This window comes from Aquarana catesbeiana, linkage group LG09 (genome assembly GCF_042186555.1).
Source record: "Aquarana catesbeiana isolate 2022-GZ linkage group LG09, ASM4218655v1, whole genome shotgun sequence".
Classification (NCBI taxonomy): domain Eukaryota; kingdom Metazoa; phylum Chordata; class Amphibia; order Anura; family Ranidae; genus Aquarana; species Aquarana catesbeiana.
In genome coordinates this window covers 93,247,659-93,319,747 of record NC_133332.1, presented here as the reverse complement: position 1 = coordinate 93,319,747, position 72,089 = coordinate 93,247,659, and the positions used below count along the sequence as shown (strand labels likewise).

The 72,089-nt window shown below is 42.7% G+C and overlaps 1 protein-coding gene across 6 annotated transcripts; it reads left to right on the top strand.

Annotated features, from left to right (window-relative positions):
* The first annotated feature begins 18,301 nt into the window (after positions 1–18,301).
* On the top strand, positions 18,302–64,501 carry LOC141107930 (cdc42 effector protein 2-like). Of its 6 annotated transcripts, none has more exons than XR_012235988.1 (3): positions 18,302–18,691; positions 32,240–32,332; positions 44,253–44,363. XR_012235988.1 is itself a non-coding variant. In XM_073599000.1 (3 exons), the coding sequence occupies exon 3, from the start codon at positions 63,126–63,128 to the stop codon at positions 63,816–63,818; it is 693 nt and encodes a 230-aa protein (XP_073455101.1). In that variant the 5' UTR covers positions 18,308–18,532; positions 32,240–32,332; positions 62,985–63,125; the 3' UTR covers positions 63,819–64,501. The 6 variants fall into 6 exon arrangements, 5 of the variants coding, with proteins under 5 accessions (XP_073455101.1, XP_073455100.1, XP_073455098.1 ...); XM_073599000.1 differs by lacking the exon at positions 44,253–44,363 and adding an exon at positions 62,985–64,501 and having other exon boundaries at positions 18,308–18,532; XM_073598999.1 differs by lacking the exon at positions 44,253–44,363 and adding an exon at positions 62,985–64,501 and having other exon boundaries at positions 18,308–18,691.
* The last annotated feature ends 7,588 nt before the right edge of the window (positions 64,502–72,089 follow it).

The window sequence follows — 72,089 nt, the reverse complement described above, 5'->3', positions numbered from 1 at the left end:
CAGTGCCGGCATTGGCGGGGATCCAAGTCGGATCCCCGTTCATTGAAAGTCGGACACATGCCGGCTTCATGTCGCAGGGCAAAGTCGGATCCAAAGTAGGACGGCTGTCGTGTCGCACCAGTGTGAACCCAGCCGTATACACACACACTAATTACAAGCAAACAGATCACAGGTGAGGATGGTTACCTTTAATAGCCATTCAAACCCCTTTGTGTCAACTTGTGTGCATGTTATCAGGCCAAAATCACCAGGGTATGTAAACTTTTGATCAGGGTAATTTGGGTGGTTTCTGTTGCCATTATGATTTAAAACGAATAAACACAGTTAATTGATACTAAATGGCTTCAGCCAAACACTAACCATGAGTGAAAGAAAAGTTTCATTCATATTCTCTTATAAAATGGCCAAGAAATCATAAATTCTGCCAGGGTATGCAAACTTATGAGCATAACTGTATACTTGAAATATTCATGGGCAATATTTAATATATAAAAATTAAGATTTTTTAAATCCTTAAAGTGTTACTAAACCCAGAACCCGCATTCACTATATCTGGTCTCCCACAGTACACAGAACATTATTTTAGTAAATATAAACTGATACACAGCAGTATATAGCAGTCTTGTGACTTCTATTAGTTCCTAGTAAAGCTTTAGGAGGAGTTTTAATTCTCCCCTGATCCTCTGTCTGTACAGTGCTGATTGGCCCTGTGCTGATAACATGCACCCTCCCAAGAAAAAAAAACACTCTAGCAATACACACCAAATTGAGCATGTACAGCCCACCAAATTGAGCATGTGCATCCCCTCCCCTGGCTCTGTAAATATCAGGTTATTTTTTGGAGACAGTGGAAGAAGAGGATCAGAGAGACTGGATCACACAGCCTTTATACACAATGCAGAGGATTAACCCCTCAGGCTCCACAGTGAGTATAACAAGCATGCTTTACTGCATATACAGTCTAATTTTACTGTTGTGGGTTTAGTAACACTTAAAGAGGAGTTCCACCCAGGGGCTCCTTAAAAAAAAAAAAAAATTAAAAGTCAGCAGCTACAAATACTGCAGCTGCTGACTTTTAATTGGACACTTACCTGTCCCAGGATCCAGTGATGCGGGGGATCGAAGCCCCACTCCCCCCCCCCTCCGCTCGTCGGCGCCGGCATTTCAGCTGTGGGCGCCGGGCTGTGGCTTCACAGCCTGGCACCCACTGCGCATGCGCGAGCGGCGCCGAGCGCCGTGATTGGCCGCTCAATCACCTGGGACCTTTAACCACTTGCCGACCGGGCCATAGTCGAAAGACGTCTGCAGCGCGGTCGGCTAGTTCTGGGTGGACGTCCATGGACGTCCTCCCAGAATACTGCTCTCGCGCGCCCCCTGGGGCGCGCACCCGAGAACTTCCGTGACCGCCGGGTCCGTAGGACCCGGCGCATCACAGATCACGGTAAGCGGCCGCTAATCGCGGCCGTTTACCATGTGATCGCTCCGTCAAATGACGGAGCGATCACATGTCAACAGACCGGCGTCATGTCATGACGCCGGTTCATCCCTCCCCTCTGTGTACCGATCGGTACAGTGTGAGAGGAGAGGGGGAGGGATCGGATGGCAGCACCGCTGTGGGCTGCATGTGTAGTGCCCACAGCGGTGCTCAGTGACAATTGCTGTCACATCCATCCATCCCTCCATGCTCAGCCATCCCTGCAATACTCTTCATAATACTCTGCATAATACCCTGCAATACTCTGCATAATACTCTGCATAATACTCTGCATAATACTCTGCATAATACCCTGCAATACTCTGCATAATACTCTGCATAATACCCTGCAATACTCTGCATAATACTCTGCATAATACCCTGCAATACTCTGCATAATACTCTGCATAATACCCTGCAATACTCTGCATAATACTCTGCATAATACCCTGCAATACTCTGCATAATACTCTGCATAATACCCTGCAATACTCTGCATAATAGCCTGCAATACTCTGCATAATACAAGGCATAATACTCTGCATAATACCCTGCAATACTCTGCATAATACCCTGCAATACTCTGCATAATAGCCTGCAATACTCTGCATAATACCCCGCACTACTCTGCAATATACCCGGCTCTACCCTGCAATATACCCGGCACTACCCTGCAATATACCCTGCAATACTCTGCAATTTTTAACCAGTTCCCGCCCACAGTCCTATGACGTCCTTGACTTTGTGCGGGGATATCTGAATGATGGGTGCAGCTACAGGCATCATTCAGATATCAGCTTTTTCAGCCGGCGATTTCCTACACCATAAGAATGATCATAGCGGCTGTTCCACTGCTTGATCGTTCTTATGGGAGGCGAGAGGGGACGCCCCCCCCCTTCCCGCCACCCTCCGGTGCTTCTACAGACTCACCGCTAGATCGAAGCCAAGATCGTTTTTTTTTTTGTTTTTTTTTCAGGCTTCCCAGCCTAGAGGTGAGATGTGGGGTCTTATTGACCCCATATCTCACTGTAAAGAGGACCTGTCATGCCATATTCCTATTACAAGGATGTTTACATTCCTTGTAATAGAAATAAAAGTGATCAAAAATTTTTTTTGGGGGAAAAAAGTGTCAAACTAAAATAAATAAAGTAAAATAAACAATAAAAAAAAAAAAAAAATTTTAAAGCACCCCTGTCCGTGTGCTCGCATGCAGAAGCGAACACTTATGTAAGTCCCGCCCACATATGAAAACAGTGTTCAAACCACACATATGAGGTATCACTGCGAACGTTGGAGCGAGAGCAATAATTTTGGCCCTAGACCTCCTCTGTAACTCAAAACATGTAACCAGTAAAAAATTTTAAAGCGTCACCTATGGAGATTTTTAAGTAGCGACGTTTGGCACCATTCCACGAGCGTGTGCAATTTTGAAGGGTGACATGTTAGGTATCTATTTACTCGGCGTAACTTCATCTTTCACATTATGCAAAAACATTGGGCTAACTTTACTGTTTTGTTTTTTTTTTAAAGCACAAAACTGTTTTTTTCCCCAAAAAACGCGTTCGAAAAATTGCTGCGCAAATACCGTGTGAGATAAAAAGTTGCAACAACCGCCATTGTATTCTCTAGGGTCTTTGCTAAAAAAAATATATATAATGTTTTGGGGTTCTATGTAATTTTCTAGCAAATAAATGATTATTTTTACATGTAGGAGAGAAATACAAGAATTGGCCTGGGTGCTCCAGAACGCCTGGAGGTGTTCCGTGCATGTTGGGCCTCTGTATGTGGCCACGCTGTGTAAAAGTCTCACACATGTGGTATCGCCGTACTCGGGAGTAATAGCAGAATGTGTTTTGGGGTGTCATTTGTTGTATGCATATGCTGTGTGTGAGAAATAACCTTCTAATATGACAATTTTGTGAAAAAAAAAAAAAGAAAAAAAAAAATCTTGATTTTGCAAAGAATTGTGGGAAAAGATCACAATTTCAAAAAAAATCACCATGCATCTTTTCAAATACCTTGGAATGTCTTCTTTCCAAATAGGGGTCATTTGGGGGGTATTTGTACTTTTCTGGCATGTTAGGGTCTCAAGAAATTTGATAGGCCATCAGTACTTCAGGTGTGATCAATTTTCAGATATTCGCACCATAGCTTTTGGACTCTCTAACATTCACAAAGACCAAATAATATACACCAAGTTGTACTTATTTTTACCAAAGATATGTAGCAGTATAAATTTTGGCCAAAATTTCCAAAGAAAAATTACTAATTTGCTAAATTTTATAACAGAAACAAAGAAAAATTCATTTTTTTACCAAATTTTCAGTCTTTTTTCTTTTATAGCGCAAAAAATAAAAAACCCAACGGTGATTAAATACCACCAAAAAAAAGCTCTATTTGTGTGAAAAAAAGGACAAAAATTTCATATGGGTAAAGTGTTGTATGACTGAGTAATTGTCATTCAAAGTGTGAGAGCACCGAAAGCTGAAAATTGGTCTGGTTAGGAAGGGGGTTTAAGTGCCCAGTGGTCAAGTGGTTAATGGGTCCCAGATGATTGACAGGAGGGAGGGAGCAGAGCCGAGCCCTTCCTGTGCCTGGGGGGAAGTGATGTCACCAGCCCAGGCAAAGGAAGAGGCAGACTACGAGGGACCACCTAGCAACAGGCATTTAGAGGTAAGTAAAAAAAAAAATATCCAAATTTTTTTTGTTTTTTTTTTTAGCATTTTTCAGGTATTTTTGTTTTTTTGGGTGGAACCCCACTTTAAACATAATAAAGAAAAAAAGTATGCAAAAATGCCGCATAATAAAAGGGGAATTATGATTCTGGTAAGGGGGGGGTATTGATCTTTGCACATTGTCAGTGTCTAATAGTGTTTGTTAGTGACATTCTAGACATTCTTTATGCTGCCTTTTAGTCCAAAGTGATGGATACAATTCTACTATCCAAATGAGCAATTACTGTGTCTTTAAGAATGCCCTGGGAAAGGGTTTAATTAGTGTGATTGACTAGCTGAGTATTAATCCCACACAAGTCGATTATCCTCTTTAGTCTTTAAATAGGCGTGTAAGTCTCAGGATTACCATGACAGTGAACGCACGCTTCTTGGTCACCCTGGGAAACAACATCTAATCATCACACGCTGCCTTGGGCCATGCTATCACAATATGTGAGCACTGTCATGAGCTAATGACTACTTGGAGAATTGGCTCAATGTAGAGTAACACGGACAAATACAGTTCAAGCATCCAGAGGCTCACAGTGTCACACAGTGGCTACTTCTGTGCAGGATAAATGCACAAGAATGTGTTAAAGTGCTATTAAACCCAAAAGCAAAAATTTATTGTATTGCAGCTTACCAATTCTTAGATGTGATAGCTACATTCGTTTTTTTTTTTTTTTTTTTAGACTTTCTTCCCTTAAGCCCAGGTTCACACTGATGCGGGTTAGAAAAAGATTTCAAACCTGTAATGCAGTCCGACTTCGGGGGCGATTTGACAGACGTCTGTACGGGTTCCTGCACAGATGTCTATTCAAATCGCCCCCGAAGTCACCAAAAGTAGTACAGGAACTACTTTTGGGAATCGGTGCTTTGCCACAAAGTCGGCTCTGCGCCGATTCAGACAGTGCCATTGCCAGCATATACCGCCGATTTGGCATGCGATTTGACATGCCAAATCGGCCCGATGTGAATGTGGGCTTATTTTCTTCTGGTGATCTGACCAGTACGTCTGTTGTTTTTCAACAGAACAAGTTCTCCAGCAGTATTAATTCCATCAAGGAACTTAACACTGGTACTGGAGATCCAAACGTTTTTAAATACACCGGTGGAAGGAAGAAGTCATTCCCTTATAATGACCATACCCAACAGCCCTAACCATTGATGGGAGTTATTACCCTTATATAATAACAGGCGTACTTAAAGATTTGTGCTGGTGAGTGGGGACCCAGGAGGGGAGCACAGAGTGTCACCTGAGAACCACATCAATTGCATATTTGCACAAGCTTAGCACACTGCATTGGATGGACTTTATATGATTGACCTTTATTTTGTTTGCACTGAGCACTTTATACTATATTGTTAAATAATTTTATGCTATTGATGCAGGCACTGTTTTATTATTATTAGTGTTTATTGTTTATAGGGGAAGCGCTGAGTATAACATTTATTTTTACAATATGTGCAATGGCATTACAGCCAATAGAGTTTACAGTTTTTGGTGTTTTTTTTATATTTTAAAGTCGTACTTGTCAAAAATCAATATTTTTGTTTGTTTATGAAACTTTTTTTTTTTTATAAAGACGTTATATATCACAACGGCTAAATCAGTGTCTGTAGTGCATGTTCAAAGCTTAAAGTGGTTGTAAAGGCAGAAGGTTTATCTTAATACATTCTATGCATTAGGGATAAAAAGCCTTCTGTGTGCAGCAGCCCCCCTAATACTTACCTCAGCCCTTCCCTATCCAGCGATGTTGCACGAGTTTCTAGGCCATCCGGGACTCTCCCTACTGATTGGCTGAGACACAGCAGTGGTGCTATTGACTCCCGTTGCTGTCAAAGTCAGTTAGCCAATCAGGAGAGAGAGAGGGGGGGGCGGGGTCATGGCTCCGTGTCTGAATGGACACACAGAGCTGCAGCTCGACTCAGGTGCCCCCATAGCAAGCTGCTTGCTGTGGGGGCACTCAACAGTAGGTAGGGGCCAGGAGCACAGACAAGGGACCCATGTAGAGGAGGATCTGGGCTGCTCTTTGCAAAACCAACTTCACAGAGCAGGTAAGTATGACATGTTTGTTATTTTTATAGGAAAAAAACGAGACTTTAGTATCACTTTAATACCATAAATAATAACATGTTATTCGATTTTTACTTCAGGAGTATATAATGAGTTTGACAGTTTTATAGAAATGCTTGAAAATTGCATTACAATTTAACTAAACCCATTCGATTTTAGTCGACTAAAATACGATTAAAACTTTTTTTTTTTTCACTAAAGACTAAAACAATTCAGATGACTAAAATACGACTAAAACTAAAATGGCATTTTAGTTAAAAGACTGACTAAAATTAAAAATAACTTTTACTCCTTGTGTAACTGCAGTGTTAGCTGGAGTTTGGCTTCAATTTGTTAGTATATTTAAATCTGTTAGTGCATCTAACCACTCCCCACAAATGTCTGCTGTGCCCCATTGTGCTCCTTCATCTAGAGTGGGGACATGCTAATACAGGAGGTGAGATACTGGCCAGATCATCAGGTGAAACAAGATAAAATACCTAAAAAATTAAAACTAATGCAACCACCACATCTAATTATTGGTAAGCTGCAGTATCTTACATTTTTTGTTATGGGTTTAATGCCTCTTTAATCCAAAAAAAAAGCATAGCTTAGTTAAGTGTAGCTATTTTACAGGTGTTTTTTTGGGCATTTTAGCAGCGTTTTTGCACAGGCATTTTGAAGTTGACAAGTCACCAATGTAAAAGCAGTAAAACACCTGTAATCTACCAAAAAAAACAACTCATGCACTTTTTTGAGCAGTGAGCGTTTTGCTTTAGGCGACAGAACGCTCAGATGTGAACAGGGGCCATTTGTGGGGCATTGGGATTTGTCTTGGGCATTTTTAGAGCTGAAGCTTAGAGCAATAAAACGCCTAGGTGTGAACAGAGCCTACACCAAGCCTTTGTCTGAGATTTGTTGTTTACAAGTAAAAATCTGTAATTTTTGCTAGAAAGTTACTTAGAACCCCCAAACATTATACATATTTTTTTTAGCAGAGACCCTAGAGAATAAAGTGGCGGTCATTGCAATATTTGATGTCACACTGTATTTGCGCAGCGGTCTTTCAAACGCAATTTTTTGGGAAAAAATACACTTGATTTATAAAAGCAAAAAAAACTATGAAGTTACCCCAATTTTTTTGTATAATGTAAAAGATGATGTTACACCGAGTAAATAGAGTCCTAACATGTCATGCTTCAAAATTACACACGCTCATAGAATGGTGACAAACTACGGTACTTAACAATCTCCAAAGGTGATGCTTTAAAAATGTTTACAGGTTACATGTTTAGAGTAAAGGATGAGGTCTTGCACTAGAATTATTGCTCTCTTCTAACAATCGCAGCAATACCTCACATGTGTGGTTTGAACACTGTTTCCATATGCAGGCGCGACTTACATACAGTTCTGTGAGCGAGCACAGAGGGATGAGGCGGTTTAAAAAAAAAATTCTTATTTATTTTACTTTTTATTTTTACATTTCCCTCAATTTTTTTTTTTTTTAGCACTTTTACTCCTATTACATAGAATGTAAACTTCCCTTGTAATAGAAATAAGCATTAAAAAAAAAATAATAATAATTTTAACTTTAAGACTTTGGAGGTCACTCTGGTCCTCCAAGGGCATAGAGCCAAAAGGGGGGGCTATCTTGCCCTCACTCGGTTTCCTACTTAGCCATCAGCAGCATCAGATCGGTTCCGAGCTTACCGACGGCTCTGGTAAGCTCGGAATTGACCAGGAAGCGCCTATTAAGCTCGGTTCACACTTGTGCAATGCGGGAATCCTGCAAATCCACTGCAGGTTCCCACATCGTGCCAGACTCGCACGGCAGTTCACACTGCCATATGCGAACTGTGGGGAGGCTGGGAGTGTCATCCTTGCGATCCGATTCTGGTGCGGAACAAAAAAAGGGTCCTGAATCGAGTTTGGTCTGAATACGATGTGATCAGTGGTAGCTGGTGTTTTTTTTTTTTTTTTTAGGGGGGGGAGCAAATAACCATTGCGCCCCCCCCCCCCCCGGTTGGTGGGTCCGGTCTGTGGCACCCCCCCTACCCCGACACTTACCCCATCTGTTGCAAGCCGGCGGGCTCCTATGGGCGAGTTGTGGTCTCCAGTGGGCAGCGAGTTGCGGGCTCCTATGGGCGAATTGCAGGCTCCTATGGGCGAGTTGTGGTCTCCAGTGGGCAGCGGGTTGCAGGCTCCTATGGGCGAATTGCAGGCTCCTATGGGCGGCCGGCAGCGGCTCCTGTGTCCTCTGAGCATCACGGCGGCTTCCGCTGTGTGGCTCCTCCCTCCTCCTCCTAGGCATCCAATAGGATCACCTATCCTTTCAGCCAATCAGGTGACCGGTGTCAAAACTAGTTTCCTGATCGGCCGGGAGGAGGATCAGTGTTACAACAGTGAATATTGATTCGCTGTTGTAACACACCTGGGTGGGCTCAGGGCGCACTCTCTGTGACCCATTTACATACATTTACAGTTAGGCGGTTGGCAAGTGGAAAGAATACAGGCTCCACCTCACCCAGAATGATGTGCAAATTTTGCTAGATTCCTTTAATTCACCTGATGACCAGACGTCTCATCATAGGTGTCAGGTGAATTGTGCAAGACAGTCCTGATATGTTGATGTGTGTAAAATGTTGTACATGTGTATTTTGCTGCTTTGGCTTCTAATAACATTTCTATAAAGACACTGGAGGTGATTCAATAAGACATTTGCTATATGTTTTTGAATGCTGACAGAAGTCTTCCGCCAAATTCTTGCACTGCAACATTTTCATTGTTAGTACCAATGTGTGTGACATTGTTCTTTTTTGTGACACTTTTTCACTGTTTGGAGCTATTGCTGCAACAAATTCATAAAGAAGCGCCGCCATATCGGTGATAAGGAGAGTGGAGGTAAACAATATCTCCTCCATGTTGGAGTAAATTATGCCGCACGTGTAATTACTGTTGCATCTTTGAGGGACACATTTTGTTGGATATTTTATGTTTCCATGACTCTCTCAATTTTTACAAATAGCTTCTCTGTCATTTCACAAGAGAGAGGCTTGTTAGAGTTCTGTGAGAGTCACATGAGATTTATATACACCTCACCAACATGTACTCTCTTGCAAGTTTCGCCATTTTGTTCAACTACCGCGATTTCTAAAGAACACCTACGACACTCTCTATGAATTCCAGGGATTGTATAGTGCTAATTTTGTTCTACACACTAAATATAATTCTTGGTTGCTAGGTGTAAATTTCAGCATCTATTTTTGTTCTATATAAAGAGGCGCTTCTCTGTAGCACTTCTCTTGTTCTGTATGCTGGATGTAATTAATTCTCAGTATAAATTATCTCTGCAGGGACACTGCATGGTGTGGTACCACTTCACTAGCACTCTGGAAGTGCTTCTTGCCATCTGTTCTTATTCGATGTACACTGTACTGCACAACTTCCTATGTTTGCTCAACGTCTTTGTTACTGTGCACATTTGATAAAAAGATGGCCATACACCAGTAAGAATTTTATTCAACATTCCTACGGAAATTCTGAAAAATTGGCAATAAGTCAACTAACTTTGTTCAAAAGCCTTTAACATTTTATACAGACCTGCTACTTGAATGGAATCCCAGACGTATCAAACAGATTTCTTTTGTGCCAATAACGTGTACTTTACAATTTGTACAATTCTTCCCAAACTAAAACCGTAATCATAGTTTGGCAGCTTATTTATTAGTGCTTTTTTTTTTCGTTCAACCAACAGATTGCCAGATTCCCCCATCCTCACACATGATGTGGACAGTGTTGCCAACCTACCAGATTGAAATTTACTGACACAACACCCAAAATTTACTGGCACAGCCAAGATTTCACTGGCATTTCCAAAAGTTACAAAATTATTGTATTTCGGCTACAAACAAATACAATATGCAATTAGCAATATGATTTAAGGTAGATAATAAGGCAAAAAAACATATTTCTTTTATTTTCGTATAGTAAGTATCGCAGGGACAGGCCTCAGGAGGGCAAGAAATTAGAATTGGCAGCACACACACATAAAATCGTGTCACACAGTGACACTGACAGCAGTGTGCAGCAGCACACATGATGATGAGACCTCACTGACACAACACATCCCCTCCTGAGTCACAGTGACAGTCTCTCTCCAAGCCAAGTGGTCCCTCCAGTCCACTCCAGTGTAAACCGCACTGATGGTCCCGGTCCCAGCCTGCCTTGCTTCCATACTGCAAACCCACACACAAGGCTCTGGCCGCTCTGCTTGGCTCCATTGCACTATGACATCACATGACATGCTCAGGCACCGCCTCCGCCAGAGCCTCCCGATCACACTGTAGCAGGCACTCGGATGGTCTCAGCCGGCTCCAGACCAAGCTGAGAGTCACAGCCATATGTTTTACTGGCAACCTTTTACTTTTACTGGCAGGAGAAAATTGCCTGTATAAAATTGCTGAGTTATTGCATTCTGACAGTGGGGAGCAGTGGCAGTCAGTCCATAAGGGGCGCTAGCTTGCATGCGCAGGGCCCCAGACTAATGCTTTTCTATTAGGTCTTTTTTTTTCAAGCAAACGATTAGAGCCTGAGGCTTTAATTGGCTTGAAAAAGGTAGGGCTCGGGGCGCAGATCACTGCCACCCGAACTCTCCCACTTGTGATACTAGCAAATCAATATTCGCTATCGGTTTTCGTCTTCTCCTCCCAGCCAATCAGGACAGGAGGCGGATCTAAAGAAGACTGGATTGGCCAGGAGGAGAAGCCAGGGGAGCCATGAGACCATGACCGCTGGAGGGGTAACTGCAGACCTGGGGGGGGGGGTTTGTTTGCTGCCCCCCCCAAAAAAAAAATGTTTAGTACCAGCCGCCACTGGTTCGGAGACTTCCCCGCCATCAGAATACACTGATCAATTCTGCTGCCTATAGCCGGCAGGACTGGTCAAGGGGGAAAAAAAAAACCTGACAGGGTTGTACAGAATTTGATCGTTAGACTGACTTCTGTATAGCCAGCCTGCCCATATATGGATCAGAATTCGACTGGTCATTTAACTGGCCAAATTTCGATCCATGTATGGCCAGCTTTAGAATTTCACACTTGTTCAAGAAAAAAATTTCCATCCTGTTCCTTTCAAATTTCTTATCACTAGGGTAAAAAAACAAAAAAAAAACCATCAATTTGCCCCACTAACCATTTGAAAATTGAGCAAACCACTGGAAAATTATTATATTCTACTTGTGTATGGCCACATTTAATCGTCTTTTTTATTGTGTGCATAAGCCGCACTCCTTAAATTGTTTAGCCACAGCCATTTCTTTCATGTTCCACTTCCTTATAACCACATAAATTACTCTCTGAGGTTGACAGCTCTGTTGTTGGTTGTGATCATTATTGTAAAAAGTAAGGACAGGCATATCTGTTTGTAACGCTGGTAGATTTTTATCTACCGCTGATCGGTAATTTTAGTGGGTCGCTTATTATAGAAAGTTAGATTTGCCTCTGTTCCAGCTTGGCTGACGTTGCATGCAGTTCCGCATTGTGCCGGAGGGTGTCGTTGTCACCATCGGCAGGTGTTGGAAGAGCAACGTGTTGAAGCGAATTAGTGCTCCTCTGTCCCGGAGACAACTCGGTGGAGGTGGTCCTCCAAGTTGCATTCTGGGAGAGGGTATTTATGGGACAGACGCCATGTTTTAGGGTTTGTTTTTCAGCCACCTGCTGGCCCTCCTGGCCGACAGGTATGCACTAGGAATACCACCTCGTGGTCCTCCGTTCCGGAGGCCCACGTCGCTGCAGAGTGTGGATGGGCCCAGAAGCCTATCTGGGGCCTACCACAGCAGCGGAGAAATGGTCCTGAGCTGTCTTTCCTGAGTAAAGAAGCTGGACAACCGAGAAGATCCCAGGGGAGGACCCGTCATGGAAGGATCATGCAGAGTGCTGGTCTGGAGAGGGGCCTGGTGACTCGGTTGGAGGACGCATTCCGAAGTAATCTTACAGTATAGTACTGCTGGGTTGGCTTAAAGGTTCAAGTACTGTATCTGACTTTCACCACAAACCAATACATCCTGTGGCAGAGGATTGTACAGGTTTTATTCCAGATAAGTCTGTGGCAGAGACTTTAGTTCGTGCTGCGTGCTGGCTGCTAGGCAAGTGAGAGATTTCTATCCAGACGGGCAAAGATTGATTCCTACAAAAAAAGGGGGAACCATTCAATTACAAAGAATATTTCTGAAGAAATACAACAGAAAGGTATTTGAGCTTCCCTGCAGCTTTCCTGCTACCTCTTTCCTGCTACTTCCCTGGTTTATTCTATTAAAGCATTGGAAAACCTACTCAAGTGTTTGGTGCTTATATCGTCCAGAGGTAAACTCAACGGAACCCTAGACCCGGTGTCGGTGAAAGAGAGGTATCGAGAGTGAAGATAACAAGCCCGCTTAAACCAGCAGCTCCACCGAGAGTTATTGCTACATGTTATTTGCAACCACTCTTTACTGCTTTCCAAACATGTGCCCGCTGAAAATGAAGAGCTAACTGCACCTTCTTTGATCTCTTGACTCCAGTCTTGACTTTTCTCACCATGCCTGAACCTTTTCTCTCCAGTTTAACTGCTGACTTATCCACAAGTGTCTTAAAGTGATCAGATGAAACAAAAATAGAAGTAAAAAGGAAAAAAGGACAAGCTTTTAGGGTCCGTGCACACCTATGCCCTGTAACACATTTAAGGCATGGCTCTTTGTGTAGTGTGGTGTCATTCATTGTGAATGTCCTCCCAATACACTGTACAAAAGGTGCCAATGCACAATGCATACACCTTGCATTGTGTTGTGTTGCAGTAGAAAGAAAAGGTGTTCATTTGCTGTCCATGTGCTCCATTCAGACCAAACTAGTTTGTTAGTGTGCATTGAGAAACAAAAAAGTATACATGCTGCAATTGTATGTCCTGCAACTCACAAAAATGTGGAATTTCATCTTTCAGCATGATAATAACCTTAGTGATCTCTGCCTGATAGTAGAAATATAGTCCCGGCCTGACTGGGAGAGAGAGTTCAGCGCAGGAGCATGTGTTCAGGTAAGTAAACACCAGTGGTGGGGGGGTTATTATTATTGTTCTAGGCAGCCACTGACCACCATTGCTGAGGGGTGGGGGTGAAATCATGAAGAACTACAAGTTTTAGTTTTTTTTTCACCACCACCTTTCCTTTATACTGGCCTTTAAAAACAAGGAATACAATAATAAAGAAGTTGGATAAAATTTTTAGTGCAGTACAATGGTTTTGGTAGTTAAAGCCCAACTCCAGGAATAAATACTGTATTAAATTAATAATGCAATATTTAACGCTGAACTCCAGGAAACCTGAAAATTCTCCCTTGCTGTAGGACTGCGCACTGCAGGGGCTAACTTAGGGTCGCCACCTTTTTTTCAAGTCAAACCCGAACACTTAAGCAGCACACAGCAATATTTTTTTTTTTTGTAGTATAACATATACATATATTTTGCTATTAAATAACATTTCTAATCATATGAACTTAATAACAAGAGTCCCCCTTTACATCAGAGTCCACAGAGTTCCCCTTTTACATCTGAACTCGCAGAGATCCCTTTCACTATAAGGGGGGACTCTGCAGACTCAGGTATAAGGGTGAACTCTGGGGACTCTAACATAAGGGATGCTCTGGGAACCCTGATTTAAGGGGGAACACTGAGAACTCTGATGTATGGAGAGGACTCTGATTGAAGGGGGAACACTGTGGCCTCTGGTGTAAAGGGGAACTCTGATGTAAGGGGTGCTCTGAGAACCCTGATTTACCTAACTCAGAGGCAGGCGATAGAAGAGGGGAGACTTCAGTCACAGACAGGGATGGATGGTGAGCTCACTCACCCCTTGGCAGTCAGCACCTCTCATCCAGATGTATCTGAGGCTGCTGAACTTCAAATTCCCAGCCCACACTTTCCTTTTTGTAAGGAGTGTGGGCAGATACAGAGGGGTGGGGCCGGGAGGAAGAGGTGCAGATCAAGCCCTCTCTCCTCTCCCATCTATATGTGTGTTTGGGGGGGGGGGGGTTGTTAGTGATGGCTTTGGGCAGCATGAAATAGAGTGTAACAGACACTCACAGCTTAGACAACTGCAGCCAGTAATTCTGCTGGGAAGCCATAGTCCAGTCTGAATAATGTGTCCTGGTTTCAGGCAGTCCGAAACCCGAACACATGATTCCAAACCCGAACTGTCCAGGTGAATCCCGGACAGGTGGCAACCCTAGGCTAACTGCTTGTTTCTGTCCAGGTGGCTGTATCTACAATAATCATTGCTTATGCCGTTTGCCAATCAATAAACACTAATCCTCCCTTGAAGTAATTACAGTACATACACACAGTCAATACATTTTATATCATTTGAATAAAAGTTAGGTTTTAATACCAGTGGCTTTGGTGCGTGGGGTTACGCACCCTCATTCAGTTTAAAAGTAGGAGCCCCAAAAAGAATTTTTACTTACCTGATCCTTGATCATCTGCTCCCCAGTAGATCTCACTCCCCATGGTTTGGCACTGGGCTGCCATAGGCTTTTAGGCTCCATTCACACTAGCGCGTTTTTTGATGCATTTTGCAGAAATGCACGGGAATTTTTTAACATGGGTTCCTATGGAACATGTTCACATCAATGCCTTTTTGTTCCTCTGCATTTTTGGAAAGGGTCAGGGACTTTTTTTCATGCAAAATGCAGCGTTTTGCATGTAATAGAATTCAATGGACAAGCATCAAAAACGCAAGTGCACCGTTTTTGCACCGTTTTTGCAGCGTTTTTGATGCGTTTTTGCCTTTTTTTTTTTTTTTAATTTTTTAAAATTTTTTTTTTTTTAGACTGTAAAAAAAAAACTGTAAAAAAAAAAAAAAAAAAACGCAAAACGCAAATCGCGGCAAAATCGCGGCAAAAACGCCGCAAAAAAGCTGCTCAAAAACGTGGCAAGCATGAAAAAAAAACCTCCAAAAACGCCCAAAAGCAACATGCATAGGTGTGAATCGAGCCTTATGGAGTTGAAATGTATTAGGAGAACTGGAAAAGGGGATTTTTTATAGTGCAACAAATATGACAACAGTTTTATAGAAAATATGAAATATTTTTATTAATAAGAAAATATAAAAAAAAAAAAGGAGTGAACATATGTTGACTCTCATAAACAAACATATATAAAATTATCACAGCATGATAACAAACAATATACTGCATATAAAGCTAATAAAGCCATATAAATGCCTGTTGGCTCAACATGTTTTTCTAGATGCTTCTTCAGGAGCTGTAAGGCAGGGGTAGGCAACCTCAGGACCCCAGCTGTGGTGAAACTACAAATCCAATCATGCCTCTGCCTCTAGAGTCATGCCTGTAATCAGGGGCGTTGCTAGGTCTACAAAAGATCTGGGGCTAGAGCCCATAGCAGCGTAGTAAAGAAAGTCATACGCTTGGGCGGGCATACACATGTATATACAGTGATATACGTGTGGGTGTATATATATATCCCCAGAGAGCCCCCCGCTTACATCAGGGTCCCCAGAGAGCCCCCCCTTACATCACCTTACATCAGGGTCCCCAGAGAGCCTCCTCCTTACATCAGAGTCCTCAGAGAGCCTCCCCCTTCCATCAGGGTACCCAGAGGAGCCCCCCACTTACATCAGGGTTCCCAGAGAGGCCCCCTTACATTAGGGTCCCCAGAGAGCCTCCCCCTTAAATCTGGGTCCCTAGAGAGCCTAGGCCTTAAAATCAGGGTCCCCAGAGAGCCTCTCCCTTACATCAGGGTCCCCAGAGAGCCCCCCCCCCACTTACATAAGGGTCCCCAGAGAGCCTCCCCTCCCCTTGGGGACCCCTGCAGAGACTCGGGGCTATTGGCCTCAGATTTGGGGCTATAGCCCCAAAAGCCACCCCCTAGCAACGCCCCTGCCTGTAATTGTCAGGGTCTTGCAATGTCTCATGGGACTTGTAGTTTCAAAACAGCTGGAGGGCCGAGGTTGCCTACCCCTGCTGTAAGGCATATATTGGCTACAAGAAAATACAAAAAACAGAATAAAAGATATCAACACCAACAACAATTTATTACACATCATAATAAACAGATGCATTTTAGTAAGATATTGGACATGTACAAAATGCATAATACATAGGGCATATATCATCCTAATTGATAAGCTATGGCTTATACGGTAATGTGCAGTAATGGTGGAACTCACCTATCATGTATATGATCAACAGATTGATCAGAATCCTGTTTGTTGAGAACAGGAGAGCAGGGTTCTGATCAATCTGTTGACTCCTTTTTTTTTATATTTTCCTATTAATAAAATATTTAATATTTTTTTATAAAACTGTTGTCATATGTGGCACCATAAAAATCCCCTTTTCCAGTTCTAATGCGCATGCCGCGTTTAGACGCGTTTGCGTCTAGAAGCATCTGCAGAGCAGAGAATGACATTTTGCGACCCAAATTTGGGGCCCTGTATCTTGGGGCCACTTAGTGCTAGGAACCTCAAATTTGGTGTGCTACCACAGTGGAACTAGCACTACAACATATCCAATATTTGGGGTTCCTAGCACTAAGTGGCCCTGAGATATGGGGCCCCAAAGTCGGGTCGCAAAATGTCAAGCACTTTTCTGCAGCAGAGAATGACATTTTGTGACCCAAGTTTGGGGCCCCTATATCTTTGTGCTAGGAACCCCAAATTTGGATATGTTATAGTGTTAGTCCAACTGTGTTTTCATACCAAATTTGGGGTTCCTAGCACCAAGTGGCCCCGAGATATGGGGCCCCAAAGTCGGGTTGTAAAAACACTTATAAAACGCAAACGCGGCTAAACGCGGTACCGGCGTTTAGCCACGTTTAGCGTCTGAAACGTGGAAAAGTTTTGCGTCTGAACCCATTTTTTTGCTACTGGAAAAACAAGGTTAAACGCAACTGCCTAAAAACGCAAAAAAACGAGACTGTGTACATGGACACATAGGATAACATTGAATGGGTTCAGGGGCAGTTGATAAAAGTGTCCAACTGCCTCTGAACACGAGTTTAAAAGCATCTCGTGTGCATGAGGCCTTAGTGTTTTCACATTTAATGCACAGCTATGGTCCTTGAATTGCATACCTCCCAACTTTTTGAGATGGGAATGAGGGACACCTATCAGCAAAAGTATGCAGGCATAGAGCACACCCCTTTCCACGCCCCCTTAAAGGAGAATTGTACAAAAAAATCCACAAGTACTTTTTTACCACTACTATTCCTTTATATTGGCTTTTGGAATTTACAAATGCAGCAATTTAGAAATCAGATGAAAGGTTTAACACTGGGAAACACTTTTTGATAGATAAAAAGTGCATTTTATATCCATCTATATAGATCAGACCAAAATGAGGGACAAATGAGGAGGAATGAGGGACAGAGGGACATTGCTCCGAATCGGGGACAGTTGGGAGCTATGGAATTGGTCTTCATGATGTCACAGGACCTTAGATCTCCGGAGCATAAAGGAGAAGAGGCTGCTGGGACTGGACTAGTACATGGAAGAGCCTGCAGGAGCAGAGGATCGGATAAAACTGCTTTCCCCTATAACTAAACAAGCAGTCTCAATGCAAGGAAGGATTTTTAGGTTTCCTAGAGTTCAGTTTTAAATATTATGTTCTTATACAGATCTATTCATCAGATTACAATGCTTTACAATGGAGAAGGAAAGAGGGACGGGGGGATTTAAATCCAAAACAGCCCCTTTGAATGAGGAATATTTGAGATGAATGTACATGTAAATATGGAGAAAAAAATAATGTGAGATGCGTCAATTAAAAAGAGGAATATACAAAATACTATCTCTACATTTATCAGATTGTGTTTTGCAATAGAGCTCTTTTAGAAATGCAAAACCGGTCTTAAATATACATGTAGGGATTGCCAGTAACTATAGAACTCTCTGTCTGATCCCATTTATCACATCCTATCAGTAGATCTCTTTGTATTGGCGAATCATTTCCAGGATATGATGAGTATCTGCACAGTATTTCTATGTCTAGCCATTGAGGGGTTACTGGGAATGTGATGTCACAGTCTTTAGGGATTCCATAGTCAGGGCAGGGGAAGGTGGATGTGCTGAGGCTCCTCCCTGGCTCTCTGTAGTGAATGAGTCAGAGCCTGGAGCCTGCTGTGTATGTGACAAGGAGGAGAGCAATCTGAAGGTTGGATAGCCTCATCTGTGTCAGGGACATCATCACAGGTACCCAGGAGCTGTCCATCCACATCACACCTCTGTATACAGCTCCCATCCAGGTCAGTGCTGATTCTACTCCATCAGGATTACTGCAGCAAGGCTGCAACATTCTACAGGGATGGCTGCAGAGGGATTAGGAAGGAGGCTGCCTCTATAGCAAATGCATTACAATCCTGCTTTTCTCTTTCTGGAAATACGCGATTTAAGGAGCATTTTAGGTAAACTAAATATCCCTATATGATAGAAGTATGCTTATTGCTTATAAATGATTTGTGCATCAGTATGTATATTTGTATACTTGCATCACACCTTGTACAATCCAAATATATAGAGAGAAAGAGAGAGAGTGTGTAATAGATATATATGTGTAATATACATGTGTGTATGTGTGTGTGTGTGTATGTATGTATATATATATATATATATACACACACATACACTGTGTATATATATATATATATATATATATATATATATATATATATATATATATATATATATATAGTATATGTGTGTATGTATATATGTATTTATATATATATATATATATATATATATATATATATATATATATATATATATATATATATATATAAAAAATACATATATACATACACACATATACTATATATATATATAAAAAAGCACCTTTGTGGTTGTGCGAATATTCCCAAAAAATGAGCATTTATCCATCTCATATGCTCATTAATTCTTTTTAGAAAATCAGATCGCTTTCTCTATGAAATGTGGGTAATTTATAGAGATTAATGAACAAAAAGGGCATATTGAAAAATGAGGATGTATGCCGTGTGTTTTCTCTGATCATTGCAGCCCCAATCCAGTGCCTGGTCATGATAAGATTACTTCTCCATTACAAAGGAGATTCATTACAAATCTGGAATAGTATACAGCTATAGCTGTCAACTGTTTTAAATTTGTATACAATGTATCTACAATAAGAAATATTTATTGTTTCTAAAAATGTTAATAGAGTGATCATTGGCAGCCCTTGGTGTGATGGTAAAGGTTTATTGAATACAGCTGTAGATACGCTTTATAAGGTCTTTAGAAAAAAAAGGATATGAAATCCTGCCAGGGTTCTAGAATTTGGGAATTGGATCTAATCATACGAATGAATGACGGAAGGTGACCAACCATGTGTGGAATCTTCCTCCAACTTTATACTTTGTAAATGTATACTGGGCTGTTTATAGATGTAATTGATATATGCACAGAGACACTGTAAAAGGTTAAACGTTGGTAACTGCAAGCTCTTTGGACTTCTCCCTCCACATTCAGTTTGCTGGGTTAACTTGTAATAATAGCAGCATATGGGGGCATTTGTTAGGATACTGAAGCATTTAAAAATAAGCCCAATTAGTTAGCTTTAATTTTTTTAACTTTGCCAGAAATATGAAGAGATTGACGTAAAATTTCACTGATCTATGTTGGTGAAAACAATGACTTTCTTTCCACCAGTTTGTGTACATGAAGCTTGTAGTATGTAACTACCAAGGAAATCAGTAATGGTCACACAATCACATGTGTAGTTTACACTCTGGAAGAGTTCACTTTCCATTTCTAGAGGGTGCGTGGGAGCAGAAAACATTATTGTACTCAATGAATGTGTTGTGGTTGCATATGCAGTAAATTAAAGGGTAACTTCACTTTTAGAATATTAGCCTTCAAAATTGTATGCAGGGAAACCATACGACTTTGCTAATATAACCTCTTTGCTCCGTCGTAATTTTCTCTGTGCTTTAAGAGCTGTCATCACAGGCCCAGGCCCACATTGCTTACATTCAGCTTGTCTGTTGTCTGCATTGTAGCTGCAGACAGGACTGTTACCAAAGAAGTCTCCACACACTTATTTCATTTAATGAACTCATTGCTTAGAGACTAAATGATATCTGTGCTGCACTGCGCCCATGTAATCAGTGGAGAAACAGATCACAAACTTCTGGACAAAGGCAGTCCCTGCAGAAGTTCAGGCCAAGTGTGCGAAACAGAAGACACCTCTATATGGATCCCTGATACATTCATTTTTCTCAGGCTCAATGTGAACAATTGTCCATTTTACAGTGTAGCTAAAAATGGAGAAAAGACATACAGTATGTAAGGTGCCATGTCTGACTTCCTATGAAAACACTTGTTTCCTGGCTGTAATGCTAAATCAGTAGATTTTTTTTCACTGACCCATAACAAGTATACTGATCAGGAGTTCTCACTTTCCGGATCTGCATGTTTATTCTAGGTCAGTAACTCCGACAGTACTGAAGTCAGAGGCATGAAGGCAGGCCGTGAAACCAGCATTTTCAGAAGGAGGTCCGCATTAGCAGTCTACATACCTTGTATTTCTTCCTTTACATATTTCCTTCCAGCAAGAGTTGCTTCTTTCATCAGATTGTGATTTGTTACTCCAGTGATCAAATAAGTGAAGTACAGCATAGAAATGATCATTTATCAGTCTCAGCAGTGAAGGTACTGAGTCCAAAAAAAAAAAAAAAAAAGATGCAAAGGCCTTCCTTGTTCTCATTCCTGTTCTTTTGTGAACACACAGACAGGCTAGAAGTAAACAATGCAATGTTTACGTTATATTTGCAAAGTTGCCTGGAATATGTATATATATATATATATATATATATATATATATTATCAAAGTAAGATTTTATCTGCATTAAAAGCATATTTATAGCCTTAGCCTTAGAAGGGGCTTTAGGGAAAACACAAGACTGTCACATCAGCTCCAAACATTTGTATGTTATTATATTTTCCAAGAAATTACATTTATGTATGACTTCTCATGAGCTATAATGCAAGATCTAAGCCCAGGGGGGGTCTAAAACAGGGGTCTCAAACTCAGTTTCATTGCTGGCCGCATCAGCAGTATGGTTGTCCAGTGCAGAGTTCAGGAGTGCTTTACGCACAGAGTGCAGAGTTCAGGGGTGTGCCATGTGCAGAGTTCAGGGGTGTGCCATGCACAGAGTGCAGAGTTCAGGGGTGTGCTATGCACAGAGTGCAGAGTTCAGGGGTGTGCTATGCACAGAGTGCAGAGTTCAGGGGTGTGCTATGCACAGAGTGCAGAGTTCAGGGGTGTGCTATGCACAGAGTGCAGAGTTCAGGGGTGTGCCATGCACAGAGTGCAGAGGTGTGCCATGCACAGAGTGCAGGGGTGTGCCATGCACAGAGTGCAGAGTGCAGGTGTGTGCCATGCACAGAGTGCAAAGTTTGGGGGTGTGCTATGCACAGAGTGCAAAGTTTGGGGGTGTGCTATGCACAGAGTGCAGAGTTTGGGGGTGTGCTATGCACAGAGTGCAGAGTTTAGGGGTGCATTATGTACAGGGTGTAGGGCACAGGAGTGTGTTACGTGCAGAGTGTGCTGTGTACAAAGTGGAAGGGTTTAGGGGTGCACTATGCACAGTTTGCAAACCCCCCCTAAAGCTTAAGCTGGCCATACACCTATAGATTATCTGCAGATTTTCTATGGTTAGATGGAAAAAGTGGGAGATTCCTCCATCCACACAGTTTAGCGAACATGGAGAAATCTGTTGCACTTTTTCCATCTAACCATAGAAAATCTGCAGATAATCTATAGGTGTATGGCCAGCTTTACTCTCATCTCTACTCTCTCCTACCTGCCCCGGCTCTAGTACCCCCCTGTTAGTTGGCTTTGCCTCACCTTGCAGGGAGATTGTTCTCTCTCTCTCTCTCAGATTCTGACAGAGATCTGTCCCTGCCGTGCCTCACCGTGAGTGTGTACAGGGATCTGTTAGATCCAGGAGCTGCTGAGAGCAAAGCTGTCCCTTGTAAATTCAGAAGACTTCTGTGTTTACAAGTGACAGTGGTGAGTGGAAGTGGAGGGTGAGAGTTAAAGGTGGTAGAATGGAGTTTTGCCACATTCCGACTGCAAAACTGGGTACGAAGGCCACATGACAAGGCCTGGCGGAGTGGAATCGGCCTGCGGGCCTTGTGTTTGACATATGTGGTCTAGAAGGTTCAGCTGTAATGAAGTGACAGGGCCATAGTTAAAGGAAAAGTATTTTTTTGGAAAGCATTTTTGAAATATTATAGCCACCTTTACCCAAAGAAATTTTTTACACAACTTTTACATTTTCTACAAGTTTGCTCTTATATTGCCCAATATTTTTGTCACTGCTTCCAGTTCAGCCTGGATCCCCCCTTAGAACGCAGGGCCCGCATTTCTTGTTCCACCTGCGCTATTGCTATCGCTCCTCAAGCCTTCACTTATTATATAAAATTTGTGCACCCGAAGGACTGAACTAGGCCAATAAATGCTTTTGAATCAGTCATGAGGGGCATCTATTCAGATTTTGTGCCAGGGACCGTTAGTTATATCATTCCCCAAAGACCGAGTGAAATTAATGCAGAGTGCACTTTTCCCATGGGTTTTTGCATGAGTTAACTGCTCATTTTGCCAAGGGGCGATCAAAAAGCTGTATACTCACTCACCCAATCCTCCGCTCCAGCGGCAAACGGCGCTCCCCCATGTTCTGACATCTTCACGTCCAGAGCAGGTCTATGGGAGTGATGACATCAGAAACAGTCAATTTCCTGACTGGGAAAGTGCTGGGAGGATCGGAGGATCAGGTAAGTATATTTCCGCTTTCCTCTCACCTAGACACAAACGAGCAGGTAACACGGCCCATCAACAGCATCTAGTCATAGAATAATTTGCAGCAGGTTGGAAAATCTGTGTGCGAAGAATGCTACCAAGGCCAAGATATGCTTGTTGAAGCTAACCACTGCTTGATCTGATTGTCTGAACTCTGGGCAAATTTTTTTCCTGTACACAGCCCCACTGCATGGGAAAAAAAATTTGCCCAGAGTTCAGATTTAAGACAATCAGATCATGCAGTGGGTCAACAGTGACAACAAGCATACCTTGGCCTTGGCAGCATTCTTCGCACACAGATTTTCTAATCTGCTGGAAATCTGTCTATGACTAGATGCTGATCCATGTTATTCACTGTCTATGTGCTTTGGCCCTTGAAGAGTGAAATTGGGGGATCCAGCATACAGCTCCAACACAGCTTCTTTGTAGAAGAATCAGTTATCAGACAATAGCTTTTCCAACCCATTTGAATAGTCATGTCCCTTCAGAGCCGTTGGATGGAGCTGTTTGCAGGTACCATAAACTGCAGATGGTTGGTTGACAAAACCAAAAGCATTTAAATGAAGCTGTGTTCATACAATGTTCGAAGTTCGGCTGAAATTTGCTTAGTGGGTGCCCCAGTCAGCCACCTCCTATCTGAAAAATCAAAGGAGTCGGGTATAAAATTGTCAGCATCCTTTCAGAAGCAGCCACTGTTTTGGCCATTCTGACAGCTGCCAGCGGCTGTCAGAATACAATAGCCCAATAAGAAGATTCGTCCATCAGCCCTGTATAGGCTTAAAAAAAAAAAAAATTGAATGATGTATTGCCTGTCTAAGAGGACCCTAATCCTATATATATGGCAAACTGTATACCTACAGTATGTTTCCCTAGAACAATAGCGCTACAATAAATAAATACAATTCTGAAATTAAAGGATCGCTAAGTAGACACTGTATGCTGTTTACACAGTTCCAATATCTGAAGGTTTCATAACGGGGTATTACTCCAATAACAAGCAATCAGAAATGACCTCTCAATAACACCGACCTGCCTCTATTATGTACTTAGTTATTGAGTAACGTGTGTGTGTGGTCTTGTGCCAGGTAATTTTGGGTCTGGAATTTCAGGGTCACAGGGGCACATTTTTTCCTTTACTAAATCACGGTACTTAGAAATCCCCTGATATTGTGTAATATTTCCTGGTATGATTCATTATAAACCAGCAGTGATTGTTCTTGGTTAGACTAACCCTCAGGCACGTACGTAGCCAAGTATTATGAGCTGTCAGTGATGTCACGTCTTGGATGTCGTCTCCACAGACCAGTGCTGTCAAGTGTAATGATATTGGGATTTTCAGAAAAAAATGCGTTTATTCTACCTATTAATAAATAAATGAATTTAGAGCTGTCTATTCATAGTAATTTGACTAAAGTATTGTTTGCTAGTGGCAGTGGTATTATGCAGGGATTAACATTTATTTTATTTATTTCAGGTACTTAAATAGCGCTGTCAATTTACACAGTGCTTTACATATACATTGTACATTCACATCAGTCCCTACCCTCAAGGAGCTTACACTCTAAGGGCCCTTTCACACTGGGGCGGGGTTGGTGGAAAAACCGCTCGTCTGTATGCTGTTCCGACGCACCAAAAACGACGCATGCTCAGAAGCAAGTACGAGACGAAGCTACTGGCTGTTGAACTTCTGTTTTCTAGTCCCGTCGTACGTGTTGTACGTCACCGCGTTCTGGACGGTCAGAATTTATTGTGACCGTGTGTACGCAAGACAGCTTGAGCGGAATTCCATCGGAAAAACCTTCAGAGTTTACTCCGATGCAAAACCGGTCGTGTGTACAGGGCATTAGCCTCTATTTGGATTGCACTTATCATGGTGCTACGATACCAGCCATTTGAGGACTTGAATGTTCAGTTGAGAGCACACTGGTAACTGTAATGCCGCGTACACACGGTCTGAATTTCCAAAACAAATGTTGGATGGGAGCTTGTTGTCGGAAATTCCGACCGTGTGTATGCTCCATCGCACATTTGTTGTCGGAATTTCTGACAACAAAAATTTGAGAGCTGGTTCTCAAATTTTCCGACAACAAAATCCGTTGTCGGAAATTCCGAACGTGTATACACAATTCCGACGCACAAAATTCCACGCATGCTCGGAATCAAGCAGAAGAGCCGCACTGGCTATTGAACTTAATTTTTCTTGGCTCGTCGTAAGTGTTGTACGTCACCGCGTTCTTGACGTTCGGAATTTCCGACAACATTTGTGCGACCGTGTGTATGCAAGACAAGTTTGAGCCAACATCCGTCGGAAATAAATTCAGGATTTTGTTATCGGAATGTCCGATCGTGTGTACGCGGCACAACAGTTATCTCCAGAGGCATGCCTTGAATGTAACTGTTTTGGGAAACAGTTAAATCAAGGGGTTTAACCACTTGCCTACTGGGCACTTTCACCCTCTTCCTGCCCAGGCCAATTTTCAGCTTTTCCTACTGTCGCACTTTGAATGACAATTGCACGGTCATGCAACACTGTACCCATTTGAAATTGGTATCATTTTTTTGAGACAGATAGAGCTTTCTTTTGGTGGTATTTAATCACCACTGTTTTTTTTTTTTTAAACAAAAAAAGTTTTTCTTATAAAATTTCTGTTCACAGTGTTTCTGTTATAAAATTTTCTGAATAAGTAATTTTTCTCCTGCATAATGGGCACTGATGAGGCTGCACTGATATGTGGCACTGATAGGTGGCACTGACAGGCCTCACTGATGGGCACTGATAGGCACTGAGTGGCAGCACTTGTTGGCACTGTAGGGGCTGCACTGATGATCAGTGCCCTGAATATCAGTGTAGATGCCTTCTGGGTGAATTTTCTGGTTATCGGCTCTCCTCTCCACCGTGTGGCAAACTGTGTCCAATCACAGCTGATTGCAGTGTAAACAGGATTTGCCTGTTATTGGCAGTCCTCTCCTCACGCTGACAGCAGGTGAGGACTGCCAATAACCAGCAAATCCTGTTCACACTGCGATCAGCTGTGATTGGACACAGCTGGTCACACTGTAAAGAGCTGCTGTGATTGGCTCTTTACCCCGTTCTGTGATCAGCTGTGTCCGAAGGACATGGCAAACACAGATATATGCTGATGCACGCTGCAGGGGGCACGCAGGAAGCGCGATCACAATGTGAGCTCACGCTGTAGCCTTCTTTCGGCTATAGCATGGGCAGGATGTGGTTAATCCTGTTTTAAAGTGTTTTCTTTTAATCTTTTAAATCGATGAGTTTAGTTCCTCTTTAGGATTTACTGCTGCTCACGGGCTCTGGGCTTCAGCAAAATGGTAGCCTCCAGCAAGAAGAAAACAGGAACAATGCTGCAATTTACACACACAATAATTTTGGTAGCATAATTATTAATGTGGAATGTATGGAATGTATGTTCCTTGCTAAATAACATTTTTTTTTTATCAAGTTGTTATGGGTATAGCTCCACTTTAAGCAGTCCCAGGAATGTAACGTTTGTCTAGGATTGATCCTGAGAATATAGCAGAGCACTTCCTGGTATAGGAACAGATGTCTACATATCCTAGGTGAATCTGCAGTATGAGATCTCAGGCGCTGCTGCCTCTGACTGCTAGTTTTAGGAGATCTGAAGTGAGATTTGGTCACGTCACTGTTCTGCTCACTGTTCTCCTTGCTGGAGGCTCTGACATGAGGAAGCAAATCCCTACCCCTACTAAGATGTCTGTATTTGATACAGACACAGTGTAGAACAATTCTTAGTAAGAGAAAATATCAGCTGCAGGGAGACAATAAGCAATACTCTTGACTAGATCTTTGTCCTCTGGGTGAAGCTTGCAGAGTTCACTTTCTCTTTAACCTCAGCCCTTTAAGTGGTTTCCGGGAGGCAGGGCGGGGTTTATGATCATGTGACTGGCTGTCAGGGCGATCACATGATCGGAAAGCTCCTGACCACCAGCTGAGAGGCAGCATATTTGCATGCTGTCGGCGTCTAGGGGTTAAAAAAAGTACTATAGTCTGATGTTTTTTGAGATACGTGTGCAAGTTTTACTGTACCATGTGTAGGGTTGACTAAGGATCAGCCACACGAGTGGTAGGCACTCTTAGATCAGCTTAGATTTCCACAGTGCATCTCACCAAATATTTGATATGATCGGGCAGTACTGTGTATTTTTATGTGACCGAGCCTCTAAAGTTGTATCAAGAATACTACCAAGCTGTGTCATATCTGAAGGCATACAGTGTTGTCTCTGCTCAATTATATTCATACATGTCTGAAATGCAATGCCGGAGGTCAAAGCTTATAGTTCCTCCGTAACTATGCCAGTATGTATAGTAGACTATTTAATGACTCAATTGAAAAGTGAAGCACAAGGATATCAGCTTCTGCAGTTGTACATATGTTTGTGTGTGTGTGCCATACAGCTGCCTGATGGTATTCACATTCATTGCATAGACCAAGAGGATTTAAGTCGCAAGCTTTGTTCCCCCAGGGTCTAGTGACTTCAGATGACATAAATAAACATACAGTTGAGATGCGTGAGCAATAATAAACACAGGGACATCGGGCAGTGGTGGCTGGTGAAGCTTTAGGATAGACCTGCCCTTCCTTTTTGACCCCTCCCACTTTGCATAAGCCCCACCCCTTATAAAAGCCACCCACTCCATCCCCTGTATTCCACTTGCTTCCACCATTGTGTCAAGAGTATACAGCCCCAGAATCACAGGACAGAGTATATGACTCAGCCTCACAGATCAAGGTATACAGATCAGCATTACAGATCAGGGTATACAGATCATGGAATACAGCTCAGGGTGTACAGTTAAAGGTATACAGATCGGGGAGTACAGCTCAGGGTGTACATACATATATATATATATATATATATATATATATATATATATATATATATATATATATATATGTTTTATATAAAGGTATTGACTTTTACCTTACTGTAATCTGAAAACATAAAACCCTACTTTAAGTTTATCTCTCAAAGGGTCAATTCACTAAGAGTTAAATAATGGCAAATAAAGTGCGGTAAAATAGCTCTTGAGTTAAGTCAGTTTTGAAAGTGCAATTAACGAAGAATTTTGCGTTAAATAACAAATGCGGTGTTTGATCCATTGAGCGGTTTCCCCCCTTTCCTGACCTGCCGGGCTGCATGCTTGGATAAGGGTCTGGTATGGATTTTGGGGGGGCCCATGCTGGTTTTGTGTCATAATTTTTAATTTCTGGCATTTTTTTTTATTCAGCTGTCAGCGGGGAACCCTGACAGCTAATGAGTCATCCATTGTTAAGGGGGGGGCCCACACGCTGTTTCTGACAAATACCGCATGTGAAACCACCAGCAAAACCCTGGTCATAAATATTGCAAGTTTTTTTACTCTCTGTTCCACTTGTGAATTGGACTTAAGAGATTACCACGTGTTTTTTTGCCGTTATTTACCGTCACATTTTTCATTTTGCGGTAAATATCGCATAATCGTTATTTATTTTTTTGGTGAATTGGACTTTATTTTCCTGTATGCAATAATTTATGCAAATGAACTTTCGCATGTGGTGAACTTTAGTGAATTGACCTCAAAGAGTTCTATACTAGGGGATTCTGATACAACCTTGTACTTTGATGTTAAAGATTAATTCCAAGTATGGAAATCTTATGCGTAGTTATATTAGTCAAACTTGGACCGATGTACCTATGTACTTATATACCATACCTGACCAGTGATCCTGCGTGAATTAAAAGCATTCTCTGATTGGAGTAGGTGGAGAGTGTGACATCACCACCCTGCCTCTCTTTACCTCGTCCAATCAGAGAAAGCTTTGCATTCATTAAGAATATGGCATGCATTCTTTGAATGGTTCCTGTGCTGAGTGGCTGACCTCCTGTGTTCACAATGCATCAGGCCGGCCACTCATCACAGGACCCGGAAGCCAGTGGGGATCACTGGAGTGGTGGTATCTACTTCAGTGATTTTCATCTTGCCGGGGCATTGGCCAGGTATGGTATATACATAGTTATTAAGCTGTAATAATGTAACTATGTGTAAAATATCCATACCTGGAATTCATCTTAAAGAATATGCAGGGAAGTCAGACACTTAGCATCCCTAACAGGCCACGTATTATACATAACTCCCAAAGCGTAATACTGATTTTCATATAAATGCGATGTCATAGGGGGCGCACGGACTGCTTAAAGGAGTAGCAAAACCTGGTGCTGCGCACCTTACATTTAGCATCCTGTCCACCAGAACATCGGGGGGGGGGGTGCTGGGGTCAGAGCCGCGAGCAGGGGAGTGACTGTCAGAGGCTGTACCCTGGTCTGTATTCCCTGATCTGTAGTATACCTTTATCTGTACACCCTGATCTGTATACCTTTATCTGTACACCCTGATCTGTATACCTTTATCTGTATACCCTGATCCGTATACCCTGATCTTTGATCTGCACACCCTGATCTGTATACCTTTGATCTGTACACCCTGATCTGTATACCTTTGATCTGTACACCATGATCTGTACACCCTGATCTGTATACCTTTATATATACAAACAGTATACACCGATCAGCTGTAACATTATGATTATCCACCTAATATTGAGTAGGTCCCCCTTTTGCTGTCAAAACAGCCCTGACCCATTGCAGCGTGGATGCCACTAGACCTCTGAAGGTATGCTGTTTTATCTTGCACAAGTCGTCAGTAGCAGATCCTTTAAGTTCTGATAGTTGCGAGGCAGGGCTTTCATGGATCAGACTTGTTTTTCCAGCATATCCCATAGATGCTTGATGGGTTGAGATCTGGAAAATTTGGAGGACAAATCAACACCTCAAACTTCTTGTGTTCCTCAAATCATTGTTTAACCACTTGCCACCCGCCATATAGCAGAATGACGGCTGGGAAGTGGTTTCAACATCCTGACTGGACGTCATATGACATCCTCAGGGGCGCGCTTCGCGGCGATCGGTGTTGTGGTGTGTCAATCTGACACACCGCAACTCCGGTCTAGGTAAAGAGTCTCTGACGGATCACAATGTAAATAGGAAGGGCCGGTGATCGGCTTTTCCTCACTCATGTCTGACAGATGCGAGTAGAGGAGAGCCAATCGGCTGCTCTCCTGACAGGGGGGGTCTGTGCTGATTGTTTATCAGCACAGCCCCCCTCGGATCCCACCTAGGACCACCATCATGCCGCCCAGGACCACCAGGATGGCCAGCCACACTGGACCACCAGGTATGCCCCCCTAGACCCCCAGGGAAATACTAATCTGTGCCCAGGCAGCTGCCAATCAATGCCCAGGCAGCTGCCAATCAGTGCTCACTCACAATGCCTACCACTGCCAGTGCCACCAGGGATGCCTATCATTGCCTCATATCAGTGCCGCGTATCAGTGCCCAGCAGTGCCACCTATCAGTGGGCAGCAGTGCCGCCTATTAGTGCCACCCATAAGAACCCATCTTTGCAGCCATTCAGTGCCCATCTGTGTCGCCCATCAGTGCCCATCAGTGCCCACCAGTGCCACCCATGAGTGCCCATCAGTGCCGCCTATCAATGCCCATAAGTTCTGCATATCAGTGCCGCCTACCAGTGCCCATCAGTGCCGCATATGAATGCCCATCGTCAGTGCCCATTGGTGCCACCTCATCGGTGCCGCCTTATCAGTGCCCATCAGTGAAAGAAAAAACTTACTTATTTACAAAATTTTATAACAGGAACAAAGGCAAAACTTTTCTTTTTTTCAAAATTTTCAGTCTTTTTTTATTTGTTTAGCAGAGGTGATCAAATACCACCAAAAGAAAGCTCTATTTGTGGGAACAAAATGATAAAAATTTAGTTTGGGTACAGTGATGGATGACCGAGCAATTGTCATTCAAACTGCGACAGCACTGAAAGCTGAAAATTGGTCTGGGCAGGAAGGTGTATAAGTGCCTGTTATTGAAGTGGGTAAAGTGATTGTAAATGATCACCTTGTAAAACAACCCCTTTGGTTTAAAACATAAATGACAGGCAAAACATGCTTGTATAGATATAAAAAAAACCATTATAAATACATTTTTTCCCTTTTTTATAAGTGATCACATTCCCTCTGTTCTCAGCTGCATAAGAGCTGGGAGGAGAAACAGCAGCACACTGAGCTTCCTAGTGAATGGCTGCACAGTGGGGGGTGTCAGGACAAGTCTGATCATTGGAGGAGAGTACACTGAATTCCCAGTATAGCTAGAGAACTGACCAGGCTGTGTTCTCCTGCTTAGTGTGGTCAGTTTTTATTAGGAAAGCAAGGGGACTGACAGGAACACCAGAGATTTCACACAAAGGAAGGCATACAAAGAGAACAGAATACTTTCTCATACAAGTACATGGTACAGCAGGCATATATCAGGAATATGAAGTGTAGGGCTAACAAACAATTTAAGCTTTTTTGCAGTGTGGCAGGGTGCATTATCCTGCTGAGAGAAGCCACTGCCATCATGGAATACCGTTTCTATGAAGGGGTGCACTTGGCCAGCAACAATGTTTAGGTAGGTGATGTGTATCGAATAACATCCACGTGACTGGTGGGACCCAAAGTTTCCCAGCAGAACATTTCCCAAAGCATCACACTGCCTCCACCGGCTTGCCTTCTTCCCAGACTGCATCCTGGTGCCATCTCTTTCCCAAGTAAGTGGCTCACACCCACCCAGCCATCCACGTGATGTAAAAGAAAAAGTGATTCGACCAGGTCGCCTTCTTCCATTGCTCCGTGGTCCAGTTCTGATGCTTACATGCCCATTATAGGTACTTTGGCTGTGGACATGGGTCAGCATGGGCACCCTGACCAGTCCGCGGCTATGCAGCTTCATATATTGTATAACAAACTGCAAAGCCCATTTTATCTGCTTGCAACACATCAGCTTCATGGGCAACATGCTTACTTGATGCCTTATATATCCCACCAACATTTAGAAGCTATTGTAACAAGATAATCCATACTTGTCTGTGATTTTGATGTAATGGCTGATCGGTGTATATGTATATATGTATATCACATGACAAAAAACTAGCCTTTGTTCACATGATTTCTAGTAAAGAAAAGGATCTGCTCAACTTAATTCTGCTTCTCTTCTATAAAAGACATCACATGACCAAGGGCCGATTGCCGGCATCGGCGGTCGAAGCCCAGTGAAGAAATCGGCCATGTGAGGACACCGCTGGATCATGGGACAGGTGAGTCTCTATTTATGAAATATTTACAGTTTTTGTAGCTGCTGACTTTGAATTTTTCAGAATATGACTGAAGCACCTCTTTAACCACTTAGCGACCCCTCTATAGCAGTTTTATTGCTACAGGGTGGCCACTGTGCGCAGGATCACGTATATATATATATATATATATATATATATATATATATATATATATATATATATATATGTGTGCAGTATCTCACAAAAGTAAGTACACCCCTCACATTTTTGTAAATATTTTATTCTATCTTTTCATGTGACAACACTGAAGAAATGACACTTTGCTACAATGTAAAGTAGTGAGTGTACAGCTTGTATAACAGTGTAAATTTTCTGTCCCATCAAAATAACTCAACACACAGCCATTAATGTCTAAACCGTTGGCAACAAAAGTGAGTACACCCCTAAGTGAAAATGTCCAAATTGGGCCCAATTAGCCATTTTCTCTCCCCGGTGTCATGTGACTTGTTAGTGTTATAAGGTCTCAGGTGTGAATGGGGAGCAGGTGTGTTAAATTTGCGTGTTATCGCTCTCACTCCCTCATACTGGTCACTGGAAGTTCAACATGGCACCTCATGGCAAAGAACTCTCTGAGGATCTGAAAAAAAAGAATTGTTGCTCTATATAAAGATGTCCTAGGCTATAAGAAGATTGCCAAGACCCTGAAACTGAGCTGCAGCATGGTGGCCAAGACCATACAGCGGTTTAACAGGACAGGTTCCACTCAGAACAGGCCTCACCATGGTCGACCAAAGAAGTTGAGTGCACATGTTCAGCTTCATATCCAGAGGTTGTCTTTGGGAAAAAGACGTATGAGTGCTGCCAGCATTGCTACAGAGGTTGGAGGGGGTCAGCCTGTCAGTGCTCAGACCATGCACCGCACACTGCATCAAATTGGTCTGTGTGGCTGTCATTCCAGAAGGAAGCCTCTTCTAAAGATGACGCACAAGAAAGCCCGCAAACAGTTTGCTGAAGACAAGCAGACTAAGGACAAGGAGTACTGGAACCATGTCCTGTGGTCTGATCAGACCAAAATAAACTTATTTGGTTCAGATAGTGTCAAGCGTGTGTGGCGGCAACCAGGTGAGGAATACAAAGACAATGTGTCTTAACTACAGTCAAGCATGGTGGTGGGAGTGTCATAGTCTGGGGTTGCATGAGTGCTGCCGGGACTGGGGAGCTACAGTTCATTGAGGGAACCATGAATGCCAACATGTACTGTGACATACTGAAGCAGAGCATGATCCCCTCCCTTTGGAGACTGGGCCGCAGGGCAGTATTCCAACATGATAAGGACCCCAAACACCCCTCCAAGACAACCACTGCCTTGTTAAAGTAGCTGAGGGTAAAGGTGATGGACTGGCCAATCATGTCTGCAGACCTAAACCCTATTAAGCATCTGTGGGGCATCCTCAAACAGAAGGTGGAGGAGTGGAAGAGGACTCCAGTGGCAATCTGTAAAGCTCTGGTGAACTCCATCACCAAAATAGTGGTGGCCACACAAAATATTGACACTTTGGGCCCAATTTGGGCATTTTCACTTAGGGGTGTACTTACTTTTGTGGCCAGCGGTTTAGACACAAACGGTTGTGTTGCATTAGTTTGAGGGGACAGCAAATTTACACTTTTATACAAGCTGTACATTTGCTACTTTACGTTGTAGCAAAGTGTCATTTCTTCAGTGTTGTCACATAGTTACATAGTTACATAGTAGGTGAGGTTGAAAAAAGACACAAGTCCATCAAGTCCAACCTATGTGTGTGATTATGTGTCAGTATTACATTACATATCCCTGTATATTGCGGTCATTCAGGTGATTATCTAATAGTTTCTTGAAGCTATCAATGCTCCCCGCTGAGACCACCGCCTGTGGAAGGGAATTCCACATCCTTGCCGCTCTTACAGTAAAGAACCCTCTACGTAGTTTAAGGTTAAACCTCTTTTCCTCTAATTGCAATGAGTGGCCACGAGTCTTATTAAACTCTCTTCTGCGAAAAAGTTTTATCCCTATTGTGGGGTCACCAGTACAGTATTTGTAAATTGAAATCATATCCCCTCTCAAGCGTCTCTTCTCCAGAGAGAATAAGTTCAGTGCTCGCAACCTTTCCTCATAACTAAGATCCTCCAGACCCTTTATTAGCTTTGTTGCCCTTCTTTGTACTCGCTCCATTTCCAGTACGTCCCTCCTGAGGACTGGTGCCCAGAACTGGACAGCATACTCCAGGTGCGGGCGGACCAGAGTCTTGTAGAGCGGGAGAATTATCGTTTTATCTCTGCAGTTGATCCCCCTTTTAATGCATGCCAATATTCTGTTTGCTTTATTAGCAGCAGCTTGGCATTGCATGCCGTTGCTGAGCCTATCATCCACTAGGACCCCCAAGTCCTTTTCCATCCTAGATTCCCCCAGAGGTTCTCCCCCCAGTGTATAGATTGCATTCATATTTTTGACACCCAAATGCATTATTTTACATTTTTCTACATTGAACCTCATTTGCCATGTAGTCGCCCACCCCATTAATTTGTTCAGGTCTTTTTGCAAGATTTCCACATCCTGCGGAGAAGTTATTGCCCTGCTTAGCTTAGTATCGTCTGCAAATACAGAGATGGAACTGTTTATCCCATCCTCCAGGTCATTTATGAACAAATTAAATAGGATTGGTCCCAGCACAGAACCCTGGGGGACCCCACTACCCACCCCTGACCATTCTGAGTACTCCCCATTTATCACCACCCTCTGAACACGCCCTTGTAGCCAGTTTTCAATCCATGTACTCACCCTATGGTCCATGCCAACGCACCTTATTTTGTACAGTAAACGTTTATGGGGAACTGTGTCAAATGCTTTTGCAAAATCCAGATACACCACGTCTACGGGCCTTCCTTTATCTAGATGGCAACTCACCTCCTCATAGAAGGTTAATAGATTGGTTTGGCAAGAACGATTCTTCATGAATCCATGCTGATTACTGCTAATGATATCATTCTTATTAATAAAATCTTGTATATAGTCCCTTATCATCCCCTCCAAGAGTTTACATACTATTGATGTTAGGCTAACTGGTCTGTAATTCCCAGGGATGTTTTTTGGGCCCTTTTTAAATATTGGTGCTACATTGGCTTTTCTCCAATCAGCTGGCACCATTCCAGTCAATAGACTGTCTGTAAAAATTAGGAACAACGGTCTGGCAATCACCTGACTGAGTTCCCTAAGTACCCTCGGATGCAAGCCATCTGGTCCCGGTGATTTATTAATGTTAAGTTTCTCAAGTCTAATTTTAATTCCGTCCTCTGTTAACCATGTAGGTGCTTCCTGTGTTGTGTCATGAGGATAAACACTACAGTTTTGGTTACTGAAGCCCCCCGATTCACTCGTGAATACTGAGGAGAAGAATAAATTCAATACCTCTGCCATCTCCCCATCCTTTGTAACCAGATGTCCTTCCTCATTCTTTATGGGGCCAATATGGTCTGTCCTCCCTTTTTTACTGTTTACATACTTAAAGAATTTCTTGGGATTTTTTTTGCTCTCCTCCGCTATGTGTCTTTCATGTTCTATCTTAGCCATCCTAATTGCACCCTTACATTTCTTATTGCATTCTTTATAAATTCTGAATGCTGTGGATGATCCCTCAACCTTGTATTTTTTGAAGGCCTTCTCCTTTGCTTTTATATGCATTTTTACATTGGAGTTAAGCCATCCAGGATGTTTGTTCGCTCTTTTAAATTTATTACCCAATGGGATACATTGGCTAATGCCCTTATTTAATATGCTCTTAAAGCAAACCCATCTCTCCTCTGTATTCTTTGTTCCTAATATTTTATCCCAATTTATGCCTTTTAGCAAGGTTTGTAGTTTAGGGAAGTTGGCTCTTTTGAAATTCAGTGTCTTTGTGTTCCCTTCATGTCTCCTATTTGTGTGATTTATACTGAAACTAATTGACCTGTGATCGCTGTTACCTAAATTGCCCCGTATTTCCACATCTGTTATCAGGTCTGTATTGTTGGTAATCAGTAGATCTAGTAATGTTTTATTTCTAGTTGGTGCGTCTACCATCTGACCCATAAAATTGTCCTGCAAGACATTAAGGAACTGGCGAGCCTTAAATGAATGCGCGGTTCCCTCCGCCCAGTCTATGTCTGGATAATTAAAATCCCCCATTATGATAACACTTCCCATCCTTGCTGCTAATCCAATTTGTGATAGGAGATCCGTCTCCACTTCCTCCCTCAGGTTAGGGGGCCTATAGCATACTCCCAGTATTATTTTCCCCTTAGCTTCATCCCTTTGGAGCTCTACCCATAAAGATTCCACCTCCTCCCTAGCCCCCTCAGTGATGTCATCTCTCACATTCACTTGTACATTATTCTTGATATATAGGCATACCCCTCCCCCTTTTTTACCCTCTCTATCCTTGCGGTATAGGGTATACCCTTGAATGTTTGCCAGCCAATCATGAGAGCTGTTGAACCAGGTCTCTGAAATTCCCACAAAATCCAAATCCTCCTTGTACAACAGTATCTCTAGTTCACCCATCTTGTCCGCCAGGCTCCTGGCATTGGTGAACATGCCACATAGTTTAGACCGGTCGCATATTGTCCTCGTATTGGGTGTTTCAAGATTGCAACTTGGACTTGCTACTATACTCACCTTGTGTTTTTGTGCTTTGGTTAACCTACCACTAATGCCCCCAATACTACCCTCTGGAATATCTTCCGCGCTGGCTATCACTGTCTCTGGACCCTCCCCCCCATCGCCTAGTTTAAAAACCCCTCTAACTTTTTGGCCATCTTCATTCCCAGCAGATCTGCACCCTCCTCATTTAGGTGCAGTCCGTCCCTTCTATAGTACCGGTTACCGACTGAGAAGTCGGCCCAGTCCTCCAGGAACCCAAACCCCTCCTTACTACACCAGCTCTTCAGCCACTTGTTTACTTCCCTAATCTCCCTCTGCCTCTCTGGTGTGGCTCGATGTACCGGTAGTATTCCTGAGAACACTACCTTGGAGGTCCTTTTCCTCAATTTAGCTCCTAAGTCCCTAAAATCGTTCTTTAGGACACTCCATCTGCCTCTGACTTTGTCATTGGTGCCAACGTGCACCATGACAGCCGGGTCTTCCCCAGCCCCTGCCAGTAATCTGTCCACAAGATCCATGATGTGCCGAACCCGAGCGCCCGGTAGACAACATACTGTTCGGCGCTTCAGGTCTTGGTTACAGATTGCCCTCTCTGTCCTTATAAGAATTGAGTCCCCTACCACCAGAATCTGTCTTTCCTTTCCCTTTGCTGCCCCCCCACTCTCACTGGAGGAGTTCTTCCCCTGGCAGCTAGGAGAGTCCCTCAACTCCAGCAGTGCTGGTCCCTGACTGGTTACACCAATGTCACTCAATGGAGCGTACTTATTGGGATGCTCCAGTCCTGGATCGGCCTCCCTGGCACTTCCCCCTCTACCCCTCCTGACTGTCACCCATCTACTCTTTGCTAGTGCCTGCACCTCTTTGTCTCCACCCGCCTCTGTGCTGGCCCCTGCCGGCACCTGCCGTGTACGTTCCTGGCTCACCTTTAGTATGGAGGGACTTCTCAGTGCTGACAGTTGCTTCCCCAGATTCAGAACCTGGGCTTCCAGGGAAACAATGTGCTTACATTTTGCACAGCAGTATTCGCCCTCGATCGGATGATCAAGGAACGCATACATGCGGCAAGATGTACAAAGAGTCGCCTCTCCACACCCGCCGGGCATCGTACCTATTAAATTTAGTGAGGATTTGGGGATTTTACCCTGTCCAAATTACCTAACAACTAGCTTCCTGGCACTAATACTCAAGACAATACACAGGTACACAATACACAAGTACTAACGATCCACACACACTACTCAGACAACACTCAGATACTCACACTACACAGGTACTATGACCCCTGTTATAACCTCCTGTTTTAAACTCTTGTTTATAACTCCCACTTAAAAAAGTTCCACTTACACCAAGCTCCACAGCTTCAAACTGAGCACGCTCAACTGAGTCCTACAACAAGTTAAATAGTCACCTGGGAGCAATTAACCACACCCTTAATTGATAGACTGATGAAACAAAAAACAAAAAAAAAAAAACATGAAAAGATATAATAAAATATTTACAAAAATGTCCACATATTTGAATATATATATATATATACATATATATATATATATACATGATCCTGCACTTATGGGTAGTGGGCGCGAGTGCGCAGTGGCAGTGCCTCGCTCCCACTGTGATTATTCACAGCGGGAGATGATGGGCGGGTACTGCAGACTTGATATCCGCCGATCACTCGGTACACATATAGAACAGCAGTCTGCCTATGTAAGCAAGGCAGATTGCCCTTCTGTCAGAAGGGAAGACATGGATCCTGTGTTTCTGCACAGCAGGGACACAGATCCATGCCTTCCCCTAGTACAAGCACCTCCCACACAGTAAAAAAACACCAGCTAGGCACACATTTGACCCTTTAATAGCCCTTGATGTTTAACCCCTTCCCAGCCTGTGTCATTTGTACAGTGACTGTGCATATCTTTAGCACTGATCACTGTATTAGTGTCAATTTACGCTTGTTTTATTTACAAAAATATGTAAACTTATGAACAAATTCAATTTTTTACATTTTTTTTATTGGATATGTTTTACAGCAGAAAGTAAAAAAAAAATATTTTTTTTTCAAAATTGTCGGTCTTTTTTTGTTTATAGCACAATAAAATAAAAAATGCAGGGGTGATGAAATACCACCAAAAGAAAGCTCTATTTGTGGCAAAAAATGGCCTGGTCATGAAGGGGGTAAATCTTCCGGAGGTCAAGTGGTTAAGCACCCCTGTCAGTGTTAAATGGTTTGTCTCATCCATGTAAACTGATGCATTCTGCTGGCGAGCTTGTGCTTTTGAAACACAACAGACTTGCTGGCTTGATCACCAGATTAAAATAGTAGAAAGAAAAGCCTAAAAAACAAAATGAATGCAGCTATCACATCTAAAAATTTGTAAGCTGAAATCTAATAAATGTTTGCTTTTGGGTTTAATACTGCTTTCTATTAGCATTGAAGTATAGCTCAGTTTTAAGATGAAATGCAAACATTAGCACACAGTGCAGTAATTAAAGTAAAACTAAAGCAATAAATAAATACTAATCTTTGTTGATAAAAAAAATATGTTGTACAAAACAGGCATAATTACAAATGATTTTCTCTTGCTGTAAATGTGTGAAGTACTTCCAAGGAGCAGTCCAGATAGCAATGTTGGGAGAAGTATTAGGAAGTTGGGGTCATTGCGTAATGCGTCATTAAATATATTTCTGGCACAGTGCTCTGAATGATGGGAACTGCAATAGAAAACCCCTGTCCCAGGGGCTTGTTGGGATTGTCCTGACAGTCTGGTGATGTGATTCTCTAGAACACACTGCCGCTCAGTAGTATGCTATATTGAGTAAACTATGTGTGATTTTCACAAAGAATGCAACAGATTTGAGGGTCATTTAAGATAATCCGGCTCAGTGTGATTTACAAGAGAACAGTAAGCAGAAAAGAGTCCTCATTCTACGGAACAGTGAAAGTGAGTACTGAGCACTTGTTCCTGCCACATGGGGATTGCTCCCTCATTTATGTACATGGGCCCCCCGGTGTACCTCTGATTTTGTGTCACACTGCAGGGTGCATTAAATCCATTAAAGCAGCATTCAGGAAAATCATTCTTGTCAATAGTATGCTCCTGAGCTTTTTTCCCCAGCAGCCTGTTCTCTTGATTTTCCACTGTAGCTGATGCAGATCTACTCCAATATTGACTTTTTAACCACTTGCCGACTGCTCCACGCTAATATACGTTGGCACAATGGCAGCGGTAGGCAAATGGGCGTACCTGTACATCCCCTTTAATTGTCGGGGCTAGTGGGCTCGCCCCCCGGCGCGTACAGCGTGACCGTGCCCACAGGTCCCGCGGACTCTACGGCGATCGTGTCATGGAGCCGCAGAATGGGGAGATGCCTATGTAAACAAGGCATTTCCCCGTTCTGCCTAGTGACATGACAGAGATTACTGCTCCCTGTCATTGGGAGCAGTGATCGCTGTCATGTCAGTGGTGGCTTATCCCCCCCACAGTTGGAATCCCTCCCTAGGACACACTTAACCCCTTGATCGCCCCCCTAGTGTTTAACCCCTTCCCTGCCAGTGTCATTTACACAGTAATCAGTGCATTTTTATAGTACTGATCGCGGTATAAATGATAATGGTCCCAAAATAGTGTCCGATGTGTCCACCATAATGTCGCAGTCACGATAAGTTACTAATAAAAACAAATAATAATAAAGATGCCATAAAACTATCCCCTATTTTGTAGACGCTATAACTTTTGCACAAACCAATCAATATACGCTTATTGCGATTTTATTTACCAAAAATATGTACAAGAATACATATCGGCCTAAACTGAGGAAAAAATCACATCAAATTTGAGCGCTCCATAATGCACAGTGCATTGCTGTATGATGATTGGCCAAAGAATACATCTGACCTGCATGCTTTGGCCAATCACAGCACGCTCCTTAGCGAGAGCCATAATTAGCCAAAGGCAGGCTGCTTTTGGCCAATCATGGCTCAGGGGAACTAAGTCCACACCTCACACTATATAAGGCTGCTTACACAGTGCCCAGAGATAGAGAGATTGAGCTAGATTAGGCAGGCAGGTTAGTTAGTGGCAGTGTATTTGTGATATATATATATATATATATACTCTGCATTCAGCATAGCCTATATATACAGTGTAAACTCTATATTCAGTCAGTACAGGCAGTGTATTTGAGATATATATATATATATATATATATATATATATATATATATATATATATATATATATATACACACACAGTGCATTCGGCAGTGTACAGTAGATAATACAGTGCAGGTGGTATTCACCAACGCTGTGTCCTGGCCTAGGCCGACAAGGCCCAGGCCTAGGGGCAGCACTTTGCAGGGGGGTAGCACGGAAAGATTCCCTGCTGGCTTGCGCTGTTAGTGTAGCGCCAGTCTTATGGGACAGACTAGGCTGAGAGGCAAATAAGTCTAGCGCCCCCATAAAGCGGCCGCACTGCTTTCAGTATACGGGCGGCCGGTATTCTGCAACTGTGGGGGGGGGGCGCCACTTCTAATTTTGACTGTCCTATCTTCCTGGACCACAAACCTTCCTCACTGTGCTATATGTTTTCTGCTGCACCATTGGCATGGTTATATCTTCTTAGTCCTCTCCATAAAATTCTCAGAAATATTTTTTACCATCCCTGTACCCAGTGCAGAGATTTCCCTTCACTTCCTGCCCCATAGCCAAACAGGATGTGAGAGGAAATCTATGCAAATTAAGGGAATCCATTGCCCCCCGCCAGGCCCTCAGAACTAGTGTCCCCACTCGAAAATTTCAGGGCGGGTCTTAAACAGCAAGGGGTGTGGCCTTGACAGGAAGGGGTGGGTCATATTTAAATTAGGGAGTTTAGTCAGGCCTAGGGCACAAAACCTAAATACACTACTGGTGTACACAGTATATACTAGTGTGTACAGTTTCAAATACACTTCAGGTGGTGTACACAGTATATAATACAGTGTAGTGCGGTGTTAAAAAAAAAAAAAAAATACCCATCATGTCCGGAAGGCCTCCAAGTAGAGGCAGACGCTCACAGGCCACTAAAAGAGAGCAAGCAGCCTCTGAAATATTATTTAACAGCACTCAACAAGAGTAACTGTGAGGGGTTACTGACACCACCAACACCTAAGGCCCAATGTTTCTGCCCCTGTTTAACAGGCGCATGTAATTACATTTTTTTAAATATTTAACAGCAGGGACCTTTCCTGCTCTCAACAAGAGCAACTGTGAGGGGTTACCGTGTTCTGCCACCACCAACACCTAAGGCCCAATTTTTCAGCAGAGTACATAGTGCAATCCGTATAGTATATAACAGAGTATATAGTGCCCTCAGTGTAGTATATATAATACAGTGCAGGGTATATAGTGCAGTGTACGATACATAATATAGTGTATTGAAGTGGTTAAGGGGAGCCCTATGACAGAATTAAGAAAAAAATGGCATGAGCTCCCCCGTCCTTACCAGGCCCTTTGGGTCTGGTATGGATTTGGGGGGGGGGGGGCTACGCTATTTAAAAAAAAAAATTGACGTGGAGTTCATCTTATTATCCATACCAGACCCAAAGGGCCTGGTATGTACTGGGGGGTGGAAACCCACGCTGTTTTTTTAAATGATTTTTTGTCCAAAAAAGACTTGTAAAAAAGATATGTAAAAAACAAAAAAACAAAAACGATATACCCTAAGCCTCGGTTCACACCAGAGGCGGCACGACTTGCAGGTCGCCTCACCGAGGCGACCTGCACACGACTGCCCGGGCGACTTGCAAAACGACTTCTGTATAGAAGTCTATGCAAGTCGCCCCAAGTCGCCCCCAAAGTCGTACAGGAACCTTTTTCTAAGTCGGAGCGACTTGCGTCGCTCCCCTTAGAACGGTTCCATAGCACAGAACGGGAGGCGACTTGTCAGGCGACTAGGTCGCCTGACAAGTCGTCCCTGTGTGAACCGAGCCTTAGCCCTGTGTTTTTATCTCTTGGTAAATTGCTGATCATAACAGTGCAAATTTAGCATTTGTCTGTTTCCTGAAATGACATATTGGATAGTAGAGGAAGCGGAGTTCTTCTCTTCCTCTCTGTATTGGGTGTGTAAGATCAGAAAGGCTTAACAGGGCCAGTAATAAGTGACCATTGCCTGTGTGTGATCAGGCTCAGCATGTGCTGTCAGCATTTCCTTGCAGGAAGATGGCTACATTACACGTATCGGTCTGCTGTCTCCTGTCCAGATCTTTCAGCCAAGAATGTGTCAGGGCTGGGTGAGGCCCACCATCTGTCAGGCCATCCCTGGTGCTAAACTCTTGCTGACTCCACGGGGATAGTCTGAGGTGCAGATTGGAAACAGAAGATTTCAGTCTGTGATTCTATCTGTCTTCTTACAGCTTTCATAATGTTACTACAGCACTCTGCATAATAATATTGCTCTTCTGAAGCGTTAAATATCATCAAGTGACTGCGTCTTACAATGAAGAGCCTCTTAAAGCGGACCTTCATCTTTTCATCTTTCCATCTATTAAATCTTCTGCCCTTGTTGTTTTAACTTTGGATAGTAAAACATTTTTTTCTGCCAGTAAATACCTTATACGGCCCACTTCCTATTTCTTGTCTGGTAAAAAGCCTAGGCTTATGACATCATGCACAGCTCACTTTCTCACTCTCATGAGAGTTTGCCAGGAAGGGAGGGGGATGAGTCATAAGAGGGCCAATGAAAGCTGCGGGGCTGCAGAGCTGGAGGTGTGCCTCTGTATCTGTGTAAATCCAGGAAGTAAACAGGCAGCAGCTTCAGCTGCCCACAGTTAAAATAGTTGCAGCCAGACTCAGTGGAGGGAGATTTCTGCAGCATATTTGGCAAGTACAGAATAACAGTATATATAAAATAATATGCAAAGTGGTTGGAGGGAAGCTTCAGAATGGCAAAGATGTTTTTATTACAAATTATGTGAGCAGACTGCAGTGCCTCTTTAACCTTTAGTTGTTGATGAGCTTGTGTTATTTTTAAAGTACAGCTTGATTATGTGTTCTTCATCATCATCCAGGCCTGAGCTATGAGTGAGATAGATGGGCAAATGTCTGTCAATAGAACAAATGGCATGGAAGCCTTGGTTCACTAGAGAATTAAAAAGCATGTGCTGATGTCTTTTAGCATATGCCCCCATTGGAAGAGCCTTTATCAGCTATTTTACCTCAGAAGAATCTATAAAGTAAGTTTTAGGCCTCATGAAACCGTCACTAAAAATGAATATGTATCTAAACTTCACAGATCACTAGAGGAAGAGGACAGAGAAAGAAATACCTCCTACATTATGGGTCAGTGGGAAGAATGCATCTCATATTGGTGGACAACGAAAGAAAGAATACTCCTTATAATGGTGATCAGTTGGAAAAATGTCCCTTACATCAGTGGTCCTCAACCCCTGTCCTCAGGGCCCACTAACAGGCCAGGTTTGCAAGATAACTGAAATACATCACAGGTTATATCATTTATCATTTGCTGCTCAGTGATTGCAGTATTCTAGTCTGCATCTCCCCAAGGTCATACATACACCTGGCCTGTTAGTGGGCCCTGAGGACAGGGTTGATGACCACTGCCTTACATTGGTGGTTAGTGAAAAGAAGAATGCCGTTACATTGGTGGTTAGGGAAAGGAAGAATTTTCCCTTACATTAATGGTCAGTGGAAAGAACGTCCGTTACATCGATGGTCAGTGGGAAGAAAGCAGGTTACATTGGTGATCATTGAGAGTAAGAATGTTCATAATACTGGTGGTCAGAATGTCCCTTACCCTGAAGGTCAGTAGAAGAATGTACAATCTTGATCAGTTCAAAGAATTTCACTTACGATGTTTTGTTGGAGGAAGAATGTCCATAACCTTGGTTGTCATTAGGAGTAAGCATGTTCCTTACATTAGTGGTCAGTGCAAGGAAGAATGCCTCCCTTACAGAAAGCTAAAAATGTATTTGGTGTCAGAAGTTACTACCTGACAGACAAGGAGGAGAGGCTCCACTAGCCTCCACACCAGTCCTTAGATCTGCCAAGTGAAGCTGTCTCTGGAACTATGTAGGCACCATAAGGGAGAAGATCAGTATGTTACTGCTCTCTACTCAAGGATCCCCTAGCAATGACTAGAAGAACCTAGAACTCCAAATAACTCTGGTTGAAATGGGTCCAATGGACTGAAACAGCGCACTTGTGGTAACATACCTCAGGGATAACGCTTTACAGTCTATTTCTCACCTGTGGATTGCAATAATTAAATCAGGGGCCTACATCTGGTTATGTTGTCCCTACAGGTTGGTTGAGTACTCCATTCTGAAGCCCAGTGGTGATAGCCACAAATTTGTTTCCTCTGAAACACAAAATAAAATAAAAAGTGGAGTGCCAGCAATGCCTGTTGAAATGGGACTGAAGAGGCAAGACTGAATGATACAACATATGTCGAACTCTGCTCTCTGACACTCTGATTCTGACATATTGCATGTATTGGGTGAAACAGGTGTATAGAGAGCACAAAAAAGATCAGGCAGAGTTCAGGCAGATAATAATCTTGAGTGAAACATCTAGAAACTGGTCTTTGGTTTTTATTGGTTCATTTGTCAGGCTTTTCCCCATGTGAAGAACGTTTGAAAGGTTGTTTCATGAACTCAGGTACTGAGTATCCTTCTGCATCCAGTATCCATTTGAAACTAGTCTTAGACTTCCCTTTAATGCTGCCCCATTGTACAGAGACACAGAGGAAACCAAGCAGAGTTACACAGAAAATACATTAGGAGCTAAAACAAAAATTCTGTCTCTTTATACAAAGCCATTCCAGAGAATCTTGGATAAGTTAGTATTCAAGAAGCTCAGTCCAACCATTTCACATTAACATCTCTATCTTAAATTATTCTGTAAACAACTAAAATGAGGACGTCTTTCCTTATGTTTTCACACACACATTACTGACTAATACTCTTTCTCTGTAATGATTCTGTAGGATCAGTGTCTTGTTATGGGAGAATGGTGTATAGAGTGCATCTGAATGGTTAAAGTTCTTGGCCTAATCCATCTGCTTGTCTTGTGTGCAGCCAATTTAGGGCTTGCTGGGGGTCTGAGGTGAGAGTTCAGCTCCTTCTCACAGTCTCCTGGAAGCAGATTTCCTATTAACCCATCCATCACTAGAGGCCACTAGACAAACAAGAGGCCACCCTCTTGGGCAGCCACCGAGGCAGTAGCTAGATCCTTTCAGCTCTTTAATCATCTACTGGAATGTCCAGTAGGAAGCAGGAAGTGTTTGTTTACTCCTGTCTATATGTACAACAGAGCTTTTCCAGTAAAGCCTATTTACAGCCTTGAGGAAGTTTTGTCAATAAATGAAGTATATACATAAAATATATCACAAAGTTTTCTATGTTCTTTTTCTTCTGTCTCTGATAGATTTCCGTACATGTCCTTCGAAGTCTGCAAACACGTTCTCGTCAGTTATGAATATGGTTTGAGTTTTGTTTGTTGGATAACTGAAGACAGGTTTTAACACATTTTGTGTCTTTTTAGTACCAGATCCATTCAGTAGTAATAGTAAGGGTAGCAGCTCAGGTCTTATGCCCCTTTCACACTGAAGCGCTTGTAAACTCCCAGTAAAACACTGAGCGCTTTTGAAGAGCTTTTCAGGTGCTTTTGAATCGCTTTCCATTCATTTCAATGGAGAGGGGCGTTTTTTCACCACCCACCCAGTAGCAAACACAAATTCATTATTCCTTTCATCTGCAGCTGCACTAGAGTGAATAAAGGGAAGCACTCTGAGGCTTCCTGTTCATAAAGTAAACTTAGTTTACTATGCTTTAGTGATGAATGGACACAGGAGCGGTACTGATTGCTCACTGTGTTCATTTAAGGAAGGAGCGGGTAAATATGGCATATTTACCATTCCCCTTCCTGCTCTCCATCTTGAAACCAATCCCTCTGTGTTCCTGCAGCAGCTGTCAGCAGAAGAGGAGAGGACAGCTTGACAGGTGCCCGGGCCCCCTTTTGAACTGATGGGGCCCTTGCCTGGGCCCGGTACAGGAGGCCCAGCTGCACTGCCTTATCAGCGGCCCTGGAAATGTATCTAATACCTAGCAAAACATACTAATGTCAACAGAAGCAATTGATGAGGCAATCAGTCTTCTTTAAATTTCTTATTACTTTCCAAAGATGTTTTTTATCCTTTTGTCTGATTTATTCTTTAACACAGTACAGCATTCCATCATATTTTATTTTGTGAAATCAGACCAGTGATGCAAGCTAGTGGCTTACTGTAGAGTACTGCACACTCTTGTTTTGAATTAGCATATATATATATATATATATATATATATATATATATATATATATATATATATATATATATATATATATATATATATATATATATATATATATATATATATATATATATATATATATATGTGTGTGTGTGTGTGTGATTGCAGGAATGTGATGTCAAAGTTAAGTTATACCTAAGATACAGTCATTTTCTGATATTTCTAAGTATTGTATGTGAGCAAAATGATGACACAGCTGAGTGAGCACTGGAATAAATGTATGGATATATAGTAAGGACTCTCATTGCACAGTCATGGTTTATTTCTGGCTGTAGAATCTGCTGAGACTGCAAAGTGACTAATCTCCTCTGTCTATATATACAGTACATACGTTGTTGACATGAATAGTATTCCGGCTGTGACCTCTACCAGGTATAATCCACCATCTCATTTTAGGTGCGGCCAGACAAGCGTGTGACACCTCAGTCAGGTGGAAGTGCAGCTCATTCATTCAGCCCAAGAGATCAAAAGGTCTTTACACCTACAATTAATTTCTTGGTTTTGGGTGGATGCTAGAGGGTTGAAACCCTGACTTTCTTTTCATAGCAATATCAACCTATTTGTTGTTGTCTTAGAATTATTTGTGCTGTTTTGGGTATGGAAGTTTTTCCACCATAGATTATGGTTTTTCTTGACACCTAAGCCTAACCCTTAACTTTAACAGAAACGTAATCCTTCAAGTAGAACTAAAACCATCAATGTAACGGGTTTCCCAAAACAGTTATATTCAAGGCATGCTGTGAATGATAACTGTCACAAGTGCTTGTGCTTTCAACTGAACTGTCAAACCATCAAGTGGCTAATGTCATAACTCATTGTATGTACAGAACCACAGCTACTGCAGATCAAATAGAGGCTTAGATGGCAGCTTCCTTGATTGTAAATGATAGGAGAGTCCAGTTTTGCTTTACTCTAACGTTTAGGCTACATTGGCACTAGTGTAGCGCTATCCCAGCAGGAGCTGCTTGGTAGATTGGGTTCTCTGTTCTTTTGCCGCAACTCTGTGAACAACGTAGACCCCTCTGACACATTAGGTTGAACGAAATTTGCTGCAAACCCTTATAGGAACACCAGTATGGATACATTTCTCCCAGCTGTGATTCAGTACCAGAAAATAAACACCAGACTGGCTAATGGTAAATTAACTTATTGTATTGTAACGGGTTTAGATAAAAGGCAGTATGCACATAAATAAGCAAATAGAGAAATAGAGAAATAGGTCAACCACAGTTCACTAAACAACATGATCACTAGCAGTTTAAAATTGAGTTCTGTATGGTTGAATTGTTCTTTACCCAATAATCTATAAATCAGCAATTAAAGTGATTGTAAAGTCATGTTTAAAAAAAAAATAACAAACGCGTTATACTTACCTCCACTGTACAGTTGGTTTTACACAGAGCAGCCTAGATCCTTCTCTTCTTGGGTCCCTCTTCCCTGATCCTGGCCCCTCCCTCCTGTCAAGTGTCCCCACAGTAAGCAACTTGCTATTGGGCACCCGAGCCGAGTCACAGCTTCCTGTGTCCATTTAGACACAGAGCCCCGCCCCTTTCTATTCTGATTAGCTAACCGACTTTGATTGACAACCGTGATAGCTAATGGCGCCACTGCTGTGCCTCAGCCAATCAGGAGGAGAGTCCTGGATGGCTAAGACACCCGTGGACATCGCTGGGGAGAAATGGGGCTAAGGTAAGTAATTAGGAGGTGTTGGGGAGGCTGCTACACACAGGAGGTTTTTTATCTTAACCACTTCCCTACCCGCCCATAGACATATGACGTCCGCAGATGGGATCTCCCATCCTGGGCGGGCGTCATATGACGTCCTCGGCTTCCCAGTGGTATTGGGGGCGCCGGGCACTCGCGATCGCTCGTTACAGAGCAGGACCGTGGATCTGTGTGTGTAAACACACAGATCCACGTCCTGTCAGGGGAGAGGAGACTGATCGTGTGTTCCTTGTATATAGGGACAAGGATTGGTCTCCTCCCCAAGTCAGTCCCCTCCCCCCACAGTTAGAGTCACTCCCTAGGTAACACATTTAACCCCTTGATCGCCCCTAGTGTTAACTCCTTCCCTGCCAGTGACATTTATACAGTAATCAGTGCATTTTTATAGCACTGATCGCTGTGTAAATGTGAATGGTCCCAAAATAGTGTCAAAAGTGTCCGATATGTCCGCCGCAATGTCAAAGTCACGATTTAAATCGCAGATCACCGCCATTACTAGTAAAATAAAAATAAAAATGCCATAAATCTATCCACTATTTTGTAGGCGCTATAACTTTTGCACAAACCAATCAATATATGCTTATTGCGATTTTCAGTAAGTTGTTAAAAGTAAGTTAAATATAAAAAAAATGTCATAACTAGAGTATCTGACACCCAGAGCAGAATACTTTAGAACGCTACCCTCCTCTTTTCAATTATATGAAATAAATAATAAATAATAATGGCTAGAAATGTAACACAGACTATGAAAATGTTAGTGTCCCCTTACACTAGTTGTCGGTAGAAAAGTGCCTACTTACATTGGGATGTGTTTGGCAAAGATATTGTAAATACTAGTATATACGGCAAACATTGCTTTGAAGAAGTTACAGTCCCCTATAATTTTATTGTGATTTTAATTTTGAAATAAAAGTTTTGTATATATTTACATGCTTCTGTCCCCTCTTGTACCAATAAAGTCTGATATAATTTGGTATATTTTGCGGTTATAAGGTGAATATCAATCTGCGCAATCTCGTGAAATAAAGTGGTGCAAATTTTTTTTGAATAATTAATAATAGCTGCTATCAATAACAAGTGTTCTCACTTCACTTAAAAGGTGCAAAGAAGACATCAATAATGATAAAAGTGTAACTAAAAATGGCAATCAATAAATGGTAATCATAATAATACTATGTTATCATTATTGATTTTTTTTTTTATAGCGCAGCACTGTTTATTGATTATTTGCACCTTTTTTGTGGTTATACTTGCATTGGTGGTCAATGATGGCTCCTCACATTGAAGGTTCGTTGAGAAAATCCCCTTTACATTGGTAATCAGTGTAGAAGTGACCCCTACATTGGAAATGCCCCTTTATATGTATGGTCATTTTAGATGTGAGATTAATCTGCCATTGCTCACAGCTCAATGAACCCCTGGCAACTTCTTAAGGAACCTTAGGGTGGCACAGAACCCTGGTTAAGAAAGCCTAATGTTAAAAAAAAAAGATGTTGACTATAGTTAATAATTGAGTAGATGAGATGAGCTCAGGTGTCCTCCAAACTCATCTCTAGCCAAACTCCGAACTTGCGCTTTTATTTTTTTACAGTGAGCTGGGTCAGTTCTGCCCCGCAGCTCATGTAAACTAAGAGGTGGACCGTGGTGGAAATGACCTGACCTGCAGATCACTGGAGTAAAAAAAAAAAAAAAAAAAAAAGAGTACAAGTTCGGAGGACAGCTAGAGTTTGGAAGATGTCAAAGTTCATCTCTATTGAGAAGTTTGCTTTGATTTTCTAGCGGATTTCAGAAATATGATGGAGTGTGGTATCATGGGCAGCAGCACTCTTAATAAAGGAACACTTTCTCTATATCATTTATATTGGGAGGTTTGGGAAGCTAAAGGGAAGCCATTTTGGAGCTAGGTTAGAGAAGGAGGGAGAAGGTGAAGCCTGTAATAGGATCAGAGCTCGGAGGTGCAGCTCAGGAGATCATCGTTAGCACGGCTGCATTTTTATTTTATGTCAGAGGAAATGTGAGGTTGCAGCAGATGAGATAATTAGATAACTCACTATACATGACCACCTGGACAAATGCATTTAAAGAGCTTCAGGCACAAATATGGCCTGAAATGTATCCCGGCTTCTCATTAATGGAAGGAGGCATCTGGGAGGTTAGTGCTATCTGATATAATCTATGAGATCAGCTCTGCAGCCATCTGCTGGGAGCAGCCATGTCTGATATAAGAAGGGGGATCCGGGAAAGAATGGTACGGCTGTCCTCATCACCCCTGTCCCTGGAGTCGGTGATATTTTCATCTCTTCACAAAGCTCTGTGCATCTAATTGCCCCTTCTGTCTTTGCAGAGTCTGGCCAGGTAACTGATCCATATTTATTAATCTATAACATGACCTTGCTTCTAAGTAATTATGTATTCCTCAAATCCTAAGCTGAACACTATGCGGATATAAAGGCACAAGTTAATACAGCACTGTGATGATTTATACATCATTAAATGTATTTTTCCTAAATGTAGCACTGTAAGTACCTGAATTGGGCCTCTTATAGCTCCTGAAGCATCACAAGGAGTCAATCAGGTGTGCTGCAGTGTGGAAGGAGCGTGCTAAGAGGGGGAAAGGAGCAAAGTGAAAGAGAGATGAGCTTATCTCTGTGCTGCTTCTTCTTTCACAGTCACAGTGTTGGGGTGGGAAGGAGACCTGTAAGCGAAAGTGAAACTGCAGCAGAAAAGGATCAGGTCTTCTCCCCTACCCGACAGGGCTTTGTTGTGTGGTAGAGCTGTGTAAATATCAGGACTGGGTGGACAGGAATAGACATTTATTGGCAGGTAAAACAGCTGTAAGGCTCCATTCACACTAACGCGTTTTTTGATTCATTTTGCAGAAATGCATGGGAATTTTTTAACATGGGTTCCTATAGAACATGTTTACATCAATGCATTTTTGTACCTCTGCGTTTTTGGAAAGGGTCAGGGACTTTTTTTCATGCAAAATTTTTTGCGTTTTACATGTAATAGAGTTCAATGGACCAGCATTAAAAACGCAAGTACAGCGTTTTTACAGCGTTTTTGCGGCGTTTTTGACACATTTTGCGTTTTTTGCTTTTTTTTTCAGACTATATACAGTCTAAAAAAAAAAAAAAAAACGCTGTAAAAACGCTGCTCAAAAACGTGGCAAGCATCACAAAAAACACTGCAGAAATGCTCAAAAGCAACATGCATAGATGTGAATGAAGCCTAAGGCCTGGTTCACACCTATGCAGTTTTTTAGTGCGTTTTCAGATTACACTACAATCCATTTAACATGGTTTCCTATGGGTCACGTTCACAATTGTGCATTTTATGGAAAGGGCCAGGGACTTTTTTCTGGTTCTTGGTTTCATAGACTTCAATGGATCAAAAACGTGTATTGAAAAAACGCAAAATGCACCTGAAATATGCAAACTGCAATCTGCATAGGTGTGAACCAGGCTTTAGTATGCATTCCATGCCTGTGTGTCTGGAGTTCCTGAGAGAAACATGGAGGGTGCTATTGCTGAATACTCATTTTGCAATTGATAGTTGCCTGGATGTCATGCTGACTCAATTGCTTTAATAGTCAGAGTCACTGAGCCAGGACTTTTCTCTGTTTTTCTGATATGAATACCTGCTTCAGATCAGATAGTATTGAACCTATAAGGCATAATCGCTCCTCCACCCCTCTCTTCACCTACCTACATAACCTTTTATATAGCTGGAGGGGCGGGAGGTAAGGGGAATACTCTCCTGACTGAGTCTTCTGGGGCTTCTGACATCACATCCAAGATGGCGGCACCCAGGCGTTTACAGGTAGAGTAAATAGAATGCATGAATATGTTAAATGGAGATACAATCTTATGAGAAATTTTAGTTGAAATAAATTGTATGGTGACCGCTCAAGTATGAGAGTTAGTGCTAAGGTTACTATAAGGGTTGTTGTTGTGTCTAAACGGGAGTTAGGGCTCTTTCACACGGGGCGGATCAGTGATGATCTGCCCCGTGAACACCCGCTTGCTCAGCGATGGACCTGTCAGAGCACCGCTCTCCCCTATGGGGGATCAGATGATGACAGACCGTAGAGTCCGTCGTCACCCGATCCGATCCAAAAACGGATGGAAAAGTAGGGTTTTCGTCCGTTACACTTTTCGGATCGGAGTGGGTCGGATGTCAGCGGACATGTCACCGCTCACATCCGACGCTTCATAGGGATACATGTATGTCCGTTTTTCATCCGAAAACGGAGGGATGAAAAACGGACATACGGATCCTCCGTGTGAAAGAGCCCTTAGTGTTAAGGTTACAGGGCGGGTTAGGGTCTCAGGGAAGCTAAGTGTTGATAGGAAGAAAAGAACGGCTGCACACCACAGGTACGTTCCATCGATTTTATTCCAAGTATTGCAAATGACGGCCAACAAAGACAGAGTGCCTGAACCCAGGAGGTGACGCGTGCGTTTCACACTGACCTCAGTGCTTCTTCCTTGTTTGAAGCGAAGTGTTGAATTTGGATCACAGGAAGACTTAGAACCTGTTCAAACCACAATTTCGGCGTTCTGGATGTGTTTTTGTGTTTACACGACCTTGCCAGCAGTCAAAATACACAAACAGTGCGTGCAACTGGTTGGATGCAGGTGCTGTTCAGCCAACAATTTTCTGCCCGGCTCCTTTGATTTTTCAGTTGAGTGATGTTGGGTTGCAGCTGACAGGGCCGACCACTGAGCAGATATGACCAATTCATTGAGAAATAGTCAAAATTCGCTTTGTGTATGATCAACTGTAGAAGCACTGGGAGGGTTAGTGGGAGTATTGGGGTGGAGGGCTTTTGGCTGGTCTCTGCAGCAGGAGCTCTGTACTGAAATTGTTGTGCTCCTGAAAGCTAATGTGTTGTGCAATCTGTATTATGAGTAATTCAAACTGTACTGTGATCATAAGTATCAGTACAATTGCATTGTTTGGTTCTTTCTGGTCACACAATTGACCACAATTGAAGAAGATTGGTTTGACAAATTAAAAGTAACAATGAAGGGACATAGATCCTCCATTAATGTGATTTTAAACCCCAAAACAAAAATGTGTTATATAGCAGCTTATCAACTCCTTGAAATTATGACTGCATTTGTTTTTTTTGTTTTTTTTTTTAGGATTTTTTTTTTCCTTTATTTTCATCTGTTGATCCTTTAAGGCGGAACCAAACCCGCCTATCCTTTATAGCCAAGGAAGTTGGAAGTTTCCATCTTAGCCTGGGTTTGATCTGCAGTCACCATGCACATGTTCTAGGACATCCCAACCCACAAAAACTCATTTCAGCGAGGTGATGCTGCGTGCCGCCGCTGGACCCCCCCCCCCTAATTAAATGTAGCCTCATCAGTGCCAATTAAATGCAGCCTCACCAGTGCCAATTAAATGCAGCCTCATTAGTGCAGCATCATCAGTGTCCATCAGTGCAGCCTATCAGTGCCCACCAGTGAGTGCAAACTATTAGTGTCCATCAGTGCCCACCAGTGCAGCCTATTAGTGCCCACCAGTGCCACTTCATTAGTGTCCACCAGTGCAGCCTCATCAGACAATCTCCACCAGTTTAATTGCACATGATTGCATTGGGGAGAAGGACCTACTGTACCTGCCAGCCAGCTCACATGTGATCCTCGCTCTGGGGATCTCAGCGCTGCCGCTCCAAACCCGACCCGATACTTAGCTGCACCTGCACCTGCAGCCTCGGCTTTCTTCTGACCACCCAGACTGCATCGGGGTGGGGTCTGAGAGTCAGTGGCACTCCTAGCTCAGTCCCGCCCCCTCCCCTGCTCTCTGTGAACTACAGCAGAGCTGACAGAAGACGGAGCAGCCTGAGCGGCCGCCGCGGTTGAACTCCATTCGACCGCTTGGGCTGCTCTGTCTGTGGCTGAGTGACAGGCCCACCCGGGAGATTGCCCGGCGCTCGCAGGTGTTTGTGAGCCCGCAACCAAATGCGGGAGACTTGGGATGTCTGTGTTCTGCTATGACGCCAGCCATTTGATGTCTAGAGACCACAAGCAAAAATAACTGTTATCATTCACGGCATGCCTTGTTAAACAGGTAAATCAATGGGTTTAGTTCCTCATTAACAGACCAGGCTGTATAGGAAAAATGGCAATTTGAGGGTTGGGACAAACCATTTACCACTAACAGGGGTGCTTACAATGATCAGCTTTTAGTCATTTATATAAAACCTTTATCCCAAAAGGGAAAAAAAAAATGTTGCTGTAACAGCTTATAAAGTGTTAGCTGGAGTCTAAGGCAGGACATACAGTACATGAATATTTTTTTTTTTGTTCAACCAGCAGGTTTAATGGAAAAAAAATGAACTGATTTCTCCATCCACATATTCAATGTGGATGAGGGGACACACTCCCGCTGAGCTATTGTATTCTTCCAGCATGGAACCTTCCCACGCTGGCAGAATACAATGTTCAATGTTCAGTGTTGCCAGCTATAGCCGGCGGCACTGATTGCTGGTTGTCCATCGATAAATTGACTTGGGTACAACCAGCTAGCCCATGCATCAAACAGAATTCGGCCAATCCCTGGTGAACCGGCTGAATTTCTTTTGCAAAGGGGGTTATTTACGAAAGGCAAATTCACTTTGCAACTACAAGTGCACTGCAAGTGCATTTGGAAGTGCAGTCGCTGTAGATCCGAGGGGGACATGCAAGGAAAATAAAAAACAGCATTTTAGCTTGCACATGATTGGATAATAAAATCAGCAGAGCTTCCCCTCATTTCAGATCTACCCCTCAGATTTACAGCGACTGCACTTCCAAGTGTACTTTCAGTGCACTTGTAGTGCATAGTGGATTTTCCTTTTGTAAATAACCCCCAATGTCTTGACATATAAGGGGAAACCAGATAACAAATTCCCACGCAGGGGATATAAGCATGAAGCATAAGACAGAAGTTCACACAAAATACAAAGTAAAACATGCTATAAGATATAAATTTATAGACTAACACTGACCCTCAGGCCGGGGTTCAATAGGGAATTCCTGAGCTTACAGGCAGCCTGCAATGAACAGAGCAGCGGGCAAGAGACCCGGGAATAGAAAGGGTAAGAGGAGAGACAAAGAAGAGATGGGAAAGGAAGGTCCCCCAGGCTGGGCATGGGATCAAGTTAGTTTGAGAGGCCTAGACTGGTCGGGTGCAGAGTAGGGAATGCATAGGACCACCACGGGGGCCCATACTTTGAACCGGTGAATTTCGATCCATGTATGGCCAGCTTAAATCTGCCAGTGTATCCTACACAAACTTTTTCCCAGATTGACAATGCTGCTGTCCAATGGTGGTTTCATTGCTTCTCCATAGAGTGAAGCCACCCCAAATAGGGGATTGACCCAGACAGTCCGGGTGTTGAGTCATGTGCTCGGGTTTCAGTCCACCTGAAACCCGGACACATTATATTGACAGGAGGGTGAGGGGGGCACTATGTATGCCGCATTACTATTCTCTTTGGAGTGCCCAAAGGTGTCCCAGGTCTGTTACAATCCTATAGTGTATACTAAAACAAAATATTTACTGTGCGCAGATAAAGTGTTCGGGTTTGGCTTGATGAAAAAGTGGCAACCCTAACCCCAAATCTGGCCATACATGGATCGAAATTTGACTGGTTCAGCAGGGACCAGATTAATTTTGATCCATAATTGGACAGGGTGGTTGTACAGAAGTTGATCTACCAATCGACTTCTGTACAACTGCCCTGTTGGATTTTTGCCGCTCGATCAGCGGTGATCAGTGGGGAAGTCTCCCGGCTGGGGAGGATTCCCCTATCCACATCAAGTGTGTGGATAGGGAAATCGAGTTTTTTTTTTTTACTTTATTTTTTTTTGTTCAACCCGCTGGTTTAACGGAAAAAAAATTAAATATCTATAGGCTGCCTTAGAGAGGAAGTGTATTACTGGCTGGATCACCACGTAAAAACAAAGGAAAAAAGAAAACGTGCCGCCGCCACCACATTTAGAGATTGATAATCTGCAGTATGTAAATTTTTGTTTTTGGTTATAATCGAGCTTTAACCGCTTGCCGACCACCTCACGTAGGAGTATGGCGGCAGAGTGTCTTTCCTGTGTCCGATCACGTATCGCTGGCTGTGCTGTGATTAGTCACAGCACAAGCCGATCAATGGGTGTCGGCCAATGATTGCCCACTGGCACCCGCTGATTGGCGAGGAGGAAGACAGGACAGAGCTCTGTCAACACAAACAATGCAGAGCTCTGTCCTGTCAGCAGGGATGTGTCAGTTTTTGTTTCCCTGCAAGGCTGCAAAGCACATCCCTTAGTTAAAAGCACCTCACAGTACACACATAAACACTGGTTGGGTACACATTTAACCCTTTGATTGCCCAAGATGTTTAACCCCTTCCCAGCCAGTGTCATTCGTACAGTGACAGTGTATATTTTTAGCACTGATCAATCTATTCGTGTCACTGGTTCCCACGAAGTGCCAGTTAGTGTCAGATTGTACGCCATACTATCACTGTCCTATAAGTTGCTGATCAACGTCATTACTGGTATTAAAAAAATAAAAATTCCAGTATATATACCATAGTTTGTAGACGCTATAACTTTGGTGCAAACCAATCAATATAAGCTTATTGTGATTTTTTTTTTTTACCAAAAATGTGTAGCAGAATACATTTTGGCCTAAATTTAATAAATAGATTTTTTCGTTTTTTTTTTTTTTTTTTTTTTTATTGGATATGTTTTACAGCAGAAAGTAAAACATTTGTTTTTTGTTTTCAAAGTCTTTTTTCATTCATAGCGCATAAAATAAAATAAAAAAACAGTGCTGATCAAACACCACCAAGCTCTATTTGTGTGAAAATGATATAGATTTAGTTTGTGTACAACGTTGCATGACCACGCAAGTGCCAAAAAGAAAAAAATGGCCTGGTCATGAAGCCGGGGGGGGGGGGGGGGGGGGGTTAAATGTTCCGGAGGTCAAGTGGTTAAGTAAAGATTCTTTATTTCCATAGTTCCAGCAGATCACTCAGTTTATGGCTGAAAGCATCAGTGGCGGCCCGTGCATTACGTCTGGCGTGCATGCGTCCGGCGTCCCCTTTCAGGACGCATGGATTCCTTTGGCGGGGGCGGGAGGGGGTGGTCATTTTTGAAGCACCTGATTAGAGCCAGAGGCTCTAATAGGCTTCAAAATAGGCTTGGGGGGGCACAGAGTGCGCCCTGATCCCACCCAATTGTGTGACGATAGCGAATTCATTTTCGCTATTTTCACACTAACCTACCTCCCTGTCAATGAGGAGGCAGGGCATCAGACCTGTTTCCTGATTGGCCAAAGGGTCAGGCCACCCTATTGGATGCCTTGCTCTTAGTAAGAGTAGCGGAGGAGACACACGCTGGAGCGGAGGTCGCCGCTGGTGCACGGTCTTGGAGAGGAGCTGATACCTGGCGCCGCATTAAGCCGCGAACGGCTGCATATACTGGGCACAAGTGGCTGAATTTGATGGGCACAAGTGGCTGAATTTGGGCACAAGTGGCTGAATTTGATGGGCACAGGGGCTGTATTTGATGGGCACAGGGGCTGTATTAGATGGGCACAGGGGCTGTATTAGATGGGCACAGGGGCTGTATTAGATGGGCACAGGGGCTGTATGTGATGGGCACAGGGGCTGTATGTGATGGGCACAGGGGCTGTATGTGATGGGCACAGGGGCTGTATTTGATGGGCACAGGGGCTGTATTTGATGGGCACAGGGGCTGTATTTGATGGGCACAGGGGCTGTATTTGATGGGCACAGGGGCTGTATTTGATGGGCACAGGAGCTGTATTTGATGGGCAGAGGGGCTGTATTTAAAGGGTAACGGGCTGTTTTTGATGGGCAGAGGGGCTGTTTTTGATGGGCAGTGGGGCTGTTTTTGATGGGCACAGGGGCTGTTTTTGATGGGCACAGTGGCTGAATTTGATAGGCACAGTGAGGCTGCAATTGATGTTTTTTTTTTTTTTTTTTAAGTATTTTTAGAATTTTTCAGTTTGTTTGCCTCCCCCCCAAAAAAATTTTTTTGAGCACCAGCCGCCGCTGGAAAGCATATTTTGCATAATAGTGGATTGTGGCAGATTTTTTTTTTTTTTTTTACATTAGAAGGGGAAAAACCTTATTTACTTGTGCCTCTACTGGTATCTCTACTGATACCCATACCAAAGTTCTGTATGTCTTTAATCAGTGCAAATTCGTTCATCAGAATATCAACAACAGTACAAGAGAAAGTTCTGGCCAAGTGGGATGAAAGTGACTGTGACAGGCAATTATTCTGTGATGGGCTCTGGGAGGGCTTGTCCATCCTGTTTGTTTAAGGGGAAGGAAGCTTATCCCAAAAGCCAGCCCTGGTTTCCCCCGGAAATCTATTAATACTGATCCCATGTAATTAATGTGTACCATCGTTATATTTATCTTTGCCTGTCCTCCCTGATTAAATAAAGATTATTCCTACTGTATGATGTTTCTGAAGCTCAGTAAACTATGCTTCCCACCATGCCATTTCCTGTTAGCGTGATTTTTGATTTTAAGCTCTATAGAACAAGCTGATGGCTTTTTTTTAATACAGCAGAAAGTTATGTACAGTGTGTATTTCCTTCTAACAACCAATGAGTCACATATATTTTTTTTTTTTTATTGGGACTGACATAAAATGTGGACAGGTGGCCGGGTGGTAGATCAGGGCAGTGGGGATGTGCAGCGAAATTATGTTAAGCGTGCTTTAAGTTCTTTTTTAAGCCGTTGAACACCAGTCACATTAATTAGCTTACCTGGCTGGGAAAATCCTCCAAACCAATGAAAAAATGTTCATGGCAACACTCCCTTAAAGGTACACTATATTGCCAAAAGTATTGTGACGCCTGCCTTTACACGTCCATTAACATTATTGGAATCTCAGTCTTAGGCTCGGTTCACACATGGGCGGCACGACTTGCAGGTCGCCTCAGCGAGGCGACCTGCAAACGACTGCCGGGGCGACTTGCGAGACGACTTCTGCATAGAAGTCTATGCAAGTCGCCCCAAGTCGCCCCCAAAGTAATACAGGAACCTTTTTCTAAGTCGGAGCGACTTGCGTCGCTCCAATTAGAACGGTTCCATAGCACAGAACGGGAGGCGACTTGTCAGGCGACTAGGTCGCCTGACAAGTCGCCCCAGTGTGAACCGAGCCTTAGTCCATAGGGTTCAATACTGAGTTGGCCCTCCCTTTGCAGCTATACCAGCATTAACTCTTCTGGGAAGGCTGTCCACAGGGATTAGGAGTGTGTCTATGGGAATGTTTGACCATTCTTCCAGAAGCGCATTTGTGAGGTCAGGCACTGATGTTGGATAAGAAGGCCTGGCTCGCAGTCTCCGTTCGAATTCATCCCAAAGGTGTTCTATCAGGTTGAGGTCAGGACTCTGTGCAGGCCAGTCAAGTTCCTCCACCCCAAACTCGCTCATCCATGTTTTTATGGACCTTGCTTTGTGCACTGGTCCAAATCATTTGGTAGAAGGGGGATTATGGTGTGGGGTTGTTTTTCAGGGGTTGGGCTTGGCCCCTTAGTTCCAGTAATAGGAACGCTTAACCACTTCAGCTCCGGAAGATTTTACCCCCTTCCTGACCAGAGCACTTTTTGCGATTCGGCACTGCGTCGCTTTAACTGACAATTGCGCGGTCGTGCGACGTGGCTCTCAAACAAAATTGACATCCTTTTTTTCCCCACAAATAGAGCTTTCTTTTGGTGGTATTTGATCACCTCTGCGATTTTTATTTTTTGCGCTATAAACAAAATAAGAGCGACAATTTTGAAAAAAACGCATTATTTTTTACATATAATTTTACATATTTTTTTACATATAATAAATATCCCCCAAAAATATATAAAAAAACATTTTTTTTCCTCAGTTTAGGCGGACCGTATTCTTCTACATATTTTTAGTAAATAAGCGTTTATTGATTGGTTTGCGCAAAAGTTATAGCGTTTACAAAATTGGGGATAGTTTTATGGCATTTTTATTAATAATTTTTTTTTTTTTACTAGTAATGGCGGCGATCAGCGATTTTTTATTGTGACTGCGACATGATCGCGGACATGTCGGACATTTTTGACACATTTTTGGGACCATTGTCATTTATACAGCGATCAGTACGATTAAAAATGCACTGATTACTGTGTAAATGACATTAGCAGTGAAGGGGTTAACCACTAGGGGGCGGGGAGGGGTTAAGTATGTCCTAGGGGAGTGATTCTAACTGTAGGAGGGATGGGCTGTGTGTGTCGCTATGCTGATCACAGCTCCCGATGGCAGGGAGCAGTGATCAGTGACACTTGTCACTAGGCTGTTTACATCAGCATCTCCCCATTTGTCCTTTCCGTGAGGCAATCGCGGGTATCCCCGCGGCAATTGAGTCCGCAGGACCTGCGACTCGACTCACAGAGCTCCCGGCCGGCGCGCACGCAATGGCACGGTGGGGAATTCAAATGGACGTACCTGTAAGTCCATTTGCCCAGCCGTGCCATTCTGCCGACGTACATCGGCGTGCGCCGGTCGGGAAGTGGTTAAGGCGTTAGCATAACAAGACATTTTGGGTAATTTCATGCTTCCAACTTTGTAGAAACAATTTGGGGATGGCTCCTTCCTGTTCCAACATGACTGCGCACCAGTGCACAAAGCAAGGTCCATAAAGATTTGGATGAGCGAGTTTGGGGTGGAGGAACTTTACTGGCCTGTACAGAGTCCTGACCTCAACCCAACAGAATGCCTTTGGGATGAATTAGAGCGGAGACTGCAAGCCAGATCTTCTCATCCATATCAGTGCCTGACCTCACAAATGCGCTTCTGGAGGAATGGTCAAACATTCTCATAGACACATTCCTAATCCTTGTGGACTGCCTTCCCAGAAGAGTTTAAGCTGTTATAGTTGTAAAGGGTGGGCCAAGGCAATATTGAACCTTACGGACTAAGACTGGGATGCCATGTGCGTGGAAAGGCAGGCGTCCCAATACTTTTGGTAATATGTCCATGAACCCAAAAAGCCAACATCCATCCATTTTAATGCTATAAGTAAGGTCAGAATTAGCTGAAACACATCAGCATGGGTGTCTTTTTTACCTTTTATATATGTTTAATTAAGATTACAATGGATTCTAAATGGGTGCTGGTGTTTTGATTTACAAATCTCTATTCTTGAGGTCACAGGCACATAGTGTTAGTGAATGTCAACAGTGCATTGTATTAGAATGCCATTACACCTGAAAGACGGTCCAAACTGGAAGGAACTGTGAAGCACTATTTTTGCTTATTTCCTTTATTAATAAACAGGGGGACTATTATGCAGCTATGTATATGAATTTGTGCTACATTCGAGGTCCCCAAAGTCTGTTCCACTTTCAGAGCCCATTCACAATGTCACATTCTTGCAAGTAGCGTTAAGGCAGTTCATTCATTAAAGTATAACTAAAGGCAAAACTTTTTTTTTTTAGTTTTGTGCAGAGGGTTTAGAATGCCTGTCAGGTTTTTATTGTTGTCTGTGCCCCTGTTAAGGAGATACACTCTCTCAATTTGTCCTCTTTTTTTTGTTATCACTGAGTGTGAAAGTAAAAGGAAATTCAAAATTTTGAGCTGTCACTTGAAAAGGAATAGAGGGGAAATCTTTCAATGGTGACGCTAGTTCGGATGATACTATTGATAAGTAGGGATTTCCTCACTTTGGAGGGATTATCTTTCACTTGATTATTAATAAAATGTACAGTTTTTCCTGAAAAAATGTTTTTGTATAGTGTGGTAAGTCAAGAATGTATTCATGCAAACTCATAAATTTACTGGAAAGTCCTCTTTAAAAATACACGTGACAGGATTACAATTAGATACACGCTGTATATTGACATTCCCAAATTAATATAGAATATTTTTCTTTCAGGTTCAAAGGAAGATTAGTGTTAAAGCAAGATATTTATCCAACTGAAGACAATGTCCGTCACATACATTTAATTGCCTTGGTGACACTTCCTGTGGAGGTACTTAGAAGAAGTTTATTTGCAATCAACCTTGAAAGTGCAGGATGCCAGCTAAAACACCAATTTATTTGAAGACCTCAACCCCCAAGCGGGGTAAAAAGCCAAAGTTACGTGATGTTTTATCAAGGGAGATGATAAGCCCACCTCTGGGAGACTTCAGGCATAGTGCTCACATAGGACTGGAAGGGCAAGAAGACATGTTTGGGGAATTGTCCTTTTTGCAAGGAAAGTATGATCTACTTCCAAACTTGGGCCGGAAGTTGACTTTGCAGAGCACAGACACCAGTCTCGACCAACAGTTTCATTCTCATGACAGTGATGGAAGCTTCCGTCCCTTTCTCAAAAATGCAGTGTCTCTCCCCGTCTTCACTGGTACCCAAAGTAAGGAGAAGGCACCTCCAAAACCCCCCAGGCTCCACCTGGATGATGCTCCCAGCCAACGTTCTATGTCTATAAGCTATGGAGAGGGACGCTTTCATAGAGAAGAAGAAACGTTCTCCTCTATCTCACAGGAGGAGAGCAGCAGGGTTTTGACAAGTTCAGCTTGCTCTTCTGAGGCTTCCATTACTGGAAGCATGTTCACCCATGAACAAGATGCATCTCAAGACAAGACAGACTGCACAGATTCTAAGATTGTGGACACTCCATCTGAGTCACTGTTTGGGCTGGAGCTGGACCTTGGCCCATCCATCTTGGATGATGTCTTGAGGATAATGGATGGTTATAAAGCTTCATGACATTAGCAACACATAAACGTTTTGTAAATAGTTGTGAACAGACACTATTTATTAGTAAAGAAGTGCTGCGAAAAGAACCAGTGACAAAATAGTAGAGTTGGATCATCATCTGCCTACGAGACCTATGGATATTTGGTTTCCTATTATGACAACAGTATTTCATATTAGCACCAAGAATATTACAATATATTATAGAATGACATTTTGCTGGCATGAACGCTTACGGATAATACTATTTATTATACACATTTCTTTAACAGGTTGAAGATCTAAAGGCAAACTACAAAATATTATGGCCCAAAAAATGCTCATGGCTCATTTACACCATATGCATGTTTTGTGCTTTCGGTGCAGGAAATTTGTGCCCAAACCAATAATCTAGCTTCGGCTTGGTTTACAAGAAATTAGCTGCATTGATATAAATGAGAGAAAAAAAAAGCACCAATTTACAGTTCAATTTATGAATATTAAATGTCCAATAACTGTTGCACATCTGATATAAATGTAAAAGCTTATCCAATCTAATTTTTTTTATAATAATCTTGTGTAAAAAGACTACTACAGCTATATAAGTTTCAATAATTCCATTGGATTTTCTTATGTTTTTTTTTCTGTAGACATTGAAGTCGTCAATGTCAATGCACTGCTAAAAGTGACAGGGGGGTGCTAAAAGTGACAGGGGGGGGGGGGGGGTAACTACTATAATTATATGATCAGTCCCAATAGAGCAATATGAACCATTGAATTGCTTTTAGATATGCAGCACTTTGTTAAATCTGATTACAGATAGAACTTTTAATGCAGGGCACTTCAGTGGACGACTGTTATTTGACCTCAAGCTTTGTGCATGCTTCTAGGAAACCCAGTAAGCCAGTTAAATAAGAAGGGGGATGGAAATTCCAGGAATCCCAAGTACGAACTGAACACTGTTGCCATGTTTGCAAGTAAGGAAGGTATTGCTGGTATTTACAGTTTGTAGGAAGGTATTGCTGGTTACAGACTGAAATGAAAATGTAAGGTAGTAAAATTAAGTTAAAAATGGCTTGCATAGTGAGGTGGTGGATATATTTTCAGATTGCCAGATTCGGTACTGCATATTGTTTTCCCAATAAAATTAAGTAGGTAAAGGTGGTATTGGCCGAATTTAACAATTTCAATAGTTTAACATTTAAAATAATATCCTGCTTTTCACAGAGACCTGAGGGCTCCATTGTCATACTAAACCAGCATAAGGATGATAAGGCAGATGAAGTTGAGTGCTTGCAGTGGCCTTTGGCTACTTTCCAGAGCAGTCTACTAAACTCTATTAGGGCAATCACCAGCCAAGGTTATCCTTGTCACACTGTGGCCCACCTCTCCTACTGCTCTACCCAACGCCCTCTTGGCCCTTAAGGCCATCTAGTTGAATCAGGTGAAGCAGGAAGTGAGGGTCACTGATAGCTTAATAAAGCAACCTCAGTTTTCAGGGTCTGGAAGTTAACTTAGTGTGGGTGCATACATCAGGAGGTGTCGGTATTGTCATCCAGATGATGGCTCAACCCACAATTACACTTTAGGTCCTCAACGGTTGATGATATTGGGTGGGTAGAAGAAAGTGAAGTCTACTGTTTCACTGAAAGGTGCAAAGTTGTATAGATGGCCATCAGTAAAGGAGATACAGATTACATGTTAGTTAGTGGAGAATTTTAGCGTATATCGAATACTGTATTCGATATACGCTAAAATTCTCCAGTCTTAAAGGGTAACTCCACTCACCCCAAAATTACCAGTAAATGTACAAAATTACAATACTATATCCTCTTGCAAATGTCCTATACACACAGGCATTACTTTTAATTCAATAGTAGACTCTAGTGTGAGAACATCAGATTCAGCACAAAAATTACAAGCTTTAAACAGCTTTTGGAACCCCTTTTAGCAATAACTGAAGCTTTTGTAAAAAAACAAGCTTTCTGGAGTCTGCTAAGTGTTATATTAAAGCTACAACTAGCACACACATTAAGTGCTGTGTTTAACATTTCAACAATTGAGCAGAAGGTTCCTATAAACCAAGCCTCTAATGAAGTCATTTGGAAAACAAAATCAATTATATGATTTTGATTGACTTTTTTTGTACCATCTGATAGTTGTATCTCTTGCCTTGGAATAAGATGTCCCGTTTGAGATATTGGAACTACATTTAATTCACAAATAACAACTTTCCCCTGTGCTTGGTCCTACCCCTACCTGTAGACCAGTGGTTCGCAACCTCAGTCCTCAAGTACCCCTCGATTCCCCCATCAACACAGATGCGGGAATCCTTCTGCCGGGCCATTGTCTTCTCAAGGCGGCGGAAACCGTCCCCGCTGGGAGAAGACAGTGATTGTTTCTAGCAGCTATAGTAGCCACTAGTGATAATCACAAGTAAAACCCGGTATGCATCCTACCCAAGTTGATCGATCAATCAACTTAGTACATTCAGCCTGCCCATATACGGTTCGAAGTTCAGCAGGGACTGCTCGAGATTCGAACCATGTATGGCCTGCCTTAGTCGTCCCTTAGAGCCATTTCACGTTGAGCCGCAGGCCGCATTAGCGGTAAAGCGCCGCTAGTTTTAGCGTCGTTTTAACGGGGTGCTTTTAACCCCCTCTAGCGGCTGAAAAAAGGCTTAAATGTCCCCGAAAAGCACAGCTGTCTAAACACTTTGCAGGCGCTTTGGTAGCAGTGCCCATTCATTTCTATAGGCAGGGGCCTATGCAAAGACGCTGCTTGCAGGACTTTTTTTTAACGTCCTGCTAGCGCAGTGCCCCAGTGTAAAAGCATTCGGGCTTTCACACTGGGGAGGCATGGGAGACGTTTTTCAGGCATATTATAGGTCCAATTTTTAGCACTATAGGGCCTGAAAAACACCTTCAGTGTGTAAGGGGCCTTACGTCCACTCTCAACATCTGTCAGCATATTCCCTGTCAGCACATGATTGGTTCCTACTGCTGCCTCTCCCTCTATCGGTACTGCTGTGCAGCTGATTACAGAAGGCTGATATCAAGACAGATTCAGGTACTTCCACTAGCTGTCGTTTAATGCGGTTGAAAACCAGGCCTGGTTAAAAAAAACAAAAAAAAAAAACCTGTAAGGCAATTGCATAATGTGCTAGTATGCATCGCATACAAGCAGATTATGAAATATTTACCTTAGAATGAAGCTCTCCCGTGGCACGCTGTCACCACTGAGAGGGTTGACGTCTTTCCCCGGTTTTGCGCACTCCAGCTGTGTGATTGGCCGGAGCCGCAATGATGTCACTCCTGCACATGCATGTGAGCCCTCGGTTCCGGCACGAAGCTCTGAAGTTCCGGCAATGTTTGCCGGACCTTCAGATCGTTTGCGCCTGTGATCGTCATTGGCTGCATCAAGGTGAATATCTCTTAAACGATGCACAAAGTGGACTTAGCTACCGCTTTAAAATGATTCAATACATTTAATGTTTTCTTTTAAGAATACATAACTGCATTATTTATGGTTTATTATATCTGCTTAGAGTTCAGCTCTATGTTATAATACCTTACCAGGGACACACTATTAAGATGCAACAAGTTCAACAATCAGTATAAACAATAAATCCCATGAAAGCATTTTATTTGCTTTGGTGTTGATTATGTTACTATAGGCTCACTTTAAAAGCTTTTGGAGAAAACAACTTGAATCTTTTTTTAAGGGATAAGTGGTGTTTTACAAAAAAATAAAAAATCACTCTACTCTATAGAATAAAAAGAGCCATTCCTGGGCTCATTCAACCAAGCTGGAGTTGTTCACTATAGGTGGGATCACATTACAGTAACAATACTGCTCCTAGCAGCAAAGAGTTGAATCTGACATCTAAGTTCATTAATGAGGGTCAAGTGTTTTTTTTTTTTTCTAAAATAGTAATTATCCTTTAAATCAGGGGTCTCAAACTGGCGGCCCTCCAGCTTTTGCAAAACTACAAGTCCCATGAGGCATGATGGGACTTGTAGTTTCGCAACAGCTGGACGGCCACCAGTTTGAGACCATACCCTATAAACAATGCATCTGAGTCTAGCATTGAGCTAATACTTGTGTAAACTATGAGCAAATGTTTCAGTGTGCCTGGAGTTTACCTTTAAGACTAGAAGTAGGAGAGTAAAGACAGAAATTTGATTTGGCACATAAAGGCTGGCCAGCCATACCTGGGAGCTTGCTGGTTCTTTTGTAACAATATGATCTTTTTTTTATTGCTGTGACTGGCTCTCATTAAATCTTCAGCATTGGCAATGATGTTGAGCTGGCCTGCTGTGCTGTTGGTACTTGGCCTGTGCTTACCCCTCTGCAAACAGTGTCACATTGCTATGAATACCATTGGTGTAGGGGACAGAGCTGAGCAGGCCTGCTGCATTTCCGGGACTAGATTTGTGTTTTGAGCCATTAGCATTCAATATGGCCCCAGGTGACATTGATGGGCTGTTTTTACAGGGAGATATGGTAATTCTCAATAAATAAAGGCACAAATATTGTAATATGGTGCCCTAAGATATGCTTTTCTTTTAAATACATTTTAGCGCAGATTGCTATGCATGCTCCACCTCCTACTCCCACTGATTTTTACAAGGTCCCAGATATGCCAGTCATAAGCAGGACTGCTCAGCTAATTGGAAGTATATACACCCAGAAATGAGATTTAGCAGGTCGCAAGGGCAAAAAAATGGACAAGGGTCATTTGTAAATAGATAATGTCAATGTGGAAGTGTTCTACAGGTTTGAAAATGATTCATTTGAAAAAACAAATCGCTGTTTGTGGTGGTAAATTAAAATAATTTTTTCAGAAAAGACCGGACCATTGATGATTAGTTTATATCACAGATATCAATTTGTCACACCAAGCTACAATTTAGTCTCATTTGTTTAATGATAAGCACTTAAAGCGGAGTTCCACCCACTTTTTGAAGTCATATCATTTTTTTTTTTTTTTTTTTTTTAACTCACTGTTTATTGAAATCTTAATTTCCTCCTCTCGGCCGTGGCCGAGCACTTCATTTCCTAGTCTGCAATGCCTCCTGGGAGATGTTTGTCATCAATCCCAGGAGGCAATAGGCATTGCTGGGCTGTAGCATCGCGTTATTTCAAAACCGGAAATGACGCGATGCAAGGCGGCGGCCAGCGCCATTTTTAAAAAGGGTAACCAGGCTTTTGTTGCCATGGTTACCAAAGCTTCTTATACACAGTGATGGGAGGTGGGAGAGGCGGCTGGAACATCTTAGCTCTGATTACATACAGAGCCCGGGGGAGGGGACAGTCTTTACTAATCATTTATAAAAGAGTACTATGATGGGGCAGTATGATGGGGGCAATTTTGATGGTTGCAGTATGATGGGGCAATTTTGATTGGGGCAGTTTTGATGGGGGCAGTTTTGATGGAGACAGTGTGATGGGGGCAATTTGATGGGGGCAGTATGATTGTGCAGTTTTGATGGGAGCAATATGATGGGGCAGTATGATGGGGGCAATTTTGATGGGGGCAGTATGATTGTGCAGTTTTGATGGGGGCAATTTGGGGCAGCTCCTGCAAAAGGTAATTACTTTTTTAAAAGATGCTAATTGTAAATTATATCCCGTGTGTGTGTGTGTGTGTGTGTGTATATGTATGTATGTATATATATATATATATATATATATACACACCAAGAGATTATTTATACATATTTACAGTATATATCATCTACACAGAAACAAGGGATATTATTTACAATTAGCATCTTTTAAAAAAGTAATGACCTTTTGCAGGAGCTTTTTATATTTCTAGATTTATAATCTTTTGTGAATGTAGATAAACTTCCTGGTTCCTGGGGGGGGTTTCCATAAATAAGGGGCGACAATTTCCTCTGACACTGCTGTTGCTATGGGAACCTGACCTACAACCTATTACACTGCTCATTCTGCTCTGAGCATGTGCGAGATCTGGAGGCGCATGCTGGCTAACTAGCATGCATAGAATACAGGAAGAGATACAGTCTGGCTTCAGATGCCCACACATGAGATGGCCACGGGCTGCTGGGACTTACAAGAGTAAGAAATCAATGGAGCAAAAATACAAAACGGACCTTAGTTTACAGCATACCTTTACCTTTACATACCTTTTTAATGTAGCATAACTACATTAAGCATGAGGATTATAGGGGTAATTTTAGCTAAAAAGATAAATTTCGGCCGGAACACCGCTTTAAGTGATGCCCGCTCTAGACCAATGTTTCTGAACTCAAGTATCCCTCAACAGGTCATGTTTTCAAGCTTTCCATTACTATGCACAGGTGATTTGATCACTTTCACTGCCTTAGAAACTACCACAGCCGCTTCATCTGAGGGAAATCCTGAAAACATGACCTGTTTGGGGGAGGTACTTGAGGACTGGCGTTGAGAAACATTGCTCTCTAGACAGTAGTGATGGATATAAATCTACGCTGTCAGTGGGTGAGGTTGGCACTATGGCTCTCGACTGTATTATCAGTGATTGTGGATTTGCCAGCTGTATACATGATAAGTGTTCATCTGGGTCACAGAGCAGGAGGAAAAAGTAAAGAGAGAATGTGATTGGGTGAGGCTGATCTTTTTTTTTCTTCGGGTTCCAGTGAAGTCTTCTAATGACAGGTCCTCTGCAGGAGGTGGGATGCCGGCAGCACACTATGTGCCAGGCTTCATCTATTCCAGTGGTTTGCAAACTGTGGCCCTTTGCTTGCTCTTATCTAGTCCTTGAGGCACCATTCCATCCACAGACACCAATGATAGAGCACTATTCCTCCCCTAAATACCAACAATAGAGCACCATTTCTCCTGCTGATACCAACAATGGCGCACTATTCCTCCAACTAAAACCAATGAGGAGGCACTGTATACTTCCACTGATGCCAGAGAGTTTTCTAATCCCATTGGCCACAGTGTGCTCCCCTCTAAAGCCTGAGGACCAGTTATTGTAACTGGCTCTTTGTTTAGAAAATTTGAGATTTCTGGGTTCACCAGTCATAGCATTCCTGGGCGGGGGGAGGGCCTTGGATTAGGCAGGAGGTGAAGGGTTGGAGCGGTTCTGGAGAACAACTGTAAGCAATTAGTCACCTACTAAAGCAGGTAAAGACATCAATCAGTGCGGCAATAATTAATCCTTTAATAGATTAATACATTTTTATTAAAGTGGTTTTTTTTAAACATATTTTTTAAATACGTGCATAATTAATACATAATGTAATAAATAATTTCATTAACAATCATTACTAAAATTAATTTATAAATACAAGCCGCGTGATGAATTTGGTATCGGCCTGAAGTCAGTACAGTAGAGCTCATAGAGGGGGGAGGGATAAGCAGCACAATTTGGGGTTTAGCTGGGCTGCACTGAAGGGAGCACGCTAATGGCATGATTAAAAACGTGTGATCAGGCCCTAAGGGAAGCCATAACCAGAGCCTCCAGCTTTTTTTTTTCTCAGTGTAATATTGTAACAGTTTATCATTTATCCATCAATCGTCTTGTGTACAGCCAAGCCTGCTGGGTTCTTCCTAAACGTTCAATGTCGCCGCTGTTCTGCCGAGAAAGTTCCGCCCGGCGGATGAGGACCCCCATACACTGGGCAGGCGCAGCGCTTGTGCAGTACGAAGGACTACAGAGCTGGGGAAAATTGCCGAACATAAAGAGCTGTGAGTGAACTCTACACCGCGCATGCGGAATTAACATGACATTGTAGCAGACGATGCCGCACGCTCCCGATGCTCATGCTACTCTGCAAGGGGCGGGTCTATTATTACTGTTATATCGTGTAAGGGGCGGATGCCTACAGATATAACAGTAATAATAGACCCGCCCCTTGCAGGGTAGCACGAGCATCAGGAGCGTGCGGTATAGTTTGATATAATGTCATGTAAATTGCGCATGTGCGGTGTAGAGTTCACACACAGCTGTTTATGTTCGGCAATTTTCGGCATCACCGTAGTAGTTTGTATTGCGCAAGCGCACCGCATGCGCAGTACAGGGGGGTCCTTATCCGCCAAGGGAACATTTTGGCAAGACACCGGCTATAGCTGGCAGCACCAATCATTGTATTTTGATGGTGCAGGAGTGATTCCCCCATCCACCTCAAATGTGTGGATGGAGGAATCGGACATTTTTTTTATTTTTTATTTTTTCCATTCAGCACATTGGTTGAAAAAAAAAAAAAAAAGATTAATGTTTGTGCAGCTTTAGAAATTTGAATATGTCCCAGACTCTTTAATTATCATAAAGAGTTCAACCAATTCTTT

What these genes read in the sequence shown, in the direction of transcription:
- LOC141107930 (XM_073598997.1), top strand. Translation starts at nt 63,126, where the DNA reads ATGCCAGCTAAAACACCAATTTATTTGAAGACCTCAACCCCCAAGCGG.